Consider the following 72089-nt stretch of genomic DNA (forward strand, 5'->3'; position numbering starts at 1 on the left):
GTCGTTTCTTCAGCGAAGATTGCAGATGCTTAGGTTTAAATATCTGACTTTAATCCGCTTTTTTAAGCCCTCTATCATGTTGATTAGCTATAGGGGTCGATAAGTTAAGGGGATTTGAGAACCCATATGATTGACATTTTGAAGAAAAAAAATCCCATTCAAATCCGAAAAAGATCCAAACCGAAATAGAATGTCTTAAATGAAAAGTTGGGCCCTTAATTGGTAGTCACACATTTAGTCAGTTTGATTAGATCGGTTATACTAAATCTTGAGTACAGGCATTGACACCCGTTGAGTTGAGCTTGCGTCATAATTCATGAAGCCATTGTAACGTTCGGTTACTACTGAGGACTGAAATTCACAGAATAATTTAAATTGTAAAGGATTTGGGTATCACAACAGTAATCTTATATTGCCTCAAATATAAAAAATCAGTAGGCCAGAGGGAACTCAAAACGAACCAAAGTTGATTTTGTCATCAAGTAGTTCTTCACATTGACAGCGATCATGGAATAGAACCGTAACAAGTACCTTGTGAAATGGTAGACATGAGAGTGGACCACCATTTAAACGTAACCTTTGGCACGTATTGTCTAGGTCCCAGCTCAATCATATTGAAATCTTGCAGCAGGTAATGGAGATTTAAAGGACCACCACTAAACATATGGTTTACCAACAAACATTCAAATCTCGCTTTGTCCACAGGTCCACAGCAACAGCTGAGGCAGAACATCTGCGATGTCTCTTAGCTGCCTCTATATATCAACACACACACACACACACACACACACACACACACACACACACACACACACACACATATATATATATATATATATAGAGAGAGAGAGATGGCTCAGGAAAATAATATATATTATATATTGAAACAATAGTCTATAATAACCTTGAGATAACCTAAAATTCTAAAAATAAAATGGTGCAATAACAAAGCTAAATGAAGGCCTTCATGCATCCAAACTTCTTTTGCTGCAGAACATGAGAACCAATAACATATTGATTTTATTGAAGAGAACATTTTTTGGGCATGCTTGAAATATCAATGCCACAGTCATCAGCTACAAACTGCTTCCACCGCAAGAGATTTCACTGAGCCAGGGCATAAATTCATGTCAAAGTTATTGTTTGATAGCACAACCGTGCATTTCTCTTTGTGCAAACAGGCCTGGGAACACCATTAGAAAGCAGATATCAAGTTAAGGTTAGTCCTATACTTTAATATCCACATAACCAGAACTGTCCCACTTCTCTTCATGCATGCATGGAGGTTTAGATGCATATAGAAGTGCTAAACGCCCACTGACTGTATGAGTCATTTCGTTTACATAAACACGGACCCTATATACATGCAGGAATGTACATAAATATTGTTCTCGTGTCTTATAAAAATATGCAAGTTTACATAAGGTTTAAAAATGTTCTTACTGTATTTGATATACTTTTCCAATGGATGTACAAGAAATGCAAATAAAATTATCCACTTGCAGGTATAGGTGCCCCATTATCCATGCATACATTCTCCTACATATATTTCTACACCTGAATTACAAGTATAACTAAAGTGCAGGCATGGCTGCAACAGATGAATGCAGCTTCCATGAATATCTATGGATTAATTGGATATGCATGTATCACATTTATGCATTTATATGCCCTCGACTTAGAAGAAAAAGTGGTCACCTGTTCAACACTTGAAATTGAACGAGAATCATGACAGAGTCCCTGCCTGTAAGACCCACAAGTTCCATTAGGAATGCCAAAGCTTGCAAACTTTATAGATGAAATACTTGTACCATCTGGGCAAGTCAAATGGAGGCTGGCTCTATTGTGGCTATTTTTCTGCTCCTCTAGTGGATATTCAAGAGAAGGATAGTCCTCAGAAATGAAACCACAGACACCAGTTATGCGGCGTTTTGAGAATGAAATCTTTGTTGGATCACCACCTTTCTCCTCGAAGAACACCAGGACATTTCCTGATGGCCGAAACCAAGAACGTGGAACATGGTACCTGTTAATTACAGAAGATGAGGCAAAAACAGTAGATGGAATAAATCATACAAAATGCATGTATTCAACAAAAATTCCAAGATGAGGAAGATTTTATGATTAACAAAAACAACTAGGAAATTTCATGATTAAAAGTGCATGTATTCAACAAAAATTCCAATAGTGCAATATGTGGCCATGATGAAGTCAGAAAAGTTTACCATCTTTGAGTAGGCTCTCCACAGCCAGTGTCGCATTTGTCTGGCTGAAATTTGCCTCTGTAATCACAATATGAAACACAATTGTCATAGATGGAGCTTGATCGGGGCCAGTATCTCCCAATAGGTTCTCCATTTAACCATGCTTGACCTTTTCCCATATTTATCATATCCAAACCAACTGGATCATCCCCATAGGGGGCATCCACAATTACCTACAAGGTACACCCATTGATTAAAATTTGTTCTCAAATGTAACTAAATTTTATTCTTGCATACATTTTCCTTTAGAGAAGTTTCCTATTGTATGTGAGAATTATCATGATGAATTAATCTTCATGTCAGAAACAAATAGGAACTATTTGAATCAGCATACACCAAAAGTTCTTTTGATCATTCTTTTGCCTCTAGATAGTTCCATTTTCTGTGCAACCTCCATTCGTGAGGAAGTGCAAAATCAAGCTGCCAACTCTTGCGGATCCTGAGTTCAGCAGGCATTTGAACAGTGAATCTCTGAACTTGCCTCTGAAGAAAAAGAGAGAATGTGCATACATCTATCGCTTGATAGGCAGAAGGACATCACATACAATAAATACACCGACATAAGTAGAAACCAGGAAAACTTATTTAGATAAATGTGACAAGATATGATACTACAGTTTCATAGGAAAGCTGGCAAAAGTTACAAAATAACTAGCACCTATGGAACCAATGCCTTTTAAGATTCCAATCAAGCACCAAACTTGTAGTTTTTATCATTCCTTTGGTGCTTACAAGGTTAGATCAAGCATGGTTGGTGCTTCCAACACTACAGTTTCATAGGAAAGCTGGCAAAAGTTACAAAATAACTAACACCTATGGCACAAATACCTTTCAAGGTTCCAATCAATTATCATTCCTTTGGTGCTTACAAGTTAGATCAAGCATGGTTGGTGCTTCCAACTTAGACAGAGTACAGTTTTACAGACAGTAGAATATATATATATATATATAGAGAGAGAGAGAGAGAGAATCACTAGAATATGAGAACTAATTGTGAACCACTATTTTCATGAATTTTTGTCCTTTTCTCTTGAATCTAACTGTACGGATGTGATCTATATGCTTGGATTTATAAAAACTCGCTCTTGAATCATCCGATTTTGATGTATAAACATGATTTTTGGAGGTTTTAAATCAATGGCTCATAATCTTCATAAATATTCAAGCATTCAAAAATCACATTTTTTCATTGAAAATACATGATCCAATGATTGATTCCTAGCAAATTCAGCATGCCACGTACATCCACATGGTTGGATTTGCAAAAAAAGTGTTGGAAATGCTCATATTTCTAGTTGCTCATATATATATATATATATATATATATATATATATATATATATATATATATAGAGAGAGAGAGAGAGAGAGAGAGAGAGAGAGAGAGAGAGAGAGATTTTAAGAAAACCAAATGTTTTCATTTGTCCATTGAAAGTTCTCTGCTCACATGATACAATGCATCTACACAAAGAGAGAATTTTTGTGTTTATGCAGTTGACAGACAAGTTCAGCAACAAGATTTCCATTGACTTCTATCCTTGACTATGGGAAACACAGAATCCCCTATAAATTGCAAGCAAAGACAGGGTCTGTGTGCCTGGTGAGAATTCCAGCAATTCTCTCTGTGTATTCCCAAGCAGACCCCCACATTTCTGAAAAAGAATGTTATGGCGGTGAGTTGCATTAGATCGCACTATGACTTCATTCAAAACTTCGAGAAAATATTAAGAATAACTTCACAAGAGATGACTTATAATTCCTAAAATCTCACAAAGATGTGTCCTCAATGTTGTCAACTAATACAAGGTACCATGATGATACAGTGAGAACTAAAGGGTAAAAGCAACGAGAATTGTGTGAATGTGCAAAAAAGATAATTTGCATTACAAACACATGCATACATGTACCAGTATAATGAGCTATATACATGCATAATGAACCATATACTTGTGTCACTCATACACATGCCTATGAGCTAGCTCTATACCTTGTACCATGTCAAAGGCTGGTTCTTTGGAGGATTAATAGTTGACTTCCACTTCACAGTGTTCACCCCATCTTCCTTGAATACATTTAAGTGTTCTCCTTCCATACCAATCTGTAAAGAAGCTGAATAAGAAATACGAAGTGCTGTGCCAAATTTTAATTTTGAAAATCAGAATTTCAGATATTGTATGATGTCAAAGTAATGTATTTAAGAGAAAAAAAAAGTGAAATCAGAAAAATTCTGGCTTGAATAAACACTATTACAATGTTAGCAATAACCAAGAATGGAACAACAAGGCATTAGCTATTGGTTCTGCAGTGCTCCATAATTCATTTTATTTTGGTTCTCACTTCCTCTCCAAGGTTTGCTTCCTCCTGATTTCCCCTTTTGCAACCTTGGACAAATCCTTGATAAAATTTAACTTTGTACTGCCTATTTTACTGTATCTACAAAAATGTCATAGATGATGGCATATTTACTCTCTTTTACAATCATTTTACTAAGGTTTCTGCTGGCCTAACATTACTATTGCCAAAATCCACATATCGGATATGCAAATGTTTTTATCCTCTCATCCTTTTTCTAGCAAATTTTTAATATAAAAATGACCTTAAATAGAGCTAAAGACTTCATGATAAAGAGTAATCCATTGAACTTTGGCAAAAAAAATTGAAAAACATGCTGATTCTTCATGTTTTGACAAAGAGACAACATTAGAGATCATATTTTCTTTCTTTGCCTTGACTAGTTGCCAAGACAGAGAAGAACTTCAAAATGTTTCATGTACACAACAACCAAATCCAAAGCCCTATTATAACTTTGATTGTTGGCATTATAAACATTCAAAAGGGAATATATTGGATAGGATTTAGTAATTAAGTACATTGTAGCTCAAAGCATTTCATGAAAAACCAACAATAGTCACTTTTTATTTACCTTATATTCCCAAACGTTTGATGTCAAGTCCAGTGTTCCATTATTAAATCCCTCAAGCCTGACACTGGTAAAACCAGCTCCTACCCATTCATAATATGGTCCTGCATTCTTAGAGGAAGAGAAAATCAAGAGTTAATGAAAAATACATCCACTACCAAGTACAAAGTTTTACAAACCAGTCAATGACTTTGATGTACAATGAAAATTAGTTGAGCAAGGCAGTGCCATGTTCCATAGCTTTTCTAAATTGTGCAGTTAAAATGAGCAAGAATAAAGAACAAGTTAATAGTGCAGAGGGAAAAGGACTCCAGTGCATATGCTTCATAGGTTAGCCGATACAGGCAAGTGCTGTACTTCATGATAGCAAGGCTTGCACCTAACATTAGTGAGCCATGCACCACATCTTAGAGGCATGGTTTGATACTATGCATTAGTCACCCTAATACAATTCAGGAATACTTGAAAACCTAATTTCAAGACTTTCTACCCTTGATACTCTTGGGAAAACACCATTTACAGTTTTGGCAAGTCTAGGAGCTTATTTTAGCCTTTTTCTTATGTTTTGAAGGTTGACATGTTTGGTTTATTCAATCTTTTAAGATCAAAAGAGTGAGTTAATATCTCATGACTTTTTCATTGGTGCATATGAATTGATATTGTTAAGCAAATGAAGTAGCATCCATAGTAGCATATCCAGTGGCTCATCCATAGATATATCCAGTTGCTTCCCCATCTGGTGATCCACATCCAATCTTTCTGACATACCTTTATCCAAGGTCGAGGTATCAGCATCCATCCGATCTTCAAATCTTGATCATTCTCATCCTCAGTATTAAGGATGTAATACCCTCTCGCCTCTGTTCATGTGGTCCAGTCCCATCTGACCCTTTGGAAATAATTGATAGGGGTACGATGCCTCTTGCTATTCCCCCTCCTACATTTCATTCCCTGTGTTGGGTATACTCGAAAAACGGAAAGCTATCAGGGAGCAGTGGATAATATCGGCCATCTCCCTGGAAACGAACAATGTTGATCTGGACCGACGAAGTGGATAAAAACTTATCAACTTATTGCTCTGCTTTGTAAGGTTCCTGGCCTTTAGACATTGATTGGGGAAGTGGGATCAACAACTCTACATATCACCCTAGCTTGCTTGAAGCCTTTGGGCTTTAAAGACTATGTTCATATACACCATTGAGATACTTGTTATTACAGCCAAGCTTGAGAAAAATTGGACAGGTATGTGCTTTCCTGAACATGATCTAAGAAGCTAATGCCCTGTCATTGATACCTCACTTATATAATTTATTGCATATTAAAGTATGTAGTGTGTATATGTATGTTTCTTAAATAAGTTTTAGGGTTTCTCAACCTTACACGAGCGCATCATTTGGATGCACATGTTAAAATGTACCTCATATATATATATATATATATATATATATATATATATATATATATATATATATATATATATATTACATCAATACCCGATAGGGGTATTTTTGTAATTTTACATAGTTGTTTTAGAAAACAACTATTTTGTTTAAATGTAAATTTCTTTATTTATTTTTTAGTTTTTATTTTTGTATTTTTTAGAACCAAAAAGGGGCTCCAACCATAGAGTCGTTGGAGCCCCCAACGGTCACAAATGTGACCGTTGGGGGCTCCCAACGACTCCATGGGAGCCCCCTTTTGGCTCTTCTTTTGAGGCCTTTTGGCCCTCCTTTTTTCTCCTCTCCCTCTTGTATAAATAGGGGTGAACCCCTTGTGTATTTTCATTCTTGAGAGCTTTCTCTCTTCTCAATAAGAGGCTTTTTATATTGTTGCCTTCTTAAAGGCTTGTGCTTGTATTGTCCCTTTGTGGACTTGTGATATTGTCTCTTTTATTCATTGTTGTAAGTGCTTGTATGCACTCTTTATATTTCCGCAATATCTCATTACAGCACAAATTAACAAGTACCATTTATGGTTTGAACTGAGTCAAATCCTCGCAACCCAAGTCATGAATCAGGTTGATAATTATGTGAGTGAAAACCGTAAGCCAACCATTACTATTAACCCTGGCAGGCAAATTGGCATCATTGATGAATCATGAGTAGCTATTTAGATGAGGAACCAAGATGATTTTTTCAAGAAAATTTATGAATTATTCCATTGCCAATAAACAGGCTGATGGATTGTGATTAACCATGATTTAGGGTAAATGTTAACAGGGAAAAGAAAAAAGATGACTTCCTTTTGTTCTCCCTGTTGCTCCATAAAGCATTTTTCAGGGAATTCAATCTTTGAGTAATGGGTGTTTTAGTCACTTCATGCTCATTTTTTTTATTTGCTTCCCAAAGTAATGAAATAGGGTATATGAGATGAGCATGATAGCTTAAAAGTATAAGTTCATGTTTCTTTTTAGCTAACAAGGATGTCTAAAAATTAGATGCTTATTTTGGGAGACTAAGAAAGAATTTAAGTTTGACTCAGATTGTTTTGTTGATGTTTCAAGTTTAGGGTTCACAATGGGGAAATTCTAATTTGCCACTATGTCTAGTCCTGCTTCTTTAGGTGATCAAAATGACAGAAACTAGTTATGGCTTCACAACCTGGAACAATTAAACAATGCCACAGGGTTCAACAGAAAAACCTAGTAGCAAAAGTTCAAGAACATCAACGGATGCCCATAAGCATCTCTCAGCTATCTGGCTGCAAGCCAACCAAGGCATCCACGTGCTTATGAAACTTTCCAGAAGTATTTGCAGGCACTTTCTTTGCTGGAAGCATCAATATCTACTTATCAAGCTCATCTTAGATGTTATACTCTAAAACAGTTCTAAGTTTCTAACAGGCATCATGAATCTTGTTCATGCTTAAGGGTCTTTAGTTAAAATATTTGTTTCAGATAAATGAATCATATAGTAATTTCAAATGGGAAAATTGATGAATGAACAATTTTAGGATAAAAAATTCAAAATTAAATTGAAAGGGGAAAAATAAAATATCAGAGATACCATGAAAAGCATCTATCAGATACACTTACTTGTAAGCCAACAGTCATGCTTAGAAGACTGATTTCATTCTTCCCAGCCTTCAGAGGTATGGATTTCTCAAACTTGAATTTTGAGTCTGAGCCACTTCCAGAGACACTAACTAGAACAATGAATGGAAAATTTTGAGTCATCTCATAAGTTGTATTTGAAAATAAAGAACAGTAAATTAGCAAATTGTTTCACACCAAAATGATGAAAAAACAATAAACACAAACATTCTAATTAAAGTTTTGTAGCATAATACGGGCTAAATAGCTGCATGAAACATTGGTAAATTGTTTCCCTCAAGACTTGTTTCTTAGAACTTTCATGGATTGATCTTGCGTATGACATAAATTTAGTGAATTGTGGATTCCAAAGGCCATAACTGGATTCAATGGACATGAGATCCACTGAAATAAGAACGGGCCAAATGGCACTACAACTGTTTGAGATTTAGAATGCTTTTACCAATTTTTTTCTAACAGATATGATAACATATACAATGTCAACAATATATAGACATGCCCCGATGATTCCACTAAGGGACAGACAGACATGGTCCCGCACACACATGCACACAAGTGCAAACATTCTGGACAAATATATTTTCTGCATACGTAGGCTGACTACAGGTATGTCAGTATTCACTTTTTTTCTTTTCTGAGCAGAAGCTGTGTATGATGCTGTTTGGTCCTGGTAAGTTCATGAATATCCATAGCCACTCTAAATTGAAACTGCATTCATTAAAGTGCAGACAACTAAGGTTCAGTTATTTGCAGTAAAAAAAAGTAGAGCACTAACTATTGGAATATTAGCCAACTGCTGTACTGATCGAGATTTTTTTTTGGAAACATAAAACTTAAAAACCTCATGCTATATTCATGCCTAGCAGAGAATGGTCATAACTCACAAGTGACTTGTAGTTAGAAATAAAAGCATCTTTATACAACATTTAAAAAAAAGTCAACTTTTTATTTGATGGATTGGCTGAAAGAAAATAAAAATTCCTCCATAAAAACTTTAAATATTAATTGAAAAACAAAAAGATGACATTTTCAAATTTATACCTGCCAGTAGTACTTACTATGGATTTTGTTAATAACATGAAGTGTTTTTGCATTGAAGATATTTTCTGTATTGATAGACAAACTATTACTTAGATTGGACTTTCTGATGCAGAGGCCTGTATTTGTGTATGACATGGAAAAATGAAGGAAAAGAGATGTAGAATCATATCAACAAGTTGCACAACTCAGAATTCCCATGTGTTCTCAATGAAGTACGGCTCGTATTGGTCTTTAACAATGAAGCAGATTGGGTTGAATATGACATCTACATTGCTAGAGTTGTGCTTTCTCTGGTCTCATAAGAGTGATAGCCTCATCATATATCTAACTGATGACATGAACATTTATGTAAGCAAATTGCAGAGTCCTGAACTCCCATATGTTCTGGATGAAGTACTATTCATATTTATTTTTCCTTATCAATGAAACAGATAGGGCTAAATATGCATCTGGATTAGTAGAGTTGTTCTATCTCGTCTCATATTCATATCCAATAGGGGGTTTTCACAAGCATGCCAATAGGAAAAAGAGAGAAAAGAAAAGGAGAAAGGATGGAAAAGATTGAAACTATCTCTCAAAGGATGGAAAAGATAGGAACTATCTCTCCAAAAGATGAATTAGAACGCAACTATTAGACCAATTAAGGCATCAATAACCCATATTAGCTATTGAAAATGCATGTTCAGCTTTGGATGATAAACACTTCTGTGGATTTGTTTATAGTCTCAAATCCAGAGGGATGAAATATACTTCTTGAGGAGAAACTAAAGAGAAGCCAACTTACAGAAATATACTGACAGATGAACGGTAAGGAAAACAATCAAACACCAACATGAGAGGCATTTTCATTTTTCAGTGATATGAGTATTCTTTCTTTTTAGTCTTTTTTTTCTGTTGCACTGGAAACCTTCTACCGGTTCAACGACTCATAATATACAAGATAACCATCTTCAGAAATCTAGCCATACAGATTATGTCAATGCAGTTAACCAAAACTATCAGAAAAACATATTTGGCATTTTCCCAAATCCTATACCTCAAATAAGAAATTAACACAGATGAAAAACTTTTTTTTTTCTGCTAATTTGTCAAACAAAAACCCATAGACTTAAAAAACTTATTCATAAAATAATATCAATTATCAATAGAAAACATCCTAAAAGTGCAGGCATAAGTTTGTATTGAAATTAACAATTATTGATCTGAGAAGATGCTAAATTTATCACCCTGAAGTAGATGAGCATAATTCTTGAATATCATAACAAAAAAATTTATTCCATTTTATGAATTATATAGAAAGTTACTAAGCCTAGTAGGTGAATCATTGAAGATAATTCCACTAAAAAATTAGCTGAATATTTAAAAGGAAGAAATTGCTTAAAAATCAGGTCGCAAGCCAGACTGCATAAATTTAGATATCATTATTTGATCCAAGCACAAAAAGAAATCTTTCATAAAGACAGCAAGCAGACATTTATGCAAATGCATTTACCGATAAGCTTCTGATTGATAAAAACATGTGTCGCGTGTCCCTTTGATTCAGCAATGAGGACCGGCTGACTTCCCTTCTGCAGAAATCCTTCATCATGACTCACATACAGACTGCAAATCATGAGGCCAAGGACACGTGAGTGCATAATCGATAATCACTGGAAATACTAAGCCCTAATATTACCTCTTTTCTACATATTTCAGGGGCACTGGCTGAAATGATGGCCCTCCTGGTACTGCATGATTTTTTTCTAATGATGACTAAGAAGGGCTACTTATGACCAATGTTGTCAGTATCTGTATCGGCCCTATATTGTTTGGGCAACGATTCAGGTGAATCGGCCGATACCGATACCCAAGTGAAACCTTCTGAATCGGCCAAAAAATAATTAAAAAATATTACATGTCAATCAGAATGTGACACGCATTAAAGCCATTAAAATAATATTAAAAATAATTGTAAGTATTTTTTTACATTTATTAAAAATAGCCGATTCAGGGGTGAATCGTATCGATTTTCTGCCGATACGATACAGGCTGATACACACCGATACTGATAACATTTCCCATGACAAGGAACCTAAAACAATGGCAATCTCCTCCTATAAGTGTGCCACCAGGAGATGAGATTCAGAGAATGAAATATAAAGATTTGGATGAAGGGTTTGACAGAAATTATTATAAGTAAAACAAAACATAAAGTATATTAGATCTAAAGGAGTGAATTACTTGCACTTAAAATTGATAATTTTATCCTTATGACATCTCTCCCACCCTCTGCAAGCATTACTGAAAATGAATATGAGGTACATATATTTTCAGAAGCAAAAGGGACATGAATTGAGGGACAACGGAAAAAGAAGAGATGAAACTTACAAAAGAAATATGAAGGATAAAAACAAAAGAAAGAAACTGTGTCACATGGATACAGATGAGGGAATGGGACATGATGCAGATACGCTTGGTATAATGACACGGGATACACATTCTAAGTGAAGTGTCCATGCGACATAGGAAAGAAAACCTTTTCCTTGTACTCATTCTAGGGTTTCCTCTTACCTATCTGCCTGCTGATAAATAGAAAACACACTCATATTCACCTTTGATGCTGCATCCTAAGATCTCAATGGCTCTAACACAATGCTCTAAATAGTTCAAGGTGCATATAGAGAAAAGAGAAGGGATACAACAACAACAACAACAACTACGCCTTCATCCCAAAAAAATTGGGGTCAGCGATATGAACCAAAAAAGAAATTCATTTTGGGTCTTCCACATGAATCCTTTTCCTCCAATCATTTATATCCAATGCCATGTCCTCGGTGAGGTTCAAAGCATTCATATCCTTTCCTATCATCTCCATCCAAGTCTTCCTAGGCCTACCCCGACCTCTTTTAACTAATATATTTTCCCATTTCTCCAACCTTCTAACTGGAGCATCATTAGGCCTTCGCCGAATATGTCCAAACCACCGTAAACGATTCTCTCGCATCTTATTTTCAATGGGTGCAACACCTACCTTCTTACGTATCTCCTCGTTCCGAATCTTATCTTTTATTGTATTTCCACACATCCATCTAAGCATTCGCATCTCAGCTACACTCATTTTTTGAATATGATGTCTCTTGGCAGCCCAACATTCCGTACCATATAGTAAAGCGGGTCTAATAGTCGTCCTATAAAACTTTCCCTTCAACCGCAATGGCATTCTACGATCGCACAATACTCCAGTTGCACTTTTCCATTTCATCCACCAAACCTTTATCCTATGATTTACATCTCCATCAATTTCTCCATACTTTTGAATGAAGGATCCCAAATATTTGAAATAATCATTCACCGGTATTTCTTGCTCACCAAGCTTCACTACACTCCCATCACTACTTTGTTGCTTACTAAACTGACATTCCATATATTCAGTCTTACTCTTACTCAACTTAAAACCTCTAGCTTCCAATGTCTGTCTCCATAATTCTAACTTAGCATTAACCCCAGTTCTAGACTCATCAATTAAAACAATATCATCAGCAAACAACATACACCACGGTACATTTTCTTGAATTGATCTCGTAAGCTCATCCATCACTATCGCAAATAGGAAAGGGCTTAAAGCAGATCCTTGATGTAACCCCACCGTTATTGGAAAATTGGTTGTCACCCCTCCACAAGTGCGGACATTGGTTACTACTCCTTCATACATATCTTTAATTATACTAATGTACTTGAGAAAAACACCTTTCTTCATCATTGTCCACCAGAGAACGTCCCTAGGTACTCTATCGTATGACTTCTCTAAATCAATAAAAACCATATGCAAATCTTTGTTCCTCTCTCTATATCTTTCAATAAGTTGTCTAAGAAGATGTAGAGCTTCCATAGTTGATCTTCAAGGCATAAAACCAAATTGATTCTCCGATATCATGACAACCTTCCTCAACCTAGACTCAATCACCCTCTCCCAAAGATGAGAAAAGAGAAGGGATATTGAAGTTTATTGTTGTTTTATTCTTATCAAAGATGAGAAAACTAATGGATAAAAGTTAACATGAGAAAATCAGTCTCATGAAGAGGAAGCAGAGGATGAATGAAGGTCGAATTCAAAGCAACTTATCCTAATTGTATGGCCAGATCTTCCATATCTTTTCACTATTATGATGTTAGGGTAAGGTAGATACAAATATAACTTTATCTGCACATAACATTATCAAAATCACAAATGATGGCATTCATTCAATAGATAATGCACATGCCTAACTGATGATAGCCATGGGCAGCTGTTGCATTGTCATGAGAGCTTTCTCACAGATCATGTGCCAAATTCCAAACATAACTTACTCACTTTTACTTTTTCTCTAACAAAATTATTTAAAAATTTCAATAACGAACATTATAAAAAACTGGGACAGTTGCAAAAACCAGCTTTTGTAAGGGACCATGTAATTTTATATTATTGTCACATTGAAAAGTTCTGACTTACGGCCAATTTCATGTCACTTGGGATGGGTTGGATCTTATAGAAATGCCTTCAAGTGAATATTGTTTTTTGAACCATTCTAACTGCTTCCTGTGCTAGTGGGTGTAATATCGACTCCCTCCCCCCTAACAACAGTAGGGGAGGGAGTCAATGGAAAATCAGATGAGTAGGGAAGGATGCTTTCAGAGGTGAAATGCCATGAGGAGATACCGTTTGTAATCCATGGATCTCCGGTCGGGAAACCATATCCAAGCTCTGTGGCTGGGCACTTGCCTAGTCAGCATCCAATAAAGAGAATGTCATAAGTGACATTTGATTGCTACTTGAAGCATGCCTACAAATCCAAACTATCCATAATCACATCTCAAGAATATGCTTCATGATTTGGCATGACAATTTTGAGGCAGCTACCATACTTGGTTTGCAAAACAGTAATGAAATTGGAGGAACCGAGATCTTCTAATGACTAGTTGGTTAAGAGTTCACAGAGTTGAAAGACATTGAAGACAGAAAAGAAATGAGAATAAAACACTCATGGAGAAAATATTCAAAATAGATGTATTTTTCAGGAAATGAAGGAAATGTATAAAGGAGAAACAAGAATAATGGAAAATTCGAAACAAAGATGCTAAGACGAAAATGAAAATAAATGGAAGATTTAAAAAAATATGATAAAGATACTAAAATTAGCTTTCAGAAATTGATATTCATTTCCTTTGGAATATAAGAACGATGCAACTTATGAAGGTTGGATCCTTCTTTCATTCAAAAGATGTAAGCAAGGATCACATTTAGCAATAACCAATATTTTATTTTCTCTTGTTTTATGAGAGAATGGAAGAAAAACTGTCACCTGGGTGCGGGTACAGGTACGACACAACAATTCTAAAAAATGTGGGTACGGGGACACAACTATATATATATATATTAAATATCACATAAATACAAAATAAATTCAAAATAAACTGAATATAATCTAAATATATATGTTATATCTAAAATATATATTATACACTGAAAATATAAAGTTATAAACTGAAAATATATTTATAAATTCTAAATTGAATATAAACTTGTATGTACTGAGGGTAAAATGGCGTGTCCAAGAGTTGATGCGTGTCGACATGGGTACGGAGGGAAAAATGGAGTGAACACATACCATAGAAGAAAAGTGAAAAACAAATTATTAAGAACAAAGAGAAGGAGATCTCTGTTTTCCTTATCTGTGGTTGAATAAAATAGAAAAGACATCAAAAAAGGAGAACAGAGAAGAGGCCAATTGAATAAAAGCAATGATAAAAAGAAGACAAGAGGTGTAGATCGGTCAAAGAACCAACAAAAAAATAATGATTTTTAATCATCAGAAGGTGAATCTTATGGTAAGATTTTCCGATCCATGTATCGTTCTCGAGAGTAGGGTAGGCAACGAGCGTAGAGTGATGACTTTTCTCCACTAATGAAAGAAAATTGCAGCCAAAGGAATTTGTATAAATCTGTCATATGAATGGAGCTGCTGGACAACCATATTCCTTTATTAGGAAACGCTCCCTTAATAGCGTCATCCTTAGCATTTAAAAGTCTATTTATTTCTGAAATAACACTTGCTGTACAATTCAAATATTATATTGAACTACTAAACACAATAAAGATCTACCTGCCATTAGATACTCCTACAGAACTTATCAGTCCGCTATGAATCATACAGAAAACCTACGGATTCAGACAATCACAAGCAAAAGCAGAGGAATTCTTAACATTTCATTACTTTATTTGGCTTCCATTTCTTGTACCCTTGAATTGAGGAAATCATTAAGCTTAGACTACCGGTCCATGGCAAACATTGTCATAAATAAAGTCTGCACTTCTTTTATTGTATATTGCAGGAGAATGGTGTTTGACATTTTTTATATGATACATAACAGCCCATGGAAGAATAAAGCATTACATAGGTATAAAACTGAAAGGGGTAATTTGTCAAGAGAAATGCTTACCTTGTTGAATACCAGAGATAATCTGTAGAATCTTTGGTGGCATTTATGTGGTCCACAAGGCCATTCCTAACAAAATCAGCTGTCGCCCAAATTCCAGCGTTCTCTTCAAAAACTTCCCACTGCATTCTGCTTATGTTTTTTTCATGCAAAGGCATAGTTGGTACAAGTTCTGTTGGTATCATTTCTACAACGGAAGCTTGAGAAGTAACCTGCCAAAGAATTCATGCTAGAATATTGTAATACAAGGCCCTTCATGCACATACCAAGCAACCAAGATGGACTAAAATTATACTCAAGCATGCCTAGCTAATACGCTTGGATTACCTCATGTGCTTATCGTCCATCTTCCTAATTTCAGTTCTTGTGGTACATCACAGTGATTTCAATAGGAGCATTGGAATGCGTTGATTTTACTGGTGACACTCACTGTTCTTTGCATTATTGGTATTCTTTGGTAGTTAGGGACATTCTTGTCCACTTCTGGTCTTCCTCTTATTTAGAAGTAATCAGCATAATTACATATCTTGAGATAATGTTTTCCAGAAAGGTTATGGCAAAAGCTAGGGAATTTCTGAGGGATCATCTGATTGTCCTTTTCATCCATCATTTCTTTAAGATGTGGTTTTCTGGACGAGTGCTTGTATAGTTGCAGAATTAAGAACTGCATGTATAAGTGCATCTTCCACAGACTCCATAAAGGATAATTTAAAATGACAAATTAGTTCATTTGAATGATAAAGTTGGTTTTCACCTTAGCAGTATTGAAGACGACATTTCTGCAATCTGGTAGGATGCTGACAGACCATGCTGGTAGGTGATATGACATGTTTCGAAAAGTAATAACTTTATCACTTTGATCATCCATGTTAGCAATGAAAGCAGAACATTTCCCAGTTTCATCTTCATAAATATGAGCCTGCATCATATTAACTGTTGCAATTAAAATGAAAGAACAATAATCTACATTAAGAAAGGGAGTTAACCAAAACTATAAGGTAAATGAGCTATCACCATACTATAGAACATGCAAGCAGATAGCAATATATACTGGTTGGACATCACATTATTCCTAATCTCATCAGACAGTAAAATGCATTTCTAATTGTTATTGTAAAGTCCGCAAATTTTCTGGGTTTTTCGGAAATGATACGGGATTATTCCTGGTACTTTTAGAGAAACTCATCAACCGTGAATCAATTGATGAACTTTTGGATGATAAAAAGGTACAGAGCTTAATCAAACTTTTTATGGATCCAGATCTCGACAGAGGATCCACATGGATCGATATCCATGATTCTCGATTCCGTCGGCACATTTGACACTTGAGAGATTCACTGAATCTCTGAAGTTTATTATGTTCGGATCCAATATGGATCCGAGCGTATAACAAGGACTTGGATCCATTTAGTGGACCCGATACGGGTTCAGAGTATTGTAGAAAGAACGAAACTCTATGGAGTTCGAGAGCACTCGAAACCATTTAGTCATGAGTCTGGATCCAACCTCAAATCAACTTGGGTCCAAGGAGATCAATATTGATTTGAAGTCTATAATTCGATCCAGATATAGAGATCCATGCTCAAAACACGTGAAGACCTAAACTAATACATAGATATGTATGTTTAGATCCAAGATCCAAATGAGACAAATATGGGTCTCGCATAAAATATTTTGGGGTTCGAGTCCTTTTGAACCCAAACCTATTAAAAACGCAAGCACCAATACATGAGTTGGTATTGGGATCCAATCCAACTACAAACCATTTCTTAAAATTCTCTTTTAAGGTTTTTTTATTTGGATCTTTGTAAGATCCAAATCCAAAACACAACCTTTGTTATATATATATATACATATATATATATATATAGAGAGAGAGAGAAGAGTAAAGGATTGAGTTGGGTTCAATCGGACCCAACCCAATCCAAAACCGGACCCTTACCCAACCTTTTGGGTCAGATCCAGGTTGGATCCAACCATGGATGTCGACACCCTGTCGACATCCTCAAAACAGACCCCCACTCTTTTTGTTCCCTATTTAAACCCCTTACGGGGGGGGGGGCAGGTTTCTTTTTATTTTCAAAGCTTCCTCCCTCTCTGAACTCTCACACTCCCTCTCTCTGGTTTTTGTCCCCCTCACCCTCTCATTTCCCCCTGCTCACCTCCTAGCGAGCCTCGCCGGAGCATCCATGCCAATGAGCTCTCTCTCTTCCCTCTTCTTTGTTACCGGCAGAAGGGTTTTCAAAGCTCCCTCCCTCTCTCAGCTCTCACGCTCCCTCTCTCAAGTTTCTCTCTCCCTCACCCTCTCCTTTCCCCCTACTCACCTCCTAGTGAGCCTCGTCAGAGCATCCACGCCGGTGAGCTCTCTCTATTCCCTCTTCTCTGTTACTGGAAGGAGGGCGCCACCCCTCCTACCTCTCTCGTCTCTCTCTGTTACCGGCAGGAGAGCACTGCCCTCCTACCTCTCTCGCTTCTCTCTTTGTTACTGGTAGGAGAGCGTTGCCTCTCTCACCCGGGCAAGACTGCGCAACCTCTCCTGCCTCTCCCTCTGTTGTCGACAGAGAGGAAGGCGCCATCTCTCTCCTGCCCTCTCCCTCCCTTTTTGGTGTTTTCTGACGTGCGGGCTATAAGCTCCTCCGCCACGACCCCCTTTTCCTCTATTTTGGCCTCCCTACCATGCCACCAGGGGTGGACAGGGGCCCTTGGCTGGCTACGGTAGCCACTTCCTCTGGCAGTGGCCTAGCCGCCGGCCTTCTTCCCCTTCCTCTGCTCTTTTGGCTGGAAGGCAGGTGCCACCACGCTTGCCCCCTCTCCCCTTTCCCCATAGGCCAGCCTACCGCTCGATTCCCCCTATAGGAGGATTAAGCCCAGGTTTGGTCCTGTCTCGATTCAGGACCAAGCCTGGCTTGGCCTGACCACCAAGCCCTCCTCTCTCTGTTTGCACGAGCAACAACTGTTGTTGCTGCGTGCTTAGCTCTGTCAAACCGATTCCGGCTGGAATCGAGCTTAGCTCGATCATGTCTTATCACCCTTGGCCTGCTTGGTCAGGCGCAGCCGAGCTGAGCTCGGCCAGCACTGAGCCCAGCTCAGATCGCCATTAGCCCGAGTCTGGTTTAGTCAAGAGGTAGCCTCGAGATGCCTCTTACTTGGCTCAGCCAAGCTGAGTTCGACAAAGGCCGAATTCAGCTCGATCCACTTTTGTAGTGCCAAGCTCAGCTCGGTCAAACCGAGTCTGGCTCGGTCAAACCTAGTCCGGCTCAGTTCCTTACCAAACCAAACTGACTCTTTTTATGCTTCATTCTGCTCGGCCTGGCTTGCTAGCCAAGCCGGCTCGACTTCTTGTACAGAGCTCGGCTCGGTCCGATCACGCTCGAACTGGGTTCGGATTCGACCCCCGCGACAATATCGTCGCCTATTTCGCTAATATAAGATTTTAACCATGTTCTTTATACAACAATAAAATCCTTTTAGTGCACCACATCGATGCAACAGACGAGACATACTTACCAAGGCACGAGCTTTTAAGAACCTACACTCGAAATTGCCAGAGATTTGCACTATCTCCAAGGTAGGAGAAAGTTACATACAATGACGATGACAGAACATTTCTGATATATATGTATTATATTTACGTCAAATATATATATATGTATGCTTTTAATTGAAGAACGCAGTTTTGCATATTCTTGTCTCATTTAAATTACGTTATTTACTTTGTCATCACCTTGTTACGTGCACAAGCTCCTGCTTTACGCAATTTACTTAAGCCGATGTATGGTTTTATACACCATGCTCTGCTTTACACAATTTATTTAGCCCGATGTGCGGTTTCATACACTGGGCCCTGCTTACGTAATTTACTTAGCTCGATATGTGGTTTTATACACCGGGCCCTGCTCTACGTTATTTACTTTGTTGTCGTACTGTTATGTGCACAGGCTTATGCTTTAATATATATGGATCCTATATACATATATAATTATTCAAAATACGTAGTTTTGTGTACTCTTACTCTATTTCAATTACGTACACATTTATTTAGATTACGCTAGTATTTATTTAAAAACATAGATTTGTACATCCCTGCTTTAACTTAATTTCAAAAGAGTCTTCATGCGAGTTTTCAAGTTCGCATGCCCTGATGTCTTGTAAAATAAACAAATGTTTTATATTCGCACGTTCGTAATATTCAGTGTACACATGCGCCGCTTATCCTACGAACAAAATAAGGATCTCATGCTCGCATGCATCAAGGTTGTTGCTTCTATTCTTATCGGACAATTTCTAAGTGTTGGAGTGTTCTTCGAACCACCTTTCCAACCTGGTTCAAACTTTAACATAAGTTGAGATTGACATGACTCATGCATTCACAACTAAGATTTCTCTTCGAACCAATATAACGCAAAAGCTTCGACTATGCAAACTTTGGTCGTACTTAAGTCAGGTTCTTTCTTTCTGTATTCGAATATGCCCTCGGCCTAAGGCATGGGAAATCGTGATTTCCAGTGTTGTGATTGGTCTTCTTTCTAAGAAACCAATATCATTTAACCTTGTAGTACTATCGGACGTGCAATGCAAGATGCTCGAATTGGTTTAAAAAACCAGAACATATTGAATGGGTTGTTAGATAAAATAAGACCTGACACACCTATTCATCATTTGGTTCTGTCAAAAGAAAGCATAGGAGGCACAAACTAAGATGGACAAGTTGTTGACAATTATGCCCCTCGAGGGGCAATGGCTCAACGTCCTCGATCATTGGAGTTAGGGGACTAGACTACCAAATATTATCATAGATGGTAGATCCCATTGGCTTATGCAGAAGTTTGGATGCATCTCCCGTTTATTCCCGCCTCTATGAAACTCTCTCTTGGTCTCTAAAACCGTCCCCATTGGAGCAGACTCAGCTAGTCGTTCGAGTTATAATTTACATAAAATAATAAACCTCCGAACGGTCTTAGTTGTTTCTACATTTTTTCCTGTAAGTATCCACGGGTCGTTAATTATCGAAACAAGATTATGATGTTCACTCTGCTTCTCTTAAAACTGAATGTTATGAAATATGATAATGTATATGTTAGTCTTATTCTGATGTCTAATATCGATACACTTACCGGGCTTTCATAAGTCTAACATGTTTTATGAGATACAGGTGACGATTAGACTGATGCCGCAGGCGATGCACGATGATGCAATGATATCAAAAATTCACTTTCTTTATTATTCGCTCATGTACAAGGGCTTTTATAGTAACTCTTTTTATTTAAACCTTGTTTTGAATCTTCATGGGTTTGAATGAATGTATAGAAATGCGTACCCAAATCTAAGACATCTGGGAATTCAATTTGTTGGATAGAAATTTTGCTTGTAATCTGCCCAGGTTCACTGAGTTGTTCTTTTCAAACATTGTCTTCTGCTGAACTATCGTTCTCAACTCTGAAAAATGATTGATTGTTAAAATTTCATTTTTTTTTTAAATTTACAAGTTTGAGATTTTGGGGCATTACAATTATTTAGCTCAAGCATATTCATGAACAATAAAAATCCAAAGAGTAACCTTTTTCCAGCCATTCAGTGGTCTTAGGCAAGGAGACCCTCTAGCACCCCTTTTATTTTGGCAATGCAAGGGTTTTCTTGTCTCTTAGATGAAGCGGGGAAAAAGGGTTATTTAAAGGCATTAAGCTCCCAAGATTGCGAACTAGTCGCATCTCCTTTTTTCAGATGCTATCCTAATTTTTGGGGAGGCATCAGAGGAAAATTTCAGATCCTATGTAAAAAAAAATTCTAAACATTCCTATGGGCTAGTAAGAAGGAATGCACCTCTTGTAGTTTAGTGAGTTGGCAAACAGTTTCCTTGCCCATGGAATGCGGGGGTCTGGGTATTAGAGACCTCCAACGGGCTAATAAACATTCATCGTCAAATGTTGGTGGATCATACGCACGGAAGACATCATGGTTGCCAAGTGTCTCATAGAGAAACACAGTTTACATGGTTGGCCATGGCAATGGGCCCATGATTCAAAAAGGAAGAATAAACCAAGGTTTTGGAAAGGAATCTCCATAGCTTTACCGTTTTTATGGAGTTCACCAAGGTTCAGTTGGGGGATGGATGCTCTAGAAGATTTTGGTGGGATATTTGGGTAGAGGACCAGACATTGAGGAGCCATTTTCCGAACTTATTTCGTGTAGTGGCTGGCACTAATCGATCCGTGGCTACCATGTAGTCGGATATGAAAGGTTGGTTTTGACTTTCATAGATCGCCTCCAGTCGAGGCTTTATGTGAACATCAATCATTTCTCTATCTTTCTCCCAATCCTCCATTCAGAAATATGGAGGATACAATCTCTTGGCTGATTGCTTCCGATGGGAGATTCTCCGGTGAGGTCATGTTATCGAGCTTCATGTACACAGGGAAGGGGCCTTCCTATGCGGGGTACTACCTTCACATGGCGTATCTTGCAGGAGAATGTATTTTTTAAAATTAGAGGCTTTCATTTAGCAAGCCAACGTCGAATGTGCAGTTTGAAATGTTGAGACTTACGTAATATAAGTGTCTTACAATTCAAATACTACCCCCTTCTTATAAACATTCTTTTATACATTTCAATATTGTAAAGGGGTAGTTTAGTCTTGTGCTTTCTTTATTGTTTCTTTTTCTTTGTATCATTAAAAGGATCGACTCATGAAGTGGTAAAGACTATTGAATGAAATAGAGAACTTCTCCTCTTGTGTTCTTGTGAAAACGTTAAACAAGAAATTTGTTCATGGTATCAGAGGAGGACATCTGAGATTGGAAGGAGAGGATCAGGAGTTTCATTATGGGACTGCTGGCACTGTTCATGGGCAAGAATCTCGAGGTGCTGACGTCATCACGCCCAGGTAAATTTGCAGTCTGCCTGATTTGAGTTAGGGCTTTGGTAGTGGACGATTTTAGGAGTTCAAGGAAACAAAAATCGTGGTCATAGGATTTATATCTGATTTTCTATGATTTTTTTAATATTTTCTGAGTTTCATGGTGAACAGTGTCCAGATTCGTGTTTTTGGGTTATTCTGATCTCATGAGTGAAGTTGGGTTGCCCAAAAAGGGCCCATTCAGGTCTTTTTTATGGTAGAAGGTTGTTGGGTATACTTTTTGTGCCTTATTTCATGATTTGAAGGTGGTTTTGATGATTTTTGAGGTGTATGCGGCTGGCGGTAACTGTGAAAGAGGCTATTAAAGGCCATCGACCTTGGGAATGACTTGCTGGGATGCAAGTTTGGCCTGTTAAGCGTGTTAAATGTATATTTTGGATATTGTATGCATGAAAGCTGAAGGAAATCGACTGATTTAGGTTCTTGACCCACTACATTTTGAACATTGGTAGTGTGGTTGGTTGTTTGGGTGTGTATCCTTGTGTGTTGATTGTCAACTGGGCATGTTTGATGCACGATTGTGTGTTGGCTGCATGAAATCCAAAGCATACCCATTAGTTTTGGACTGATTACTTCATTGTCTCTTGAGTTTTGACAGTGCAATGGGGTAATCTATTTTAAGATCTACGTAAAAAGGATACATATTGATTGTGTATTGTAGTTTAGAGGTTGTGAGAGGTACGGAGAAAGAAGGAATTCAAATTGTCCCAGTGAAGTTGGATGAGACAAATTATGCTGATTGAGATGACTTTATGATAGCTGTAACAGAAGGGAAAGGACTTGGATGGCTGGAAGGTGAAACCCAAACCTACTAGCGTGGATTTTGACAAAGCATTGGAAGAATGAGTTATAAATAAGGCATGGATTTTGGGTTCAATAGAACAAAGAATAGCTATGAATCTCTCCAGCTTTTAGAAGGGCAAAGAAGCTTAGGCGTACCTCAAACATGTATACAAGCAAGAAAATTGAGCAAGGCATTATTAGCTCACTCAAGAATTAAGAAGTACGCGCCAAGAAAATAAGTCAATTGAAAAATTTTATTCGAATATGCAAAAAATTAGGATGCCCTTGCACTTATAGAAGGCCAAACAAAATGTGAAAAATATGCGAAGTGTGAGTCGTTTAGCTTATGTCAAACTTGTCTGGAACTTCTTGACTAGCACAGGAAAACATATAGGTTTATTGAGTTTCTTAGGAAGCTCAAACTAGAGTTTGATGGAACAAGGAGTATCATTTTGCATCGTTCTCGCTTATCTTCTGTCACTAGGGTCATAGCAGAGTTTATTGCAGAAGAGACCAAGATGAGGTCTCTTGGAATCTATTCATCCGATGACAATATCATGACTGTTTCTCGACAACTAGGTGACAGAGGTGGTAGAAGAGCTGTGAGAAGAGGCAATTTGAGTTTTAAAGGGAGAGGTGACCTGATATCTATTCAATGTCACTGGTATAAGAATTTTAGTCATATGAAAAAATTATTGTCCAATTCTTAAGAAAAAGAAAAGTGGAGCCTATGCAACATCTTCTGATGATGAGGGTATAAAGCCCAAGAATGATCACTCTGACACTCAATTTGTTAGTCTTTCAGTTGCAAAAACTTTAGAATCGTTAGGTGGTGATCAACTTCAATTATTGAAAAATGTGCAATAATAGATTCAACAATTACAATTTCTTGCCCAATTAGTTGTAGCCCTTTCCTCTCCTACTCCTGCCTCTTCCTCTAGTATTGCTTTCTCTAGTATCTTAGGTTGTTCATCTGGTTGCTTAATAGACTCAGGGGGCTTCATATTATATGATATCACATGAGCCTATTCTAACCAACTGTCGGCCTTGCAGTGACATTTTTCACACTACATATGGTTCTTCTATGTCTGTCTCAAAAGTAAGTTCTGTTACTTTTGTTTTTTATCTTAGTAGTAAGATTAATTTTTCTCAAGTATATCATGTTTCATTCCTTGTTATGAATCTTATTTTTATTGGTCAAATTATAAAGGATAATTGTAATGTTACCTTCTCTCTTTTTGGTTGTGTGGTGCATGATCAATTGTCAGGAAAGAATAACGAGATTGGTCATAGAAGGGAGCAGAAAAAGCCTGGGATCAGATTTGGAGCTTCTATCATACATGAGTCTGTTTTGTGGCACTAGAGATGGGGTCATATTTCCAGTTCTAGGTTGCAAATGTTGGTGTCTTCTAAAGTTTTTGTGAGCCTAAATTAGTTGTGTCAAGTGCATTCTAATGTATAGGGTTCTTTGCCTGTTTTGTCAAAAGGAGGATCATCACATTTTTTTACCTTCATAGATGATTACACAAGATTTACCTGATTATATTTTATGAGAGATATAAGTGAACTTTTTGAAATCTTTAAGAACTTTTGTGTTATGATTGAAAATCAGTTTACTACTAAGATTAAGACACTTCAAACTGATTCTAGTGGTAAATATGTCAGTGGTGCATTTGAAAGTAAGAAAAATGTGTAGTTCATCAACGATCTTGTTCCTACACTCATGAGCAAAATGAAGTGGTTGAAAGAAAGAATAGACATATTCTAGAAACAATAAAAGCTCTTCTTTTTGGGGGTGAAGTGCCCAAAGTGTTTTGGGAAGATATAGTTCAACCAAGTATCTATCAGATAAATCGTATGCTCTCAAGTGTGCTTAAGGGTATATCCCTCTTTCAAAAATTGTATAGAAAAACTTCAAATTATGATATGATGAGAGTATTTGGATGTATATGTTTTGTTATGTTACCTGATAGATATAGAGATAAGTTGTATCTTAAAACTGTTAAGTGTTGCTTTCTTGGTTTTACTAATGATCAAAAGGGTTACAAGTGTTATGATCCTTTTGGAAAGAAGGTGTGGATATCTTGACATGTCTTTCATAAGAATATGTTATATTTCAGCTAACATGGAGAAAAGACAAGAAATGAGACTGATTTGTCCTTCTTGGTTCCTTTTGACGAAAAGGAAGATGAATGAAACAATGGAGATTCAAGGGGAGCAGGTTTAGCCTGGAGAGAGTCGGTTTGGACAAACCTATTCAAGAAAACATGAAAATGTGGTTGAAATTTCTTTCCTAGATCAAGGGGAGGAACAACCAGAGATAAGAGAAGAGGCCAATTCTGATCCTATTCCTTTGACACCTGGATTCGGCCACCAAAATTTAGAGTCTTCATCTTTCTTTCTTAATCTTCATCAGGTATGTAGAAGTTCTAGAACTTCGATTCTTCCTTCTCGTTTTGTATCCTATGAGTCTTTTCTCTCTCAATATCATGCATTTTTAACATTAATTCATTCTTATATTGAGCTTGAGTCTTATGTAGAGGCAGCAGGAAAAGAAGAGTGGCAAAGAGTTATAGCTGAAGAAATAAGTGCACTTGAGAGGATGCAGACATAGAAATTGGTAAAACCTCCACCAAGGAAGAATATTGTTGAGGGCAAGTGGGTTTATAAAATAAATATCAACGCTGATGAGTCAGTTGAGAGATATAAGGCAAGATTAGTAGCTAAGTGCTATAGTCAGTGGTTTGGAATTGATTTTGCTAAAACTTTAGATCTTATAACTCACATGACAACTATTCGTACATTGCTTATTGTGGCTACAGTACATCAGTGAAATCTGTGGCAATTAGATGTCAAAAATGCTTTCTTGAATGGAGGCTTGGAAGAGAAAGTTTATATGGAACTACCATAGGGATATTCAGATCCAGAAGGTAGGGTTTGTAGACTTCGCAGAGTTTTATATGGACTCAAACAGGCACCACGAGCTTGGTTTGAAATGTTTAATTCAGCAATGAAATCACTTGATTTTGAGCAGAGTTATCATGACCCTGCCCCGTTTGTGTCTTTCTCTATGCTCAAAAAATGCATATTACTTCTTTTTGTAAATGATATGATACTCACGGGAGATGACAACGAAAGAGTTAAGGAGACCAAGAAAAAGTTGGGCAGTATGTTTGAGATGAAAGACTTGGGGAGATAGCTGACTCAAAAAGAGTCAATTCTCCCATGGAAGCAAATTTAAAGATGAGAGTCCCAGATGGTGTTGAGTTAGAAGATCTTGTACTATACAGACAATTAGTTGGAAGTCTCGTATACTTGACAATATCCAGGCTAGATATCACTTATGCAGTTTATACAGTCAGTCAATTTATGAGTGCTCTCAGGACAATTCACTTAGTTGTTGTACTCAGGATCATCGGGTATGTGAGAGACTCAATGCACTATGGTATGTTCTTCTCATCCTCATTTGACAAAGTGTTAAGAGCCTTTTGTGATGCTGATTTTGGAGGCTCTACTCGGGATAGGCTCTCCACTATTAGGTTCTATATTTTTCTTGGAAGCTCCTTGATTTCATGAAAAAGCAAGAAACAACAAAGGGTTGTTTTATCCACAACAGAAGTAGAATTCAGATCTATGACTCAAGTCACTACCAGATTATTTGGACACGATGGTTATTGGATGAGTTGGGAATCTCCAATGTGGACAAGGCAAAGAATCCAGAATTTCATGAGCGAACCAAACACATTAAAATGGATTGTCATTATACAAGGAGGGTTTATGAAGATGAAATTATTGTTTTGGAGCATATGAGCTCAAAGAATCAGATTGCAGATGTATTTACGAAGAGTCTTTCTCCTTCGCATTTCAATTCATTCATTTTCAAAGTCGGAATGATTCTGTTATATCATCCCAAGTTTGAAGTGGAGTGTTGAGACTTATGTAATATAAGTGTCTTACATTTCTTATACTACCCCTTATAAACATTCTTTTGTAGATTTCAATATTGGAAGGGGGTAGTTTAGTCTTATGTTTTCTTTATTGTTTCCTTTTATTCGTATCATTGAGAGGATTGACCCATATAAGAAAGGTGGGACTCTCATTTTAAAGACTATTGAATGAAATAGAGAACTTATCCTCTTGTGTGTTTTTGTGAAAACCTTAAACAAGAAATCTCTTCATGGAAGAGATGACTGCCCATCTTTTTAGTGATTGCAGTTTTTTCAGCAACCTAAACCACTATGTATGTGGTGTACGGAACCAACAGCTGGACACCAATTTCACCTTCAGGGATCTACTTTTGGTGAATGATCTGAAAAGGAAAGGTTCCCAATGGATCTTCGTGAGGCAGTGTTGGTTTCTAATTGCTTGGAGAACCGTTTGGCTTGAACGGAATGATAAAACATTCAGGGAAAAACTCAAGAGTAGGGGCATCATTCTGGACTCAATACAGTGGGAGCTTCGGCACAGATGCAGATTAAAATGGCCAGACTCGGATCTTGGATGGATTGACCTCCCAAGATTTGGAGGATTATGATCGTGATGTTGTTTCAGATTCTGTAATTTTCTGCATTCTACTTGACATTAGGGTGACATCTCGTCCTCTACAAATGTAATGTTATAATCTGTTTTAATGATAATGATACTACTGTTTACTCTAAAAAAAAATCTTTTACAGATAAAATTACTCAGTAAAGTAGAATCAAATGATTCACAGACAACAAGATTGATATAGAATCTACTAGCGGAGAAGGAAACAAAATCTGTAATTAATGTGTTGTCATCCAGTGACATCTTAAAGACATAAAATGGACCTATCTATTAATAGGAAGAAAAAGTGAAGATGGGAGAAAGTGGCTTCTTAAAATTTCTTGACAGCAGGGAGATCAACACAATTACATAGAGACACTCTCTAGCATCATTAGTGTAATGAAAATTCAATGAAATTGTCTACCTTGTGGTTGATCTATGCCTTTTTTTTCCTTTTTTAATTTGCAATATCACTTGTTATGAGTTTTAGGATTTTTTTTCTCCATTCTTGTCTTCTTTTTTCCTTGAATATTTTCTACAGCACTTCTCCTCCTTTGATTACCATGATTCCATATCAAGTGTTTCTTTCATTTTCTTTTTTCTTTTCCCCTTTATTTTAGACCAGCATAAAACCAAATACACTTGATGGAGAAATTGATGGAGATGTAAATCATAGGATAAAGGTTTGGTGGATGAAATGGAAAAGTGCAACTGGAGTATTGTGCGATCGTAGAATGCCATTGCGGTTGAAGGGAAAGTTTTATAGGACGACTATTAGACCCGCTTTACTATATGGTACGGAATGTTGGGCTGCCAAGAGACATCATATTCAAAAAATGAGTGTAGCTGAGATGCGAATGCTTAGATGGATGTGTGGAAATACAATAAAAGATAAGATTCGGAACGAGGAGATACGTAAGAAGGTAGGTGTTGCACCCATTGAAAATAAGATGCGAGAGAATCGTTTACGGTGGTTTGGACATATTCGGCGAAGGCCTAATGATGCTCCAGTTAGAAGGTTGGAGAAATGGGAAAATATATTAGTTAAAAGAGGTCGGGGTAGGCCTAGGAAGACTTGGATGGAGATGATAGGAAAGGATATGAATGCTTTGAACCTCACCGAGGACATGGCATTGGATATAAATGATTGGAGGAAAAGGATTCATGTGGAAGACCCAAAATGAATTTCTTTTTTGGTTCATATCGCTGACCCCAATTGTTTTGGGATGAAGGCGTAGTTGTTGTTGTTGTTGTATAAAACCAAATACACTGATATGAACATATCAAGCTTCAACCAGGATGAAGCCTAGTCAAATTGCAGCGCATTTACTAGGCGACGGACTATCAGGCCTAAGGTGGCTCAAGTTTCAGTATATTCGAATATATCCAACCAAGGCCCCTCTTCGTATTTAACAGACAGATAATAGACACTCTATTTTGTGCAGATACAATGGTGCCACCAAAACAGAAATGATTGCATTGCATATAACTTATGTTGTTCAACCCTATAATGGCTCATGTTATTTGGGAATCACGGAGTGCACCAGGCCACCTATGTCGGGACATTTCAAGGGGTCAAGCCTCACGAGCCTAAGGATTGAGGGTCCAGCACATTTAGTGCATGACATTCTTGAATGAGCCCAGGACCAGTAGATCCTTTAAAAGAATCTGGCACAATAACCACAACACATATTCCTCCAAACACCGTAAAATAACAAGTTCATGCATCGAAAACAATAAACCTCACCTCCTGTAAAGGCCCTAATGAAATATTAGTTGGCACGCCATTGAGCAATGCAGGCTCACATAACTTTATTGCCTTATGCAGATCCTTTAAGTGCCCCCATTTCGGCTGCCTTGATAGGCCTGTGCAAATTTTTAACTTTAGAAAGAAAAAAGAATGTGTAATATGTGATAAATAGAAAAGGTTTGATGTCCTTAATATTAAGCATGTCATATCAGTTGATACTTGATAAACACTTGCATAAGGTGGGCATGTTATCAGATTTTCCGTACCATATTCATCAATTGGAGCATCATAGTCATAACTTGTGGTGATGAATGGTCCCCCGGAAGTGCGACCAAAATTTGTTCCACCATGATACTGAAACCAAATCACAGTGTGCAATTGGCATAAATGTAAGCAGCAAAAACTGAAGTTAACCTTGGAGATATGATGAGGAATGCAAGACTACTACAAGAAAATTAAAATTAGTTGTACAGTTCACTTGTACTACCATGTAATAATTTTGAAGGGCTCCTCCCTTCTGGAAAAAACGAGCAACAGCATATGCGACATCTTCAGGTGGTCTATGAGGGTCTCGAGACCCAAATGTCTTAAACCTGAGATAATACATGGAAAGAAATCACTCGAGTAGCATAGTCCACAGAAGTTTATGCATATGTTTCAACCTCCCCGGAAGCAGGTAGCACCTTTTTACAAGATCAAAACAGAGCAATATATTCTGGAAAATATACTATGAAGTTTCTACTGATGGGCAACACTACAAGTCCCAACAAACTTAATCAGATGCATATACATACACATAGAAAGATTCTCAAAGCCAAAAGTTGTGGGTACTCTTTCTCCTTTAACATACAAATGTTTTGATTTACAAAAACAAGGGAACCACATGTTATAAAGGGCCTAAGAGTGAAATGGTCAAGGGAACATGTTTTCCAGTTCTAGAAAAAGATTAAGTAATCAGGCTCACCATCTTTTCCTCGGTTTGCAAGTATATAGTGCAATAAATTAAGGCCTGTTTTATTGTTTTAACATTTTAAAAATTATATTCACAAGTGACATACCAATTGTTTCTCATCATTAACATAAGAGCCGTCATTGCAGAAATATGAGAACTGGAATAATTCCTTTTTTTTTTAATAACAAGAACTAGTAAGAATCTAGATAATTAGTGATGGACCTCGACCTAACAAGTGAGAAGTTGGTCACAGATTGACATAACAGGACATAGGTGACCTGGTGCCTGTTTTGAATGAAGTGGCTGTTAAAATGTAATATATATATATATATATATATATATATATATATATATATATATATATATATATATAATAATAGTAATATTATATTTTATTTTTTCTTTTAATTTGTTTTGTACAATAAATATTATCTAGTTCGTATTGAACTAGATAATAACTAGTTTGGTTAAGTTCCACTTGGAACTTAACCAAAAAGCTAGTCGTTGGAACTAGTCCAACGGCGAGATTTCTAGCCGTTGGACTAGTCCAACGACTAGAAGGGAGAGCTCCTTATGAGCTCTCCCAATAGCTCTTGTATAAATAAGGGTACAGCCCCTTTTGTAAACTCACTTCTTGTAATGCTTTTCAAGCATCTTTTTACATAAATAAAAATTATTTATTTGTGTATTGTTCCTATTTTACCCTTTTTAAGGGCTTTGCTTAAAGTGTATTTTAGACACTTCTTTTGAGTGTTCCAAGGGCGTTCGTGGAAGACCACCATTTCGTTACATGGTATCGGAGCAACGGGAATATCAGATCTTGGAGAAAAGCTGCCTCAATTTTCGTGCTCTTTGCAAAAGTATTTCGCCACTTGAAGAGAAGTGTTTTATCACTTCATTGGAAGAGCTTCTACATCTTGTATCTCTATCTTTTTCATTCTTTTATTGTTCTTCTCTTTTATCCCTATTCTTTCTCTCCCTTTGTAATCGATGGATGACAATGATAAAGTCACCATCATTCCCATGAAATTAAGTGATACGAACTATGTAACATGGGCTTCAATCATTGGGGGATTGTGGATGGTTCCGATTCAGAACATAAACTATCTCTTACCAAAAAAGAGGGAGATAACAAGGTTCCTTCTATTGGAAGAGGAAAAAATCAAGGCCCTAGCCTCTTATGAGAAAAAATGGAAAAAGTGGAGAATGACTCATACAAAAATAATGTCATGGCTTATCAATAGCGTTGACATTAAAAAGTGCTCAAGTCTTGCCAAGTTTGATCATGCCGATAAAGCATAGGAATACCTTAAAAATATGTATTCCCTTAAAAATATTGCACATGTGTGTAACCTCCAAGAAAGAGTTCGAATAATGACCCAAGGAGATAAAACGATTCGTGAATACTACAATGGGTTGTCGGAACTTTGAGAGAAACTTTTTCTCTTAGAACCAAAGTGGCATTGTGCCGAAGACATCGAGCTTCGCCAAAAGCAACTCGATGCTGAACACTTTTACCAGTTTATAACTGGATTAAGGCCGGAATTTAAAACTACCAAATTGGCCCTTCTTCACCGGGGAAAAATTTCTTCCATTGTTGAAACTATTGAAGAATTAACAATGGAGGAAAATCGTCTCCGGAAATGTTACTCTAAAGCTAATGATGATTCCATCCTAGCTGTATCTAGGCCTGGGAATCATACTCACACCTACAGGCCACCTCATTTTGGGAGGCAAAATGGCGAGTTTGATAAAAGAAAAGTGATTTGTCATCACTGTCATGAACCGAGGCACTATAGGCCTCAATGTCCAAAATTAAAGAAAAGAGATGAAAAGAAGGTTGCATCAGTTGAAGAATCAAAAGACCAAGATCCACCAATTTCTATGGCTCAACTTATGGAAATTCTTCAGCCTCTTCTTCAAAGGGCCTCTTCTTCAAAGAAAATTGATTTGTCATCACTGTCATGAACCAGGGCACTATAGGCCTCAATGTCCAAAATTAAAGAAAAAAGATGAAAAGAAGGTTGCATCAGTTGAAGAATCAAAAGACCAAGATGCACCTATTTCTATGGCTCAACTTATGGAGATTCTTCAGCCTCTTCTTCAAAAGGCCTCTTCTTCCGTTGAAGCCTCAACTGGAGCGGCAATTGCATCTGTTTTCGGTCCAGGTAACTTTCCTTGGCTTTTAGATTTTGGTGCCTCATTTCATATGACCCTACATTATAAATGCTTATCCGAATATCTTAGAATTAACTCAAGTATTTCAAAAGTCTTTACAACAGATGGAAGATCTCTTGAAATAAAGGAAATTGGGTGTTTTGAAAAAACCAAAACTTTTTGTGTTCCAGAAGTTAGATATATCCCAAAACTTAATTTGAATCTCTTATCTGTTTCTCAAATTTCTGATTATGGATGTAATATATCCTTCTCTTCTGATGGTTACTGAATACAAGATCGCCAGTCAGAGAAGCTGATTGGGGAAGCCATAGAGAATGAGGACTATATTACATGGACTTTTTTGAACTACCCAAGAATGTTTTTTGTTTAAATGTTCAGAAATTGGAAACAGACTTATGACACAAAAGACTTGGCCATCCTCATATGTCTAAAATCCAATATTTTTCAAGTTTGGGAAAGTTTTGTAAATCTGAAAATTTGGCTTGTAAAGACTGCATTCTTAGAAAAATGAAAAGATTACCTTTCTCTAGTAGAACTTTTGTCTCTTCAAAACCTCTTGAGTTAATACATTTGGATGTTTGGGGACCCGCACCAGTGATTTCTAAAGGTGGTTTTGCATATTATGTCATTTTTATAGATGATTTTACTAGACATACTTGGATTTATTTTCTTAAACATAAATCCGAAGTTTTTACTCACTTTCAAATATTTCATAAAATGGTCACAAACAAATTTCAAAGTAATGTCTCCATTTTTCGCACTGATTCAGGGAGAGAATTTATGTCTAGAGAGTTTAAAAAATATCTTAATTCATATGACATTATTCATCAACGATCTTGCTCAAATACCCCGCAACAGAATGGTCTTGCAGAACGCAAACATCGTCACATTATAGAGACCACTTGGACTTTGCTAATAGCAAGCCAAGTGCCAAAAGGGTATTAGGCTGGAGCAGCTTTAACTGCTACTTATCTCATAAATCGAATGCCATCTTCTTTAGAAAACATATATCTGATTGAAAAAGTTTATATCTTAGCTTCAGACTACTCCAGACTAAGAGTATTTGGTTGCAAATATTTTGTATTTACAGACAAAACGATAAATTCTCTCCTCGTGCTATTCCATGTGCCTTTTTAGGATATGCCGAAAACCAAAAAGGGTACATATGTTATGATGTTCAAAATAATAAGTTATATATGTCAAGGAATGTGACCTTCTTTGAAAAAGATTTTTTTTTAAAGTGAAAAACCCAAGGATATTACTGAATATTCCTTTTTAATTGACTTAACTTCCAAATCCGATGAAGAGGATTTTGAATGTATTTTTGACAATGATCAAAGCCCTACTAGCTATGAACATGATATTAAAGATCAAACTAGTAGGGATGTTAGTCTTCAGTATTCAAGATGAAGAATTGGAGAGCAACACCCTACCCTTTTTAAGGGCTTTGCTTAAAGTGTCTTTTAGACACTGCTTTTGAGTGTTCCAAGGGCGTTCGTGGAAGACCACCATTTCATTACAGTGGCTACCTGCACTACAATGTGATTCACATGGTTAACATACATCTGGATTCATACTGTGCTTAGTACCAGAATACCCACTGATTGGCCTGAAATGTAACCATCCCACCTGTTAAGTTGTACATATAAGTATATTATATATTTAGCTATATATACTTATATATATGTGTGTATGTATATATATACATATAAATGTGTATATATATTTTATATTGTGTATATTGTTGTATTAAGTAATACCCGTTAGGGGCGTGGTCATTTCAGTCTTTGTAATAGGTTGTGCCCATTAGGGGCACATTAGTCCTTTTTATTTTATTTTTATTTTTTGTCTTTTTTGGGTTTAATAGGGAGTATTTAGACCAAATAGAGCATTGGGAGCTCCCAACGGCTCTATTTAGAGCTGTTGGGATGAAAACTCTATTGAATACTCCCTCTTGCCTATATAAAGGGGATCTCTCCCCTCTCTTGTTTAATGCTTTCCCAAGTATTTTGATCCTAATAAAATCCTATATTTTTTACTTGTGTTCTTGGCCCCTAAGTGGCTTATGTGCTTTTGTTTTTGTATTGATCCATAAGAGGCCCTTGTTGTGTATGTTCTTGTGCTCTTGTAAGCCCATAAGAGGAACCCACTTGTATTATTTTTCCTTTTTCATTACATGGTATTAAAGCCTTGTTGCTCTTGAATTGTAACTTGTACCTGAAGATCAAGAGGTGGATCGTGAGATTGGGAGAGCGTTGGTTTGTTGGTTTGGGAAGCGTGCCATCAAATTTTTTAACTTTTTTTTGCCATCTTCTCCTCTCTCTCTTTCCTCTTCTATTCTCTTTGCTTCCATGGCCGACAAAGAAGTTGTAACCATTGTTCTCATCAAATTTGATAGGACCAACTACAACACGTGAGTCACCGCGGTAAAATGAATTCTAATAGGGAAAGAGTTGTGGCACTTAGTTGATGACTATACTCTGAAACCTCAACCTCTTCTTACCAAGGTTAGGAGCAAAATGGTGAATCTAAAGAGGAAACCCTAAAAGGAAAATGAGAGAGAAAATGCTCTCTTAGACTACAAAAAAACCTATAAGGCATAGGAAGTAGGTCATACAAAAGTGCTCTCCCTCTTTATGGGGAGCATGTGTGAAGAACCGTGTGAAAATATTCTAGAGTTTGAGAGAGTAGATGAGGCATGGACCTTCATTAAACAAACATATACCCAAAAAGATGTAGCTCATAAATGAGAGTTGCATGATAAGATTTACAATTGTAAACAAGGTGACAAAAATGTTAGAGAATACTATGGAACTCTCAAAAAGCTTTGGGACCAAATGGTCAAATTGGAGTCTATTTGGGACACACCCAATGATGCTCATCTGAAGAAAAAACAAATCCTATAAGAGCAATTTTTTTAATTTATGAAGGGACTTAGACCTGAGTTTGAGCAAGTACGGGTCACTATCACTCATAGTAATAAAGATGAGCTTCCACCCCTACATGAAGTTTTGGCCGAAGTATGTATGAAAGAAACATGATTGAAGACCATGTTTAAGCCTAAAGAACCCAAAGACAACGTGTTGGCCATTTCAAGATCCGGTGCCAACACTAATGCATATAGGTCTCCTCACTTCAACAAACCCAATTACGGGAGGCAACATAATGATAATAGGAGGAACAAGATTATAGGTCATAATTGTGGGGATCTGGGGCACATTAAGCCTTATTGCCCCAAATTCAAAGGAAAAGATGAGCGAAGGGCGGCAAGCGTAGAAGCATCATATGAAGATAAGAGCGGGACTCATGGAGATTTCAAATTCATTAAGACCATGTCATTATCTCAACTAGTAGAGGCCCTACAACTCATTCTTACCGCAGTCTCCTCCTTTTCTCCTATTGGTAAGATTTCTCGACTCTTGGACTTTGGTGCATATTTCCATATGACCCTCAATAATTGTTTACTTTCCGAATGTAGAAGTAATTCAAGTAGATATAATGTCTTTACAGCCGATGTTTTCTCTCTTGACATAAGAAGGATTGGTGATTTTGAAAAAAATTCAAAATTTTTCATACCTAAAATTAGATTTGTTCCAAAACTCAACTCAAATTTTCTTTCCGTTTCTCAAATAATCGATCAAGGTTGTAAAATCTCATTTTCATCAGCCCAATGTTTGGTGCAGGATCTCCAGTTCGGGATGCAGATTGAGGAAGGACATAGAAAAAGAGATCTTTACTACATGGATCGTTTGATTATTTCTAAAAATACATTATGTTATAATGTAAGCATCAAAGGCTAGGGCATCCTAGCATATCTAAATTGTATCCAATGTACCTCATTTGAGAAAATTTTATAATGAAGATTTTGATGGAACTGGTTGTATTCTTGGTAAAACGAATGTCACTCCCTTTAAAGAGTGGACTTTTTTTGCTACTAAACCACTTGAATTAATACTTTCAGATATACGGGGATGGATACCAATTGTATCTAAGGGTGGTTAAACTTATTATGTGATCTTCGTTGATGATTATTCTTGGTACACATGGATTTACTTTCTTAGGCACAAACATGAAGTATTTGAAAATTTCAAAACTTTTCACAACTTAGTCAAAAATTTATTTGAAGCTAATATAGCTATTTTTTGCTCTGATTCAGGGGGAAGAATTTATGTCCAATGATTTCAAAAAATACTTGAAATAAATGGTATCACACACCAAAGATCTTGTGCTAACACCCCTCAAAAAAATAGATTGGCAGAAAGAAAGCATAGGCATATTATAGAAACTACTAGAACTCTACTCATTTTGAAAAATGTTCCAAAAGAATTTTCGATCGAAGCTACACTTACCATTGTCTATCTCATAAATAAAATGTCATTTTTCAAACTTCAAATCATTGTACCCTTTGAAAAACTTAACAAAAATTTTCCTGATTATTCTAGGATATGAATGCTTTGAACCTCACCGAGGACATGGCGTTGGATAGAAATGATTGGAGGAAAAGGATTCATGTGGAAGACCCAAAATGAATTTCTTTTTTGGTTCATATCGCTGACCCCAATTGTTTTGGGATGAAGGCGTAGTTGTTGTTGTTTGTTGTTATTCTAGGTTGAGAACCTTTGGTTGCAACTTGCAAATGTTTTGTTCTTACCAACAAAAATGACAAATATCATAGAGTCATACCTTGTGTATTCCTTGGATATGGTGAAACATTGTTATGATCTCAAAAATGATAAACTCAATCTTTCTAAAAATATGGTTTTTTTGAAAAAAATCATTTGATTAAAATGTGCCTAAGAAAGCTAATAATTATTCTTTTTTGTTTGAGTTGCTTCCTCGAGACAAGGAAGATTCTTTGAGTATTGATATTATGAATGAAGAACCTCAAATGAGTACCGGTGACGAGAATCGTGTTATAAATGAACCGGTTGTTATTTAATATAGAAGAAGAGGTAATGATAGTCAGCTTAGTGCCTTAGAAAGATAGTCTACCCTTGAGTCACAAGAATCTAGTAACCTTAGAAAATCCACTAGGGAATATAGACTCTTAGATAGATTTGTATCCTACAAGTCTTTTTCTCCTCAATATAGAGCATGCCTATATAGAGCATGCCTAGTAAAAAACATATCATATTTCGAACCCACTACATATAAACCAGCCAAAAATCATCCTGAATGGATAGATGCCATGAATATTGAGCTTGAAGTTTTAGAAAAATACAATACATGAAAAATAGGAGATCTTCCACAAGGAGAAAAGACCATAAGTTGTAGATGAGTGTACAAGGTAAAAACCAAATGTGATGGCTCCCTAGAAAGATATAAGGTTAGGTTAATAGCCAAGGGTTATTTCTAGGAATATGCGATAGATTACAATAAAACCTTTGCACCAATAGCTAGGATGACTTCAGTTCGAACCCTCATAGCTTTAGCTGCCATTAGGAACTGATACATCTATCAGATGGATGCCAAAAATGCTTTTTTAAATTGGGAATTAAAGGAAGACGTATAAATGGATTCTCCGTCAGGGTATGAAATCCCAACAAGAAAGGTTCTTTACTTAAAAAATGGTATGTATGGTTTGAAACAAGTTCCTAAGGCCTGAAATGATAGATTTAGTTCGATTATGATTAAACTTGGTTTTAAATCTTGTTATACTGACACTGTTATGGTTATTAAGAAATCTAATGCAGGTATCGTTATTGTTCTTCTTTATATTGATGACATGATCATTAGTGAAGGAGATAAACAGAGAGGCAATTCTATTAAAAATATTTTAAAACAAAAATTTGAAATGATAGATCTAGGTTTTCTTAGATACTTTTTAGGAATTAAGGTAGCATATTCTGCATGTGGTTATTTACTAACTTAATCCAAGTTTGTCAGTGAGATTATTGACAGGTATGATATTACAGATGAAAAAAGAGTGGACACTCCTGAAGTAATTAACGCAAAGATTAAGATCGATACTGGAACACCCTTGAAGGACCCCACTCCTTATCGATAAATGATTGGAGCCCATACTTATTTGACAATTACCCAACCTAACATTTCTCACGCAGTGCATACAACAAGTCAATTTCAACATTCTCCTACAACTGTGCACATGAGTGTTATTATGTGTATTATTCGATATTTACAAAATTTTGTTTCTAAAGGACTTTTATTATCCTCCTCTTCTCCACTTGAATTACTTACATATATTGACTCTGACTGAGAAGATCCTAATGGTATACGCTCAACTATGGGTTTTTGTGTGTTTATAAGTTATTCACTAGTATCCTAAAAATGCAAGAAACATCACAAAGTATCTATATTGTCAACAGAAGTTGAGTATCGCGCTTCGAGGTTATGTTGTGACAATAAACGTGCCATCTACATATCTGACAATCACATATTTCATGAACGAACCAAGCATATCGAGATAGATTATTATTATGTTCGTGAAGAATATCTTAAAAAGACTATCATCCTGCCCTATGTAGCATCGAAATTTCATTTAGTTGTTTTCTTTACAGAAGTACTTTCTTCTCCCTAATTTCATTTCTTACTTGACAACATTTTGGTGATCACACTGTAAGTTTGAGGGAGGGTGTTAAGTTGTACATATAAGTATATATATTTAGTTATATATATTTATATATGTATATGTACATATATATACATATAAATATGTGTATATATATTATAATGTGTATATTGTTGTAATAGGTAATACTCATTAGGAGTATTTTGGTTATTATAGTCTTTATAATAGGTTAACTCCGCCTGTGTAGTTATACACTGCCGGTCCCAAGCCCGGATAAAGGAGGAGGGTTGCGGTAGGCCTGTGACAGCCAGCATAAAAACTTTGTCATATCCTATGAAAATGAACCAATATGAGAATTTCGTTGGGGCGTTCCCTACTGAGCGACGCGCTGTACTCTCTAGGCCCGGAGGCAGTGATAAATGTGCAAGGGTTGCTAGGTCGTCGCCCAGAAGCGACGCGTCACACCGGCGCCCGGGTGTGGTGTCAAATAGGCAAGGGTTCCCTCACTTTGTTGGACGGGTGGGGGTAAAGAAGTTAGTCCAAGACCATAAAATTAGGTTAGCCACTTGGAACATAGGGTCTTTAACTGGTAAGTTGGTAGAGTTAGTAGATGTTATGTGTAGGAGAAAGATTGATATTTTATGTCTTCAAGAGACCAAATGGGTAGGTGAGAAAGCTAAAGTGATAGAACCTTGGGGATATAAGATTTGGTATACAGGAATAAATAGGAATAGGAATGGAGTAGGGATTGTTATGAGTCGTCAGTTTATAGATAATGTAGTTGAGGTCCGTAGGAAGGGTGATAGAATTTTACTTATTAAATTAGTATTAGGTACGGATATTATTAATATTATTAGTGTTTATGCACATCAAGTAGGTTTAGATGATTTCATTAAGCATCAATTTTGGGAAGATTTAGATGGAGTAGTACAAGAGACATCTTATGGAGAAAAGCTTTTCATCGGCGGTGACCTTAATGGACATGTAGGCATTAGTAGGGATGGATTTGAGAATATCCATGGAGGCTATGGTATAGGAGAAAGAAATGAAAGTGGAGAAAGGATTTTAGATTTTTGTTTGTCCTATGATATGATCTTAGCAAACACTTGGTTTAGGAAGAGGGAGTCTCACCTAGTAACATTTAAAAGTGGGGTTAATACGAGTCAGATAGATTTTTTCCTACTTAGAAAGAGAGATAGGGGTTGTTGCATCGATTGTAAGGTTATACCAGGAGAAAGTGTAGCTACACAACATAGAGTCTTAATTTTAGATCTTAGAATTAGACAATGCCGCAAAAGGGATAGACATAGGATAGATCCTAGAATTAAGTGGTGGGCACTGAAAGGAGCTAAACAAGGAATGTTTGTAGAGCAGGTAGTTAAGGAAGTTGATTGGTGTCTCGAGGAGGATTCAGAATCAATGTGGAATAAGATAGCGGGTGGTATGAGAAAAGTAGCTAAGGAGGTATTGGGTGAGTCTAAAGGCGGTGCACCACTAGGTAAGGATACATCATGGTGGAACGAGGATGTCAAATTAGCTATTAAGGTTAAAAGAGAGTGTTATAGAAATCTAAGTAAGAGTCGTGATAGTGAGAATTTGGAGAAGTATATGATAGCAAAGAAGGAAGCTAAAAAAGTTGTTCGAAACGCGAGGGCTAAGGTATATAAGGAGGTTTATGACAAGTTGGATACCAAAGAAGGCGAGAAGGATATTTATAGGCTTGCAAAGATGAGAGATAGGAAATCGAAGGATTTGGGTATGGTTAGATGTATCAAAGATGAAACGCAAAGGGTTTTAGTCAAAGATGAGGAGATTAAGGAGAGATGGAAAGATTATTTTGATAAGCTATTTAATGATAGTCATGCTCAAGATCTTGGAGACTTCTCCATTCCTTTTCATGAGATAAATCGTGACTTCATGCGCAAGATTCAAAAGAAAGAAATTGCAGAGGCTTTGAAGAAAATGAAATCAAGAAGGGCAGTTGGCCCAGATGGTATACCTATCGAGGCTTGGAAATGCTTGGGAGAGAAAGGTTTAGAATGGTTGACAAATCTTTTTAACTTGATTTGGCGAACAAATAAGATGCCTAATGAGTGGAGGAAGAGTACTTTGGTGCCTTTATATAAGAATAAGGGTGATATACAAGATTGCACAAACTATCGTGGTATAAAACTCATGAGTCATACTATGAAACTTTGGGAGAGGGTGATTGAGTCTAGGTTGAGGAAGGTTGTCATGATATCGGAGAATCAATTTGGTTTTATGCCTGGAAGATCAACTATGGAAGCTATACATCTTCTTAGACAACTTATTGAAAGATATAGAGAGAGGAACAAAGATTTGCATATGGTTTTTATTGATTTAGAGAAGGCATACGATAGAGTACCTAGGGACGTTCTCTGGTGGACAATGATGAAGAAAGGTGTTTCTCTCAAGTACATTAGTATAATTAAAGATATGTATGAAGGAGTAGTAACCAATGTCCGCACTTGTGGAGGGGTGACAACCAATTTTCCGATAACGGTTGGGTTACATCAAGGATCTGCTTTAAGCCCTTTCCTATTTGCGATAGTGATGGATGAGCTTACGAGATCAATTCAAGAAAATGTACCGTGGTGTATGTTGTTTGCTGATGATATTGTTTTGATTGATGAGTCTAGAGCTGGGGTTAATGCTAAGTTAGAATTATGGAGACAGACATTGGAAGCTAGAGGTTTTAAGTTGAGTAAGAGTAAGACTGAATATATGGAATGTCGGTTTAGTAAGCAACGAAGTAGTGATGGGAGTGTAGTGAAGCTTGGTGAGCAAGATATACCGGTGAATGATTATTTCAAATATTTGGGATCCATCATTCAAAAGTATGGAGAAATTGATGGAGATGTAAATCATAGGATAAAGGTTGGGTGGATGAAATGGAAAAGTGCTACTGGAGTGTTGTGCGATCGTAGAATGCCATTGCGGTTGAAGGGAAAGTTTTATAGGACGACTATTAGACCCGCTTTACTATATGGTACAGAATGTTGGGCTGCCAAGAGACATCATATTCAAAAAATGAGTGTAGCTGAGATGCGGATGCTTAGATGGATGTGTGGAAATACAATAAAAGATAAGATTCGGAACGAAGAGATACGTAAGAAAGTAGGTGTTGCACCCATTGAAAATAAGATGCGAGAGAATCGTTTACGGTGGTTTGGACATATTCGGCGAAGGCCTAATGATGCTCCAGTTAGAAGGTTAGAGAAATGGGAAAATATATTAGTTAAAAGAGGTCGGGGTAGGCCTAGGAAGACTTGGATGGAGATGATAGGAAAGGATATGAATGCTTTGAACCTCACCAAGGACATGGCGTTGGATAGAAATGATTGGAGGAAAAGGATTCATGTGGAAGACCCAAAATGAATTTCTTTTTTGGTTCATATCGCTGACCCCAATTGTTTTGGGATGAAGGCGTAGTTGTTGTTGTTTGTTGTTGTATAGTCTTTATAATAGGTTGTGCCCATTAAGAGCACATTAGTCTTTTTTATTTTATTTTACTTTTTGTCTTTTTGGGGTTTAATAGGGACTATTTGGTCTTTGACCAAATAGAGTTGTTGGGAGCATCTCAACGGCTCTCCCAACGGCCAGAGCCGTTGGGATGCTCCTAACAACTCTATTGAGTCCCTCTTGCCTATATAAAAGGGATCTCTCTCTTATTTAATACTTTCTCAAGCATTTTGATCATAATAAAATCCTATATTTTTTACTTGTGTTTTTGGCCCCTAAGTGGCTTATGTGCTTGTGTTTTTGTATTGATCCATAAGAGGTCCTTGTTGTGTATGTTATTGTGCTCTTGTAAGCCCATAAGAGGCACCCACGTGTATTATTTTTCCCTTTTCATTACACCACCAACCCAGCAATGATAAATCCTTGGATGGTTATGTGGTCACTGTGTCAAACTATGTCACAGGGATTCAACCAACCAGGTGTCGCACCCGCGTCGACGCGACGCAACGCGGGTGCGTGTGCGGCACTTGGTGCGGTCAACCTGACCCTGGGTGCGGTCAACGCACCCAGGGTTATATATGTTCAAATTTTGGACTTAAAAAAAAAGAGCCAAAATGGGCTGAGGAGGATTAGGGCAAAACATTTTTGCCCTCTCCCTTGTCTCCCGACCCCAACGCTACGAGTCTGCGACCTGTCTCCCATTGGCAACGCCTACGAGCTGCCACCGTCTGGCGATGCCTCCTCTCCATCTCCAAGGTACGCATTCTCTCTCTCATTCTCTCATTCAATCTCTCTCTCAAACTCTCTCTATCTATCTATTTCTTCACTCGTCTCTCAATCTCTCGGCTACATCTCTCTCTATCTTCCTCTTTTTCATCTGTTACTGCGTGCCTCTCTCTCTCTCTCTCAACTCAATCTCTTTCCCCTTACTGTGCACCTCTCTCTCTCTTAATCTCGGCTAAACACCGTTGTTGCCCATTTTTGAAAAAAATATTTTACCCATTTTAAGGAAAATTGCTTATTAAGAGTCGATCACGAGCTGGCTCGTTTTCTCAAAAATCTATCTTTTAAGAGATTTTACACGTAAAACCTATATAATATAAACATTATACATAATATATCTGTTGGGACGTTGCAAGTTCAAATCCTAATGGAATGGCCCGTATGGGGGTCTGCCAAAAAATATTTTGCTGCCTTAAGCAGTCATTTTGCAAAACATGCTGGCTGGCTCGGCTCATCGAACCCAATTAATGAGCCAAACTGGGTTTTCATGCATGATGATGAATTGATTTGATGATATTATGATAATTGTTTTTAATTTCATTAGTGTTACTGTTAAAACTTAAAAATTATATATATATATATATATATATATATATATATATATACCCTCCCGTGCCCCCAAGTTTTTTTAAAGTGCCACACCCACACCCACACCCACACCCACACCCATGTGACAGGTGTCAAACCAGTTCATTGCAGAAGGCCATTCACCTCTACTTCTATCATCAGGGGCAGCTCCTCCATTTCTCTTCCAGCCACAATATGACCAAGGTGTAGCTGGAAGATGGTTGGCATGGTGTTGAACCAGATTACCCCAACCATTTATCAGCCATCCCATTGCTCAGGAAACCAGATCCTTGGTCATCCTATGGTCAGATGGTGCCAGCCCATAGAAGAGACAAAGGTGGCTTTGAGAGAGAGAGAGAGAGAGAGATGATGATGATGGAGGTGCATGGTGATGCAAGAGGAGAAGAATCTGTAATACAGGATCATCATCATTAGGGCCTCAGTCGCAAAAACATTTAAACTCTACGCATGCCTGGAAAAGCTAACATGAATTAATTAAAACAATTTAAAACAATTTGCACTTCACATAGGTCTTCAGCATTATTTTGGATACATAAAAGGTAACTGGGCCCAAGCCTACTAAACTTAAGTCACATCATAATCTTAACCTTCTTCCTAGAAAATCCAGTATGGATACAATTAGTAGATCAAGGTTCTTATCCAATTCTTTTGGCTCATTTATTGACCCAAACGGATTGTTGCAGATACATTGCATTTTGTACATTATTTGGTTTGATTACTCAGTCTTGTTTTGAATTGTGCAGTCATATTGACATGGTGTTACAACTAGGCCTGATGGACACCACTGACCAAGTAATTGTAGTTCGTTAGTACAACCAAAGCTTGCATGCATGTTAAATAATGCAGGAACAAATTCGTAAAATCTATAATACCTGTGGAAAGTTTTATAGGATTTAATCAGGGATTTATAACTGTGAAGAGCTTATTTGCTATATATAAGGGATAAGGAGCTTTATATAAGCCCAACATGTGGTTATGTGACTGTCTACTGTCTTTAGCAGCCATCAGATATCAGTCACTTTTGAGGAAAAGTTGGCAATGGAAGAGTGAAACACATTGATGGTGGGGTAGATCCAAGAGTCATGCATGGTTTTGAAGACACCATATCTAAATCTGATAAAAGTTTCCATATCAGGGACTAATTCATGGTCTATTTTTGTTCAAATAGTTATTTCTTTTCTTGGACGATCACCAACAAAGGTATATATCTCATCCCTCCAAATCTCCATTCTACACTCCAATAGTACACATGGTAATATAAAAAAAAGAAATCTGATTTTGTTTTTAATCCAATCTGGTTTAAAGTTAGATGATTGACACAGTTAGGAATGCATGTCAATTTTGTGTTAGACATTGCTATTCATGTCATTAACTTCATTGGGAATATTCAGAATTTTACAGGTTTGTTATTCGTGTTAAGATAGAATGATACTTTCAAAAGGCCAAAGTGTTCATGTTGACAGAGTGTAATGGGTATCATGTGTGCCTGCAACTGTGTCAACGAAGATCCAGGTGCAGTCAACAGAAACCAACCAAAATTATCCAAAATTTGAACTAGTACAACACTGACTGCTGGGCCAATTTCGTCCATGGATTAGTCCATCATTGATTTTGGCCAATTTTATCCCCGTTTCTTGAGTCTTCTGGTATTCAATAAGCACGAGATCAACAAGCATCCAACCAAATTCATCCAAAATTTAGACATGGTCAATTACTTATGGCCAATTTCCGGATTCAGCAATTTTTTACTTTGTCCAATTTTGTTGAAGTCCTTTGATTCTTTTAAATTTTACCCTAACAGAAGGGCTTATATATTCATTATTTGTTGTTTGATAATTAGTACGTCAAGATATGTTCTTGACTTAGTTGACAACTGCATATTTGGGCATAGCTTGTAAGTAGCATGAATATAGTGTAAATGAAAATAGCAATACAGATATATGCAATAAGAATCTACATTTAATTACTATTTTTCGTATTCTATTGTCAACAAAAACACTTGTAATGGTTCATAGAAAAATGTGTCAGGTTTGATCAATTACCCATGTTGAGATTCAGTTATTTTCTTTGTCAAATCTAATTGAAAGAATTGTTTTTGACCCCTTCATTGGTTCAGAGCTTCTGTTTTGTATTTTCAATCCTAGGACTCATAATCCAAGAGAGCAGTCATTGGTATTTAGTCAATCGGGAAATGCTATAGGCTCAACTAAAATCAGTAAATGCACCGAAAAAACCCATGGAAAGCCATAAAATCAATTGACCATCTGAAATGTAGTAATAAATGTAGAGAATCTAGAGTTGACCATCAATTAGCTACTAAGCAGCATTTAAAGAAATGATCATTTTAACCATTATCAGTGAGAATCACCATCATAAATATAAAAAATGAGGGACAAAATGGTCCCAATATTGGCTAAGGTTACCACACATATACAAGACTTGCAAACAAGAGTAAGCATAATAAATGTGCGGATATCTTTTAGTGTCAAAAGTTAGACAAGTTACTGAATGACTGAAAGATAAAACTTTGATGCATTGGAAAAATTAATTTACTCTTTCTACAGATATTAAACATACCATCCAGGCCAGTTCTCTGTCCAAATTTTTGGCTTATCTTTATATATTGGTGTGAAATGATCACAATAAAATGAGTTGCATGTGTTGATCTGCAAGCACAAGTTGAAGTTTCTAAGATGAAATAGAACTTCCAGTTAAAGATACTAGGTGTATAAACAAGTAGCATGTAGAAAATTATTTGATTTAATCATACTTTATGAAGAGCTCTCTAGTTTAAATGTGATTTATTAGTACATATTGATTCACGGATAAAATCTTTAGAATTTTGAACAATGCTCCAAGTAGCATGAACTAAAGTCAAACAACAACGGTTAGAGGCCATGCAAAATAAAGAGTACATAAAATAAAAATGTCGAGTGAGCTTGTTAAAGCAACAAGTGCATTGAATGCTTAATTTACTAAAAATAAACATTACGATACAAGGAGAAAAGATCAAAACATCACAACTAATTCAAGGAATTTCTCACACAAGCGTTCAATAAGTTCATATAAATTAAAATATATATATATATATATATATATATATATATATATATCATATCAATATCCTGAAGTTATCATGATATTTTTATTACTTTCATAGTTATCAAAAATGCACCTCAAGGCGCAAATAGCGCGCCTTGCCTGGAGGCGAGGCCCTCTGTACCTTCAGGCACAGGTAAATAGCGCAACAAAGAAAAAAAAAGAAAGAAAGAAAAGAAAGGAAGCAAAAGAAAGAAAGGAAGGAAGATCCGAAGAAAGAAAGAAAACGAAAGAGAGAGATAGAGAGACGGAAAGAAAGAAAACTATTTATATTTGCAATTTTCTGTAGAAGAAGAAAAAATGTTATTTTGTTGTTTATTTGCAATTTTTTGTTTCTTATTGATTGTTACTTTATCAATAAAGCATTTCTATTATTTATTTGTATTTGTAGATATTTTTAAAGTTAAAGAAAAAAATGCTGAGGCTTACGCCTACGCCACAACGTTTTTCACAACATTGATTACTTTTAATAAAAAAATCTTTTTATCTGGAAAACTCCAAGATTTATATATCAATACACACATACATACATATACATATGTGTGTGTATTATGCATGCATGTAGTATGTGTATAGGAAGATTCACATGCTTTGGTAGATCAAGTTTTAGCACATTTTTGTCATTCCTAACAAGGTCAAAAATTCCAGTGGTCCTACACTGTTTCCACTGAAAGTAATTTAGTAATTTTATATAGAGTGAAAGATGCATTTGTATTTACCTATAAATGAGGATAAATAGAATGTCTCCACAATGGTTGCAGAAGATACATATATTCCACACACACACATATATATATATAGTAGGCATGTGTATGTGAAGACTCACATGCTTTGGTGGAACAAATTTTAGCACATTTTTGTCATTCCTAATAAAAAAATCTAAATTTCCACTCTTCCATACATAATCACCACTAAAAGAAATTTAGTAATTTTATACAGAATGAAAGATGCATCTACATTTACTTATAAATGAGGATAAATAGAATGTCTCCACAATGGTTGTGGAAGTATCAAGTATCTGATAATCTTTTGTTGCCTTGAGACTAAGGGCTTAGTGGCTCACCGATCCATGTCAATTCTGATAACTATGGAACTCTTGGCATAGGCCCACACTAAGTATCTGAGAGGTTAAATGAGGAATAAATTGCTTATTTATCACCAAGTAGAGATGAACACCATATGGTGGCAGCAGGAAATTCTGTGGCATTGAATCATGGTATTAAGGAAGAAGAAGTTGGCCCAGCTCAATATTGTCCTTGACTATTGTGTGGGAACAGATTCACCTTGAAACCATTTATCCTTTCTAACATGTTTAAACATGGTGTATGATATGAGATAACTCTTTAGGTATTGTGATTGTTACATCACACGGTATAAAATTTGTGTATTCCTTTGTGTGATGCAAAATTTACATTTAAATGTCTTAGCAGCCTTTGGATGTAGCGGAGAGACAATCATAAACAAAAACCTCATCAGGCTAGAATTAGGTGGCAAAGTACTTGAATCTGTCATGAGAGATCATTGAAAATTTGTACATTCTTAAAAGGAAATGTAGAAAGATATTATTTTAAAAACATTTCAGGATCAAATGGCGTCAAACAAAAGCCATAAATTAATAAGCAACGTGAAAAAATTTACTATCTGTAAAATAATAAGCAACATTGAAAGAATTTATTATCAGCAAGATACCTGCAAGCATTACCTTAGAAGTAACAGATGTTTGAGATAAAGCAAAGGAACTCACCACAGTATCAGGAGCATCAAATTGTTGACACATAATCCAAGGTACACCTGTGTTTTGAGAAACAGACATTTTTGCAGCCCACATTGCATATTGCTTTCCTCCATCTCCATAAGACGGTTCATAGTATCCATATTCATTTTCTATCTATAAAGTTGCAATACCATAATGGAAGATTGATTAAAGAGCCTTATTTTAAGAATTAATGCATGTCATCCAGCTACAGTTCAGTTTTTCCCACAAAAGAAGCATAACCAACACATGAATCCATTACTTTAAACAGTGTGAACATCATAGCTTATAACTAGTTATAAGCAAAGAGTTCTAATAATATGATCGTTAAATGCTAATATGATAGGCAGCCTTCATGACAGAACAATAGCCAAACATAAGTATGATCTATTTCTTATAGAGATCAGAGGTAGTTCATGTGACTGACAATCCTGCCATGCGTGTGCAAGATTGATGTAAAACCACTTTGGTAGGTTAGGTCTTTGTCATTTCTAGTACCATTTCCCCAAGTTCCTAAGCAAGGATAATGTGTATATTATTACTGTCTTCTTCCTAATAATCTATGTTCAAGTGCTAATTATCTCATCACATTCATGCTTTTGGGAGATGTTACATCTAACTAAGCATTCTAGCACTTTTGGCACTTAGTTGGCACCAGACCAATGAAGACTACAGCATTTAGATTGATAATGGTAATGTTTTTTCTTTTAAGTTATTATTACCTTTTTTTATGAAGTTTCCTGCCGAAGCAGGTAATCTCCGGATGGGGTCACCGGCACCCAAGCCCTTAAAGAGCCCACCAGTTAATGGACAAAATGTCCAATAAATGACCCACATTAAGCACAACCATTCTATTGCTTTGCTTCAATCCATGAATGTGTTCATGATGCTAATTTAGAAATCTCATAATTGATCTGTCAAGAAAAAAAAAGAAATCCCATAACTGAGAGCAACCATTTCATGGAAATAAAGATGCATATCCTTGAGGAATTTTCCTCTAGTCCTTCCTAAGAAAATATCTCATGGAAGAATTATAGCTGATAGATAGCTCGAAGTGATCTTCCTAATTGTGAATATTTGCTCATGTTGGACCCTCTTTGTTTCCTCTACTTGAAATTGTTTCACGTCTGGATAAAGTAAAAAATAAACATTATAGATGCATCTTGTCTAGCTAATCAGTCAATGCAAGAAAATTTTACCATTTTGACATTAAATTTGCCAATTGTAACTTTACACAAGTTTTCCCCAATTTTTTTTTTTCTTTCTTGAGACCATAAAAAATGCATTTACATAATCGTTAATCGATGCATCTCACTTTATCATAACAGTTGGGAACTTGCAAAGGGGCTATTCTGAGATATCAAATGAAACAAAAGGATCTTAAAGCCTTCAATACCAAATCCAAATGTAAACAAAAAAAGAGTCAGACTTGCCTGTGCTAAGATGATGGGCCCCCCCTGTGATGCAAAAAGTTTCTCACGCTTCATCAAATTGACTATGTATGTTGTGAAGCTCTCCATGTGGCTCTATAAAATAGAACTCGACTTGAGAACCAAATTTGATAGTTTCATGCTGAAAAGAAGATTGAACCGTTTCATTGCAATTTCCATACCTCAAAAGTTGTAGAATTCGTTCTAAATATTGTGCCAGGAATATAATGAAGCCAAACGGGCACACCGCTGCAAAATATTCAGGTAAGTCGCAGAAATATCAGAAAACTCAGTCAATCAAAGCACCTCTCTAGACACATTTCATGATTAATACCGTAGCACAGAATACAATCACACATAATTGCTGAGTCAAATAGAGGAGACAAGAAACCTTGTTCTACAAACTTTATGACTTCATCTCTACTTATCATGCTAAAAGACAAGGAAAGTAAAATGGACAATCATTCTCAAGAGAATTCTATTCCGGGCTTCGAACATGAAATGCTTCGATCAGTAAATGGGTGATCATGAATTGTACCAGTCTTGGTGTATGAAATCATTCCAGAGTTAGAGCTCTTTGAACCATAGTCACAAATATCGGTATCGACTATGTCTCGGCGAGGCTATTTCTCACGATATTATAGGTTTGGTGATAAATCTCCAAAAAATCTCGGGGCTTAAAAAAATAAAAAAAATATAAAAATAACGAAAATAAGTAAGAAAATATCATGTTTAGATAATAAAATACATATATAATAAAAGAAATAAGTGAAAATGCAAAAAAAAAATACATCTAAGATATAGAAAAAAAAACAGTAACAATAATTGATAATATCACGAGAATAAATGTTTTATTACCTATAATATTGCTTGCTGAAAATACAGCGATAATATCGCGATATTTTGAAAATATCGCCGATATCTGCGACTATGCTTTGAACAGAGGAATTCACAGGGAAAACACCGAGCTATAATGGATAATCTGCAATCCTTAACATGAATCGCGATTTCCATGAGTGGGTCTAGAGATGCCAGTTATCCGAGAAACGGGATCAGTTGTGAAGCCACATTGTACTCTATACTGCAATATCCCAACTCATCCCACTTTTCTGGATAAATGGCTGCATCCAAACACCCACTGATCATGAAAAAGAAAAAGAAAAAAGGAACAGAGGCAGCAACAGACCCATAATTCCACTCTGCAGCAACAACAGGCCCAATCCGAAGGATTGAATACAATCCGGCACGTTGAACATGATTCAGAAACTTCACCAAATTGAACCTCCCTCCGAAATAATACTGCATTCCTCCCAAACCAACAATCCCAACCATACTCAAAACCCAAGAAACCAAACAAAAATCAGCGAAAAAATAAGAAAACATATCTCTAGTGAAGCAAAACTCACCTTGCCAGGAGAGAGCTCATGACCATTCCAGAAGACGTAAGTTTCGATAACGTCGATCCCGCCTTTCTTAGCCGTCTCTATAAGGCTGGGCCACATCTGAGCACCAGAAAAAACCCACCAACATTCAATCTCCGACTCCCCACCAACCAAAGAAAAAATCAACAATGGAAAAAAAAGACCATTTTACTACAAGTATCGATACCAACCAAACAAAAATGGTGATATCCAATGTTGTCACTTGACAGAGTCTGTAACAGTTCATACGCTCTTACTTTCAATAGACTCGATACCAAGAAACGAGAGGAGAGAAAAAGAAGAGTGGTTGGTTGGTTACCGCAGGAACGCTACGGGGATAGTGAATGGCGGCAGAGATGAGGAGCTTCCTCTGACCGTTGATGATGAGGGATCGATGGTCGTAGGTGACGTTCCCGGCAATGGAGAGGGTGGCCGGGAACGCCACCAGAGCAAGAAGAAGGATGACAACGGAGAGTCTTGAACCACTCCCCATCATCATCTTCTTCTTCTTCTTCCCTCTCTCTCTCTCTCTCTCTCTCCTTCTTGGCAGCTCGCTCACAGACAAAGTGAAAAGCCGGAGATGGGATTGGCTTCTTCTTTGCTTCTATATATGGGTTTAGCTTTACCGCTAAAGCTGACGTAGGAAATATCCTTATGTCAATGTGGGACCCACTTCGATGTAGCTATGGGACTAAAGTCTGGGTTCCACTTGCTGTGGGTCCCAGGTGCTTGGTTCTTGCGGGACCCACAGAGAGCTCTGGTGCCAGCTGGATCCATGGCATGCGGTAGGGAGAGACAGGTTTTAGGGATCATGGTGATTATTTTAATTGGATTTACTTTTTTTTTATTAAAAAAAAAACGGAGAAAGAGAAAGAGAGGTTTTAGAGAACATGGTGATTATTTTAATCAGACTGTTTGATTAATAAAAAAATAAAGATGATAGTGATTATGATTCTCGTCATTACCTTCCAATTTGTTGGGGTTTTTTGAGTCAGAGAGAAAAAGTGTTTCAATTTGTTGAGGTTGTGTTTTGAATATATAAAACTTGTCATTACCTTCCAATGTTATCCGTAGCCCCAGATCTACATCTCACATCCCTTAGGATGGACGGTGTATTGGTTGGGTACTTGGATTTTTATTTTTTTTAGTAGAATGGATAGTTTAAAATCAAATTGTTTATTTAATTAAACTATTAAAGTAATTGCAGTGTCAGACCGTCCTAAGCAGATTTGCTCCTCTTTCCTTTTCTCGAGGTTGGGCCCACCAAGCACAGCAAGATGCACCAGTGATCTAATAAGGTTGGTTTCAAGTCAGATCCACAAGGGTTATGGTCAATTTCATAGTTTTTGAGAAGCATGATCTAGTCTACATGCATCATCTAGACTACATGGTTGTTGCAAAATGGAGCTAGGTGCAATGTTTCAAAGAGAGAAATTTTGCATAGGAGTTGTCCAAAGATGCATGTGTATGTGTTTGATATGAGAATCTATTTTGCTGAGATAAATACTAGTTATATTGGTTTATTAGTTTATGTAAAATTTAATTTTTTTTATGAAAACATCATGCCAATACAGTTTTTAGTGAGAGGTTGCGAGATCTTAAGAATGTGACGATATATGTGCAAAACTCAAAAAGAAATTATATATTTTTAAAAAATCACATATTTAAGAAAAAATTACAACTTTTAAAAAAATATCATAAGTATATGATTGTTACGAGTTTAATTATGATATATTTGCTCTATTGTATATGTAATACTTAGGTAGAGACACCAAATTTAATTTCACACAAATACATATTTATATATTCTCTTTTATTATGTTTTAGGATGAATGTCACACATTTAGGAGAAAATGCACATATTTGAGAGAAAAATCACATATTTAAGAACAAAATTATATATTTGAGAGAAAATTTACATATTTAAGAGAAAATTCATATATTTAAAAGTAAATTTGTATATTTGAGAGGAAATTAACATATTTATATATTTGAGAGAAAAATCACATATTTGAAAGACAAACTGCATATTTAGGAGAAATTCACATATTTAAGAAGAAATTCGCATATATATTTGGGTGAAAATTCACGTATTTGATAAAAAAATTCATGTATTTGGAAGAAAATCACATATTTAGGAGAAAATTTGCATATTTAGAAGAAAAATAGCATATTCACATATTTAAAAAAATTACATATTTAAAAAAAATCATATATTTAAGAGCAAATTCACATATTTAAGAAAAAAAATCTATATTTGAAAAGAAATTCATATATTTAGGGAGAAAAATCAAATATGAAAATTCGCTTGTAAGAAGAGTAAAAAGGTCCTTTTAAAGTAAAAATTACAATTTTTAACATGAGGAGATTTCAAAAATTGCGAAAAATTTTGGAAAATGCTTCATTTTGTCGTATATTTTCAAAAAAAAATCTTCCTTTGATTTTGGCCATAGGGTATTTAAATTTAATATATTTTAAGTCTCTTTTTTGGATTTTGATACTTTATTTTGTACCTTTTTTAGTGTAAAAAGAATGCCTTTTTATGGAAAAATACATCAAGATTGACTTCCCTAATCAACTTCCTATTTTTATCGTTTGGTTAGTGATCTCAATAGCTTTGAAGTACATAAATTAGAGCCTATATTTTTAACCGTGCTTTCTAACTTTAATTCAATGTTGTCAGTATCCGTTTTAGACCTTAATTGATTTTCAAATCGATTCAGAAAATTGACCGATTTAAACTGAAACGTAATCAAGCTGAATAAGTCATTTTTACTTTTTTTTAATATAAAAATATTAAAAAATAAAATATTACTAGAATATCAAAATAACTTAAAAATGAAACATCTTTAAAGTACTAAAATATAAAAATCAGCTGAAGGCTGAAGTGGCCCATATAAAATAAATTTGGGCAATACGATACAAATCAGTCGATACACTTCGACACGGACAACACTTCTTTGATCCTGTAGTAAAGAAATAGAACCATGTTTAATAGAAGTAGGGATGTCAACTGTCAGTGGATCGGGTATATTTGATATCCGACTTGATTCTGAATCTGATTTGTGGTTTAGAAAACTATATCTGATTAGTAATCTCATTTGGATTCGGTTTAAGAATTTCATGACCAAATCTGACGGATATCTGATTCCAATTACATGCATTATTTCAGATTCGATAGTAGGTTTTTTCTCATCCAAATCTAAATCTAAATCTGAATCCGAGCGAGCCCGATTTACCAATATCCAATTAGCTGGATTGGGTATTGGCTACACCCAACCCGAATCCAATCTCTTTACCTCCCTATATAGAAGTGACCACTGTTTTTTAGTTTTATCTCTCTCTCACTCTCTCTCTCTCTTTATATATATATATATATATATATATATGGGTTAATATTTGCTACAATCATTTGTATGTGCAAACAGAGGCCTGTCCGATTGCTTTACAAGTACTTAGGGGTGGCAATCGGGTCGGGTTTATTAAACGGGTCGGCAGTGGCAAACACTAACCCGACCCATTTAATAAATGGGTAACCCAACATGACCCGCCAACCCGTTTAATAAATGGGTTGGGTCGGGAAAACGGGTTGGCGGGGTGACCCGCCCGCCTAACCCGTTTATTAAACGGGTCAGCCGGGTTGACGGGTTGGCATACCCTCAACCTGAACCCGACTCGTTTAATAAACGGGTTAGGCGGGTCGACCCGTTTATTAAATGGGTTGGCTTAAGCCCAACCCGAACCCGCCTAAGAGGCGGGTTGGCGGGTCGTGTCAGGTTTTGCCACCCCTATAAGTACTCAAACCACACAAAAAATTAGCTAAGCACACAGTATTTTATTGATTTTTTTTTTTTTTGAAAGGCAAGCTGGGGTTACCCAAACAACAGCCGCCCCATTTGGCAGAGGGATTCGAGCCTGGGCCTTCATCTTGACACTGGACCCCGCTTACCACATGGGATATACCACTGGTAGTGATTTTATTTTTTTTATGTAAAACACAAACACAGAAAATCACTCCACATGCAATGCTTTTTTGTGTTTTGTGTGGCCTGAGTACTTTGTAAAACACAAAACATAAAAAATTGTTATGTGTGCAGTGATTTTTTTTAGGTAAAACACAAACACAGAAAATCGCTACACCTGCAGTGATTTTCTGAGTTTTGTGCGGCCCGAGTACTTTGTAAAACACAAAACACAGAAAATCGCTACCAATGCAGTGATTTTTTTATATAAAACACAAACACAGAAAATCGCTACACATGCTTCGATTTTCAGTGTTGTTGCTCTTACTAGATCTGCTCTAGAATCAAGGGGTCTAAAATCCTAGTCTTGCCAATTCAAAAAAAAAATCCAATGAGTTTCTCTCTCTCATGAAATCCCATTTTGGTTTTGGATCATAGTCACAAATCTCATTATTGGAAAAATATCGGTGATGGAAAATCTCACAGTATTTTAAAAAGATGAGTTTTTCTCCAAAAATATCTTGAAAAAATGTATGCATATATAAATTTTATAAATGAAAACAAAAATATAAATAGCATAAAAAATAGGCAAAACTACACTTATCACATTAATATCAGGCTGAAACATCATATTTTAAAATAGGTAATATTTTGAAAATATGGTATTTCTTTATGGTAAAATACTATCTTTTGTATCGTAATAAAATTAGGGGTGGCAAAATCTGACACTACCCGCCAACCTGCTTTTTAGCCGGGTTCGGGTTTGACTTAAATGGGTTCGTGTCGTAAACAGGTTGACCCGCCTAACCCGTTTATTAAACGGGTCAGGTTCATGTTAGGGGTATGCCAACCCGTTTGACCTGTTTAATAAACGGGTTAGGCGGGCGGGTCAACCCATTTACCCGAACCTAACCCACCAGCCCGCCCGCCAACCTGTTTACCCGACCCGTTTATTAAACAGGTTAACCGTGTCGTATCGGGTTACCCGTTTAATAAATGGGTAGGGTTCGTGTTTGCCACAGCTGACCCGTTTAATACGGGTCGGGTTCGTGTTGAGGTATGCTGACCCGCCAACTCGCCGACCCGACCCTATTGCCACCCCTAAATAAAATCACCCACGGGGGCTCGGCTTGTCTAGTAAGAGCAGCTAGTGCACGTCACCTTGTGTTGGGAGGTTGCAAATTCAAATCCAATGTATCGTTGTATAACTGGCACGGGTCTGTCTAACACCAGCTTGCCTTTAAAAAAAAAGTATCTTAATAAAATAGCAACATTTTCAAAATACCTATGCATGGTTTAGGTGTACAGGCCAAGCATTGACATAGATCCAATCGGGTCTGGCTTCGGATCTGACTAAGAAGTTGTGTCCGGATCCATTAATGGCCCAACCCATTGACAGCCTCATTCATTGCAGTCCCACCATTCATTTGTCCCACAAGTGATGCTTGAAACGTTGCACGCATTAGGGGAGTCATAAATGCGTATACCAGACAATGCATATGTAAGGAACTTGAAGTTCACGTGATCAAAGTGGATCTCTGTTACTTTGTTCTTCACATTATAGGGTTTAAGTGTGGGCTGGCACAGTTGGGCCATGAATTATTAACATTTGTGTAAACATGGGTTCCCCCAGAGGGACAGTTTTTCTTTTTCTTTTTCTTTTCTTTTCTTTTTTTTTTGTGATGAGGAACTCTTTTTAAGAAGAAGGCAGATCAGGTGATCCGTCAAATCACTTTAAGAAAGTGATTTGACATCTTCACCGTCCATTAGGTCATCCCATGAGGACCCCACGGTTTTTATGCAATTTATAGACGGTGAGGATGCAAAATCACTTTCCTTAAAGTGATTTGGCAGATCACCTGATCTGCTCGCCTCTAAGAACCTGTCACTCAATGTGCCGGACCCCCTCCCCGGGTGGTAAACCTCAGGTGGGTTCACTGCCACCCAAGCCCTTACGGAGCTCCACCAGTTAAAGGCACCTGCACACCCGGTGAAAGTCGAACCTGGGATGAAGAGGTTAGTACCTTCTCCCCATGCTTGCTGCCGCTCAGGCGACCTGGGTGGGTGCGGGTTCCAAAAGTTGTTTTGTGTTCATACCTTTTCTTAGGGGTGCAAATGGAAATGGATCAGGTTTGGTTGACCTCAGATCCAAACCTGACACTTTTTTTCCGATATGAAACATTAAAATAGATCCCAAAGGAGCATTTGGATTGGATTTGAATTTGCATATTCAAGTCATTTATGATTCGAGTCGGATTCAGATCAGTGTTTTATATTGGATCTTGTTTGGGTTTGGATCATAAACCGATCCATTTGCACATTTTATGTGTAAAAAACTTGGTTTTTCATCTTCTTTTACCAGATCCAATATCACCATGTAATATGTATATGCGGTTCTGGATTCAATATTACATTGGAGAATCTTATTCAGATTCTGATCGACTGCACAAAATTTGGATTCAGATTCGGATCTGGCCTGCATACACTTTCAACATGAAGAAAATTTGATAGACTCGATCAAGTACAACCTTTGCAGCACTGTCATGGCCATTCATCATTTTCCATGCACGTAGATGGATTTCTCCATGGCCGTTGATTCAGGTTGTCAAGGCCGCCATTGAAAGCAGGCTTATTCTTTTTTCTTTCTGCTCCTTTTTTAATAGTCCAGCAAGAGGATGATATCACCTTGCAAGATTTGAACATGAGACCCTTCAGTTGTGACTTTACCATCCAGTTTAGGGATGGCAGTGGGGTGGGGCGGGGGACAAGGTCTCCACCCCCGCCCCGCCTCAAGATTTTATCCTCCACCCCCGCCTCCATCCCCGGCGGGGATGGATTTTATCCTTCATCCCCGTTTCATGTCCTCCATCCCGGTTCAAACGGGGATGAGGCGGGGCGGGGCGGGGATATTGCGGGAAAAAGTGGTTGGGGTGGGGATGGGGCGGGGAAAAGTGCACGTCCATCCCCGCCTCCACCCCCGGACGGGGATGGATTTTAACCTTCGTCCCCGCCTCCATCCATGTTTCATACCCTTCATCCCCGGTCCAAACGGGGCGGGGCCCCACTTTCCCCCGGTCCACTGCCATCCCTAATCCAGTTATCTCATTCAATCAGCATCGACACGTGTCGGTGGTGGTCGTGTTCATCTTTTTTGTGTCGCGAACCAACAATTAAAATTTCCTTTAATCATAGTTATGTGGGACCCATTTTTGTTTTGTGTCATATAAAGGCAAAGAGTTGCACGTGTATGAAAGCACAAATAGGGGAACCATCTTGGCTTTGAACACCTCTTGTGTTGCTCTCTCTGATCTCTACAATGGGGTGATGGAAATGGGATCACCCCAAAGTTGGAAGAACAGCACATGCATTTTTGGACATTATTTTGATAAGTTCATGCATTCTGGTGTTTATGAGTTGGACAAGATCTTGGATGTGCTATTAATGTTCGGAAACATAGATATTTCTATCAGTAAAATTTCTAGGATTATTGAAGACCCTCGAAGTTCATGACATTGTGTGTGGAGAGGGTCTTAATATGTATGATACATACAAGTAGGTCAGGAAACAAGCCGAGCCGAGCTGCTCGTGACTTGGCTCATGTTTGGCTTGTAAAGAACTTGTTAAAACTCGTAAAATAAGGATTGTCAAGCTGAATATAAACAATAGGTTCTTGTCTCGTATAAGCTTGTTAGGTAGTAAGAAATATATTTTTGATATATTTTACATAGTTTTTCTTGTAATCCTATTTATTCTTGCTCTAAAACAATGTATTTTTCCTATAAACAAGTCAGCTTGAACTTGGCTCATTTAGCTCGGGTCAATTATGAGCTTGAACTAAGATTGTCTGGCCACAAGAATGAGCTGAGTTTGGACACTTCAAGCTCATCTTGTTTATCAACTTTTATTGTTCTTAAACAAAATAAACTTCCAAAACACACTAGGTTTTTTTTAAATAGCCAAAGAGAAAACTGTCAATTTTCTCATCATTGAAATGTGCAATCGCCAAGTGACCATGTGTTGGAGAAGTATTGGGTCTGATTTTTACCTTAATATAAATCCCTAATTTTTGCGAGTAGTTTTGTAATTTTACTCAAAATAGGTTGCCATAGACTCCTTGTATATAATGTCACTATGAAGCCATGAGCAACAATCATATGCAGATAAGAGGCAAGCAAGCAAATGACACACCAAAAGCTGAAATTGCAAGGCACAATTGTATAATTGAATTTCATTAAAAGGGGTAACAACTGCCAATTTCAAAAAGTTGCTACAGGAATGCCTTTACTAACCTTATTATTGCTGAAAAAAAAGGTTATTTGATGCACTGCAATTTTATACCAGACAAAAATAAATTTCTTATTATTACCTAGAAAAGAAATGCCTGTGCTTCCAATCTAATATGCTTATAGACTTTGAATCAATTGCATGTAGCCTCAACCATTAAAGACTTTGAACTGCTTGGGCAAGGATCTCCTCCAAATGCTTCCTTTGAGACCTGAATGGAACAACCTCTTCTTCCCAAGCATGCCTAAGCCACAATTTTGAAAAGAAAAATGAAAAGCTTCAAATATTGAAACAGCTAAGCTCAACTTAGAAGATTGAACTGTGGAGTAAAGCTAACCTTCTCAACAACATTCTTTGAATTAACCCAGTGACAATTGCCAATGGAATGGTTTCCATAAACACCCTTTGGGGTTCCAAAACTTGCAAACTCTATACTTGATATTCTCTTTCCTTGAGTGCATCTTAACACAACTACTGAACCCATATGTATCCCAGAGTCCTTATGTTGCATCTTTTTCACAGAGTCAATAGGTGGTGGATAGGAGTCTGAGACATGTCCAAATACTTTTGTTACACTGGCAGTGACAAATGAAATTGGAGATGGATCTCCACCAAGCTCCTCAAATAACACAACATTCCCAGTGTGCTTAAGAAATGACCTAGGAACATGATACCTAATTCATATAAAAGAGAGGACAAAGAAAAATAAAGAATGTCAACTAGTGCTTTAATTTGTATAAATTGCAAATGAAAAAAAAAGCATATTGTTAATAAGATGAACTTTGAACATGGCTCTGGCCCCATTCTCTGTGCAGGATTAGATATGTCACAAAAAGAAGAGGACCATAAGACATCCCATTATATGATGAGCATTGATGAAGAGAGTCCATAAGGACAAAGAAGAGTGAAATTGACACTTAATGCACCATGTAAACTGAGAGTAATTTTTTGACACCATTTTCATATTTATAAATTTGGATTATGATGACAAACCACCATTGAATGCAAAGGGACTCCATGAACTAGATGCGGATCAGGACATATTGTATATAACCTATTTATCGATTATATTCAATCTCCATAGCACCTCAATTTATGGAGATGTGTGCAGGTGCCACCCTCATGGTTCCCAAGTGAGATATGCTGTGGGGATTGAATGTAACCAATGATTGACTATATATAATATGACCTGATTGGGTTCCGCTTTGTTAGCGGAAAGGGTTGAGAGTGTGAAGGCCCCGAACATCTCGAGGTCAAACTACTGAAGGGCATGCCAGTGACTTTACCAACAGTGACAATTGCGAGGCTGGATCAGGTGAAATCACATTGCACATTTGTGACATGCCGCTGCACCTGAGCACCCTCCATCTTTCTTATACAGCCTGTCAGCTGTGGGGCCAACAGAAGATGACGGGTGTTTGGGTGCAACAGAACATTTAAAATGTGCAGTGTGATTGCACCAGATCTTTTTCCGGGGACGGGGCCAATTTCACTCTTGGGGAAATAATTAGATCATGCATGTAATGACCAAATGCTGGATGAAAAGGTGTAAGAAAGGCATGCAAGGGATAACACCCCACCTGATGGTAGTTGTAAAGAAATGCTTACCATTGAGAACATTACTAAGAATACAAGGGACTGAAGAGAACATCTAAGCTATAGAGATTGTAAAATGTCTAGGATGGCACAAACTATTGCGAATGCAGAATCATGCTGTTGAACACATTGCTTGGATCATGGCAATCCCAGATCACCTCCATGGATGCCTTGAGACAGTGTCAGTAGTAGTCAGCTTTCCAGACGGACATAACTAAGTTATCACTTCAAGTGCCCTGGTTGTGCACATCATGAAATGTAAGGGAGAATCCATTATTCCTGGAAATGTTGCATTGTCATATGAACATCAAGAATGCCAATACATGATCAACTGAGAACTACCTGCCAGAGGAATCCATGGTTAAGCATCTAAAGAGGCATTTATATGTTGCAAACGTATCTTGATTGGAAAACCTGTTCCTTCAGTTGCACCTGTTGAGTGGGGATGATGGGGAAGGGGAATCATGATTGAAGAATTCTCAGAAGGAACAATTGATTAGAAACCTTCAGATGTCATCAGAGGCTCTATGGTTTATTAGGACAATTATCAACACATCCACAATCGTAGCCATAAGTGGGTGAAACCAGTTTTTACTAAAACATTTGATTCCTTTCAACTGATTTAAAAATTTCCGAGCAATATTATCATCATAAGCAACTTGTCTGGACATTAATACAAGAATAGATAACAACAGGCCTTGATTCAAAGCCAAATGATTTCACTAGAAATGAACAACTTGCTGAAGCTTGCGAGCTTGGAAGAACTTGCAGCGCCCTTTAGCACTTGACTCAATTTCTTCAGATTTTTGCTTCGAACCAGTAAAGCCAATGCTAGTCAATTTCAACTGGCGCTTCCCATTTCCATTAGTGCACTCATCTTCTTGTGCATCAGACTCCCTGCATGTGCAACATGTTACCAATTAATCATAGTAAACAAACTGTATAGCTGAAATACAGCAGTTATTTGCCCATCAACCAACCATCTCAAAAAGGAGGCAAATAAGCAAACATCAGCAAAAGAGAGAGAGAGAGAGGTCCCCGCTAATTACAGGAAGCAGATATAACAGAATTTTTTTTCTAAAAACAACCACCAACTAGAATACTACTTCAAATATTAGATATGGAATCTACAAAATTCATACTTCTGATACTGAATCATCCTCACCATGTCACTTCAACAAAATTCTTGTAGTATGGATTACATGTACCCCAACTGAAGCGCACCAGACTAGGGAAACCAAATACTGAGTGCTTGTGATGGTTTAGCCAAGCTTTAGTTTCAGGGTCTGCATGACAATGACAATGTGGTCAGGGATCAATTAACAAAATACAGCTTACAGGTACATAACCACGAATCCACAATAACCTCCAGGGTATCCAGAACCAAAGTTTCTATTCATGTTTTCTGCGGTTTCATCAAGCACCCATTCACGCAAAGCTCTGTCTCTGGTTACCTGAGAGAGAGAGAGAGAGAGTTGTTACCTTAGAAATAAGAACTTGAATGACAACATTGACAAGATCTCTAACCTTTGCAACAATGCTTGCACCACTAACAACTGGAAAAAGACTGTCAGCTTTTTTCTCCACAACAAATCTGATAACGGGAAACTTCTCAGATAATTTGATTTTGTACTTCTCAGCATCCCCAACAGTATCGACATAGACCTGTGCTCGCACAAGCAACATATAGCAAGTAGAACATGAAAGGGCTAAAGAAAAAAAATGATTGATAGATATAACGGGAGCACTACTTAATGTGCATAGCACAAGGAATCATGTGTGTGTGCATGCACATACATACTTCTGTTAATAGAACTCCCAGGCCAAGCACCCGGGAGACAAGGCCCATAGCAGACTCATGTGATATTTCATTCAAATTGATCTTTGTTCTGTATCCAAATAAAAATTGCTTCATGAAGACGTTGCATGCTTACATTGATCATCAAATGCATTGTTCATACTCACTTCTTAAGCATCTTTGCTGACAGAACTCTTGGGTCTATGACATCCACAGCCCATCCAATTGAATCATCAGCTTTCAGATTGTCAAATAACTCTTTTCTTTTTTCCTCTTTCAGGGTCTTTGAATCTGCATGAATCAAAAGACATAAGAAAAACTTATATAGACATGAATACATTTTCCAGCCCAACTCCAGTCTCTTCAGTGATTCTATAGGATTAGAAAGAATGACTCCATGTCTAATCAAATGCATGTGTTTGTGTTTGTGTTTGTATGTCTGCAATATGTGATTACATGTATATGTATGGAACCAGTCTGAATTTCTAAATATGTTATTAGTTATTTACTTATTACCTGTTAGTTGGAATACCTCACCTATTTGGCTTACTTGGTCATGAAGGTCATTTTAGGACATTCTGTGATATATAAACTATTATTTAAAGCATTCATCTCCATACGCATGTGCTGTTTTGTCTTTTTGTGTCTATGTGACTACATATAGGCAAACTGTAAATTTGCAATGGTGTTGTTTGTGTCTCATGGCTTATTTTCCCCATCTTTGCTGTCTCATGGCTTGTTTTCCCCATTGCATTAAGGATCTCACAAGCATTGGACAACATTTGCTTGTATATAAAGTTGTCTGATGGCATGTTTTTCTAGCAATGAGGCCTGGCAGCTTACAGGTCCTCCATGATTACCAAAATTAGCCCACACATTTGTTTTGCAGGTGTGGGATATGGAAGTCCTTCCTTTGGTGCTTCTTCTCTGGGTGAAGACACCAGATCCTGCAAGCGCCAAAAGCTATTACCAGTTTTCAGATATAACTTGACAAAATAGGACTGTTGCAGCTCCTTATTGTGTCATCCACAGCTCTATCATATTTGGGAAAAGGTTGTCTTTTAAGTATCTAAGTTGAAATTTATTCATATGATTCTTCCAAATATCCAGGTATGATTTTGTTTCTGAACGCTTCTCTAATCAAATTCATACACCCTGTATATATGGGCTTAAGAATCTAACTGTGAATAGATGGACCTAGGAATCAGCACATAGTAAATATCAAGGTATGATTTTGTTTCTGAATGCTTGTTTAATAAAACACCCTGTATGTATGGGCTCACAAATCTAACTGTGAATAGATGGACCCAGGAATCAGCACATAGTCTAAAGTTTTTCTTTTGATGCTAATTTCTTAGATAAATTGCAGAAGATGAAACATGAGAAGACATAGCAACACTATTATTTATTGAAAATGTTATAGGAAAGGTTTGAAAGATTGCTTTAGTATGAGATAATCTTCACATGGAGAATACAAAAGTCATGTACTGCATTAAACCATTCTCCACATCTTAATTTCACACTAATATATCAAAACAAGCTCAGTTTACAGATTTCAGCATGGTTATGGTTTAGGCAATGATTTAACCATGATTCAGATGTCCTCATGATCATATCATTAAGCAGCAAGAAGAGATGTAAACATGCTTGAGGCATGATAAATAGAAAATTGCATTAGCAAGTGTAATTATGAATAATAAGATGTGAATTCATCAATCTGGTTCTGTTTGAAATAAACTAGGATGTCGCATTCCATTCTTTCTGGAGGCAAGAGTGGAGGTAGAAAGCTTTTACCCTCTCTCCAATCAAAGGAGTGTTTTTATAACATTCCAATGAGATCTTCACCCACATATGTTACTTATTGGCATCAATAAAGCAAAAGACACAGATATCTTGTAACCAGAATACGTATATTAAAGCAAATGTCAAAAGTAACAAGGCCAGGCTAAAGAAATTATATGGTAGAAGAAGTGTACGTGATAGTCGCAATAAAGGAGAAGATCAGTGACAGATTAGGCATATTATAAGATAAAAGATCAAGGGACATCAATTATGATGGTTTAGGCATATTACATGATCACCTGAAACAGCACCACCATGGAAAGGTAGTATATTGTTGCAAGACTAACCATGACACACACAGACAAACACCAATGAAAAAGAAGCATGAGTAACATGAAAAACCCATTACAAACTTCAAGCACGAAACCCAATATCTGTGGATTCTATAATTATAAACAAGACCAAATTCAAGCAAGCAAATCTCCCACAATCACCAAAAGCAGAATTGCACTGTATGCAAGTGGCCCCATCACGATTCACCAAGTACCCATTTCCTATGGTTCCTAAAGAAAGCAATATGAGAGAAAACCCAAGGTAAAAAATCAAGGTTACCTGCAAAATTTAAGGAGGCAAGGGTGTCCTGATAAGAGAGAGGGCAGTAGAGGCATCCATACACCATGGGACCTTTATTGAAGAATGTGTCATATGATTATAGACGAAATATGGAGAGAAAGTGAGAGAGAGTAGGGTAGGGTAGGGTTGATTATACCAAGAACGGGGCCCCTGCCAGCTTCGTCGATGCCCATGATGCAGGGTTGGGAGGCCCAATCTGGAAGAGTCGCCGAACCCATCGACGTTTTCGCAAAGGAATCGCGCGTCCGAGGATCAGATGAAGGAAAGAAGAGGATATTGAGGCGGGTGGTGAAAAGAGGAGCAAGTTAAGGCCTCTCACGCCAAATTTGGAGCTTCATTTTGAGTGAGAGAGAGAGAGGTTTATGCCATTGTGGGGTTTTATTTATTTATTCTACGTTTGGAAGTGAAAAAAATATCTCATGTGAAAAGAAAATTCTTAAGCACCTGGAATCTGAAAGCTGAGATCGTATATAAGGTGTTTAAGCACCTTATATAACATCCGAATTCGGGTATGACTTTGCTTTTGAAAGTTTCAGTCAGATCCGAATTAGGACTAGATGTTAGCTCGTAATAATATCCGAGTTTTTGCCTATCTATTTTACTAGAAGTCTTACCTGTTGACAACCCTACCAAGAACCTCGTTTCCTCTTTGTAGCTACGTACTTGAGATCCTCAAAAAGTTGAGATCTTATATAAGGTGTTTAAGCACCTGGAATCTGAAAGGGATCCCATCATTTGAAAGAGGATGGGTTTTAATATACATTCCAATCCTAACCATCAAGCATAACCATTTAGCTATTAATTGGATGGTTAGGAAATATATAATAGAACCCATCATATTTCAAATGATGGGATCCTTGTGTTAGGCGTATATCTCAAAATCGAATAAGTGATGGTAATTATGTACCTGTAGACGCCATGAGTGCAGGTGTTCAACGTTCTCCTCAACCAGTCGATGCCCACGATGAGCTCAAGCCTCAGGTAAATATCATAATGTGGACATTGTATGGGCTTAGGGGGGTGATTGTTCTCATCATACTTAGTCTCCCTCTCCCTTTTATAAGAGAAGCAGTGAGCAGTTACGTGAATGTGGTCTCTCCACGTTCACGTAACCTCCACCCACTTAAAGTTATTAACTTACCACTATTAACCACTATCCTACTACTTGTAGTGTTAAACCATGGGTTGGACCCATACCCGAAATGTTCAACATTCTCTCACTTGACCCATTGACACTAAAAGTGCACTAAATCAAAGTTGATACCATTATCTCGATTTAATGGGTTCACAAGCTATCCTGTATAGTAAGAATGAATCATATGAGTTATGAAGATGAACACCTCTTTATGAAATGTCATATTTTCATATACTACAATACAATTCATTATCAGTGTTTTAGCATATAAAAAAATTAACTTTATGAATAGGTTGGTCTCAAACTCATTTTATTGGTCCTTTAATATTGTTATTTTACTATTCTTTCTAACCAAATGAGACATCCTTTATGCAAAATCAACAATACACAATCTCCTTAATATTGTTATTCTGCTATTCTCTCAAACCAAATGAGATATCCTTTATGCAAAATCAATAATATACAAAGTCATAAAGAATCAATTCATTTTCATAAATGTGATTACATATAATGTATTGACATATATCAAAAGAAATAAAAAAGACTCATCCCCTTTACTTGTTAGGAATACAATCTCGGTGCTAGTCCTTTAGTAAGAGGATCTTCAGCCATTTTCTTTATCCCAATTGTATCAATACATATCAGATGATTCTCAGTCCTTTCTTTAACAATAAAATATTTTAACTTCATATGTCGACATGAGGTTGAGCTCTTGTTGTTATTTGAGAAGAACATGATTGCTTCATTATTACAAAAGATCTTTAGTGGTCTCTCAATAAAGTCCACAATACCAATACCCATAATAAAGTTTCTTATCCAAGTGGCCTGAAATGAAGTATCGAATAAAGCAATAAATTTTGTCTCCATGCTATGAGCAACAGTTGTAGACTATTTTTCATTTATCCATGAAACAACACCACCTGCTAGTAGGAATATGTATCCAGTAGTGGATTTTCTACTATCGAGACATTCTCTTAAGTTCGCATGAGAGTATCCAATGACTTCTAGGTGGTCAACTTTTTTGTAAGTCAACATATAGTCTTTTGTTCATTGCAAATAACGTATGACCTTTTTCGATGCCTTCTAGTGCGTAATGCCTAGATTTGACTGATATCTTCTCAGCATTCTCACAGTAAATACTATATCAAGTCGTGTGCATGTATTCGCATACTACAAACTCCCAACCGCTGAAGCATATGAGACAATTGTCATTTGTGCCTTTTCATTATCATTCTCAGGACAGTCCTTTAGGCTCATTTTATCTCCTTTCACTATGGGTGCTCAACCAGGAGAACAATTCTCCATCCCATATCTTTTAAGAACCTTAAGGATATAAAATTTCTGATATAGGCTAATGACTCCCTTAGTTATGTCACGACGGATCTCAATTCCAAGGACATATGTGGCCTCACTCATGTCCTTCATATCGAAATAAGAGGGAAAAATCTTTTGTCTTATGTAATAGACTCAAATTATTAATTGCAAGAAGAATATCGTTAACATATAAAACCAAAATTATGAACTTGTTTCTATTAGTCTTAATGCAAATGCACTGATCAATAATGTTTTCAGTAAATCCAAAGTTCATAATTACCTGATTGAACTTCTTATACCACTGGCGGGAGGCCTGTTTAAGTCCATAAATTGACTTCTTCAATTTGCAAACCAAATTATTTGAGTCATCTACACTAAAACCATGAGGTTGTTGCATGTATACTTTGTCTTTCAGATCCCCACTTAGGAAGACAGTTTTCTCATCCATCTGATGTAGATCTAAATCAAAATGAGCTATGAGGTCATGATTATTCTCAATGATTCTTTAGTTGAGATAGGAGAAAAGTCATTATTATAATCAATGCCTTCTATCTGTGTGAAACCTTTTGCAACAAGCCTACCCTTATACATCTCTATATGTTCTTTAGAGTTTATTTTGGTCTTATAGACACACTTACAATCAACAGGTTTAACTTCATCAGGTCAAGGTATAATATCCCACACTTGGTTCTTTGTCATAGAGTCAAGCTCTTCTTTCATGTCATTGATCAAATGTATTAATCTTTCACTTTCAATGACTTCTGCAAATGTAAAGAGATCATTATCAATATCTATGAAAATATTTGACTCTTGCAAATACACCACATAGTTCGGATGGATAGCATATTTCCTGATCCTCGTAGACTTTCATACAGGTACTACAAGTGGTTCAAAATTAACTTATGTATCATGTTGTTATTATAAATCCTCATTAAAAACTGACTCTATTTGAGATTAATGTTCATTGATCGAACTTTCTCTTACATTATCCAAAGGAACAGTAATAGAAAAAATCAGGTCTTTATCCTTAGCAGGTATTAAACTTGAATCCTGCATTTCCTCAAAATCAATATTTTGATACGCATCTATCCCAATTTCAAGAAATCTCGCTTTATCTATTTCTACTATTTGTGGTGTATGAGATGAACAATATAACCTAAAGCCTTTTGAGCTTTCTGGATAACAAATAAAAAATCCACTAGTTGTCCTAGGATCAAAGGCTTTTATATGTGGGTTATACAATTTAGCTTCATCTGGATATCCCCATATGCGCATATATGATAAGAATGGTTTCCTACATATCCATAACTTGTAAGGAGTCTTCTGAACAACCTTCGTAGGAACCTTATTTAAAATATGCATTGTTGTCCTAAGAGTTTCACCCCACAAGGTCAATGAAAGGTTTGAGTGATTCAATATCGCTCGAACCATTTATTTAAGCGTGCGATTTCTTTTTTCAGCTACACCATTTTTGTAAGCACTACTAGGCATGGTATACTGAGGTATAATGCCTTCTTTTTTTAGAAACTATGCTAATGGCTCTTTCTTTTGTCTCATTTTAGTGCAACGACCATAGTATTCACCACCTCTATTAGACCTGACAACCTTAATAACTTCATCAATTTGTTTTTTTATTTATTTCTTGAAGTTCTTAAAAAACTAAAAGACTTTTGATTTTTCAAATAGTAAGTAGAGATACATATACTGTGAGTAATCATTTATAAAAGTGACAAAATACTTTTCACTAGTATAACACAGTGAAAAAAAGGTGCACACATTTGTATGCACTATCTTCAACTTTGTATTATTGCATTTGACATCTTTCTTATACGTGTTAAACTGTTTAGCCTTTATACAGTCAACACATGATTCTATATTCATGAAATCATGGGATCCAAGGATTCCCTCTTTCACAAGTCTTTGAACTCTATATTTTGAGACGTGTCCTAACCTCTGATGCCAAAACAAATAAGATTGATCTTTTTTTAGGTCACGTTTATTGTCAATCAATGTATTCTCAATAAAATAAGATTCCTGAATTTGAACTTTGATTTTTAATTGATACAAACCATCACACACGTATGCATAACCCATATTAATAAAATTTTTGATAATAACAATCTTAGAGTTTTCAAATTTAAAACTGAAACCAAATTTATCAAGTTTTAAAATTGAAATAAGATTCTGACTATAGGATGAAATATAAAATGTATCAATCAAATCTAAAATGAATCCCAATTCCAATACTACTCTGCAGGTCCCAACGTTCTTGACATGCAAACACGTCTTATTTCCTCAGAAGATGCTTCTTTCATGCTCTGTTGGTTCATTTTTGTTCAAAAATACCTTCAAGGAGTTGGCAATGTGCACCGTGGCACCAGAATCAATCTACCAACTATGCAATGGAATATGAATCAAATTGCACTCGTGAGAAATAAATGACTTATTACCTTAGTTTTTAGTCATTTTTTATACTTCAAGCAGTTCACCTTCTTATGCCCCTTCTTCTTACGGAAGAAACACTTTATAAAAGAGCCTTTTGACTGAGATTTAGCTTTCGCCTAAGAGTTTGAACTATCTCCAATGGTTTTCTTCTGATTTTTTCTCTTAAATGAACTTTTCTTTGGCCTCGACCATTGTTTTTTCTTATCAGAGGTCATATGTGCACTGGGCACCCTCTCTCCCTTCAGTCTATCCTCTTCTTCAACATACTTCGATAATAGTTCATTAGAAGACCACTCATCGTTATGTGTATTGTAGGATATTTTAAATGGTGCATATTCAGAAGACAACAAAGTCAAAATTATATATACTAAGAAAGAGTAAAAAATGACGAACTTCGTGTCATTCAATTGAGATGCAATACTCTTTATTTCCAGAATGTGCTATCGAATGTGACTATCACTGATATATTTCATAGATACCATCTTGGACATCAACGTACTGACCCCCTTAGCCTTATCAGAACTAACAAACTGAGCCTTAATGGCTCTCAAAAATTCTTTCATTATCGTACAGTGATAAATAGCGTCTTGAATATTCTTAGCCACTTTTGATTGTAAAAGCAATAAGCTAAGTATATTTGAACACTCCCACTTCTAAGAGGCAACCTTATGTTCGGTTGTGCTCTGCTATGTAAGAGCGTGAGGTTGGTTAGCTATAAAAGCCAAGTCTAGGTCCATATATCCTAAAGTAAATAACATAATTTATTTACAGTCTGAAAAATTATATCAGTCTAAAAGGAAAATGTTACTAGAACCATCGATAAGGAAAGAACTTGATACAACAAGGAACGAAAGATACAACTTTATTGTTGCTCAGACGAGACTTATGATGAAAAGGTAAAAAATGAGACCCTTTATTATTCACTTTTTTCTGAGACAAGCATAGTTGAGCAATTATTATTCCACTCTGGTGAAAACGCTAATACTTATAGTTGTATTGTCTCTTCAATTAATAAGAAATTGACTTCAGTAGGTAAAACTAGCAGATCATGTAACTAAAGACAATTCAACATTGTACCTTTGGATACAAACATGCTTTATGGGTTGAAATACACCTCTACTATAACACCCTGTGTGAATTTGAAACACAACAACCTACCTTTGCGTAAAATCTTTGTTTCATAAACTCACACACAATCATATGAATGAATCTTAATACGGT

The 72089-nt window shown here is 36.7% G+C and overlaps 2 protein-coding genes across 2 annotated transcripts; both read right to left on the reverse strand.

Moving 5' to 3' along the window:
* Nucleotides 1-852: 852 nt before the first annotated feature.
* Nucleotides 853-52442, reverse strand: LOC149817156 (beta-galactosidase 10-like). Its single transcript, XM_089988099.1, has 19 exons — nt 52239-52442; nt 51905-52000; nt 51685-51797; nt 50681-50747; nt 50502-50594; nt 49060-49203; nt 46794-46882; nt 30191-30296; nt 29970-30057; nt 29701-29819; nt 16485-16649; nt 15734-15942; nt 10770-10879; nt 8219-8328; nt 5188-5295; nt 4252-4362; nt 2226-2437; nt 1699-2026; nt 853-1183 (listed from the first exon to the last, which is right to left on the reverse strand). The coding sequence occupies exons 1-19, from the start codon at nt 52416-52418 to the stop codon at nt 1073-1075; spliced, it is 2559 nt and encodes an 852-aa protein (XP_089844225.1). The 5' UTR covers nt 52419-52442; the 3' UTR covers nt 853-1072.
* Nucleotides 52443-62345: 9903 nt separating this feature from the next.
* On the reverse strand, nt 62346-66310 carry LOC149817157 (ribonuclease H2 subunit A-like). The gene is made up of 8 exons (XM_089988021.1): nt 66111-66310; nt 65954-66025; nt 63727-63850; nt 63563-63650; nt 63289-63426; nt 63128-63215; nt 62927-63047; nt 62346-62658 (listed from the first exon to the last, which is right to left on the reverse strand). The coding sequence occupies exons 1-8, from the start codon at nt 66190-66192 to the stop codon at nt 62484-62486; spliced, it is 888 nt and encodes a 295-aa protein (XP_089844147.1). The 5' UTR covers nt 66193-66310; the 3' UTR covers nt 62346-62483.
* Nucleotides 66311-72089: the final 5779 nt, after the last annotated feature.

This window comes from Nuphar pumila, chromosome 14 (assembly GCF_984573655.1).
Source record: "Nuphar pumila chromosome 14, dmNupPumi1.hap1.1, whole genome shotgun sequence".
Lineage (NCBI taxonomy): Eukaryota > Viridiplantae > Streptophyta > Magnoliopsida > Nymphaeales > Nymphaeaceae > Nuphar > Nuphar pumila.

Excerpts from the sequence above, each read along its gene's own strand:
- LOC149817156 (XM_089988099.1), bottom strand. The coding sequence starts at position 52,418 with ATGATGATGGGGAGTGGTTCAAGACTCTCCGTTGTCATCCTTCTTCTT. Across the intron at positions 30,297-46,793 it reads ACAGAGAACTGGCCTGGATG|GTTTAAGACATTTGGGTCTC; the intron begins GTATGTTTAATA and ends GTATTATCTCAG. Across the intron at positions 8,329-10,769 it reads TATCAATCAGAAGCTTATCG|TTAGTGTCTCTGGAAGTGGC; the intron begins GTAAATGCATTT and ends TCATTGTTCTAG.
- LOC149817157 (XM_089988021.1), bottom strand. The coding sequence starts at position 66,192 with ATGGGTTCGGCGACTCTTCCAGATTGGGCCTCCCAACCCTGCATCATG. Across the intron at positions 66,026-66,110 it reads TGGCAGGGGCCCCGTTCTTG|GTCCCATGGTGTATGGATGC; the intron begins GTATAATCAACC and ends TCTTCAATAAAG. Across the intron at positions 63,651-63,726 it reads TCAGCAAAGATGCTTAAGAA|AACAAAGATCAATTTGAATG; the intron begins GTGAGTATGAAC and ends ATTTGGATACAG.